Raw genomic sequence first — 71787 nt, forward strand, 5'->3', positions numbered from 1 at the left:
GCCTGCTGTGTGTAGTGTTGAAGAAGGCTGAGTTGTTTGCTGTGCCTCTAGGCGTGAGGATGAGGGGGAGCAGCCTGGAGTTCCTGCCTGGCTCAGGGGGAGGTTGGACTGGATTAGACGGCTGACAGCTGGGCCACATCTCTGGAGGCGCAGGGCGGAGAGGCCCCCTGTCTGCCTGCCTCTGCACCAAGTGTCAATTTGAGCATGAAGGAAGGATGGAGTGAGCCAAAGAGTAAGTAAGTGAGCAAAGTGGGGCCACTGGTAGTCCTGGGTGGATTGACATCAGCTGTGCATGGGCCGTGCACACCGTTAGGCATCAGGAAACACACTGTTTATTTAGTGGGGTTTGACTTGGGGGCACAAACGTGTGCACACTTGAACGGACACACCGACACAAGACAAAGTACTCTTACGAGGCTGCAGCTCTTGACCTCTCTGGTTTGGGCAGTGATGTCCGTAGTCAGCACTACATGATATCAGGAAAGCATATTAAACAGGCTCAGCTATCTGACATCAAAATGTAAGCTTTGCTGTTAGTTGCATTTCGTTCATAATCAAAGCGCAATCTTGTCTTCACAAAATCAAAGCTTTTCAATAATGCAGAAATGGCAGTGAAACTAGCTCGCCTCAGGTGGTATCCTGTACAATTATGTGCAATCAAGATTACAAACTACTTCAAAATCAAACGCACTCCTATTTTATTCCTTTTTCCAATGACAGGATATGTAATTAATTCTGACTTCTCTAAGTGGTTGCATTATTTGATAGGCTGACTTTCAACATTTGCTCCAACTTCCAGAGGAGATTCTTGATAGATTATTTGATTGTATCATGCACAACAACTGGCATAATTTACATCAGCAGCACAGTGTTAATATGAAGAATGTTCCAGTGCCATATGAGAATTTTCTATAATAGGTTTTCTCTAATCCTGAGAGACTGCTTTGTGTATTTCCTGCACTGAGACTTGGCTATCACTGGGACGTGGGATGTGGGCCGGAGTCGACTTTATTAGCTGGTGATGTTCTAATGTGATTTATTTTTATAAATGAGAGTGGGGTGGGAATGCAAGTGGGGGTGGAGGCCAGTATGCAAATGCAGACCCTCATTAAACACCACCACCACACAACATTATCTGCTGCTCCTCAGATTGTTTGTGTGCATTAACGAGGTGCAACCGAGTCTGCCAACTAATGACAATGTAATGATCAGAGCATTTATGATAAAGTCATCAGAAGGCATGACACTTACACGCTTGATGTATTAGGAGGATCTCTACCACTCAAACACTCAGGTGAACCCATAGGTTCCTCCACATCATGTTATCCATTTGAGAAACTCAGAAGTGATTATAAATAGGAATTTAGAATGTACAGCAGTGACCCTTCGTGACAGCAAACAACTCATCAAAGCTTCACTTCTTGGCCCAAAACTTTGATAGTTTTTTTTGTTTGTTTTTTTAAAGTCACTTATACAAAATATTTCCTCTATTGAAACCCTTTAAAAGCTAAAAGTCAAAGTGCTTTAATCTAACTTGAGATATATTTCAAGCTGTACTATGCACTCTGTAAATATATTCACTTTATATTTTTGCTGTATTAGATAGACTTCCAATCTGTTTAGAGTGATTTATAATTGCACAATGCACATATTGTCATTTTGCCTTTTTCGTGGTACACATATTACATATTAGGTACAAAGTAATCCACAAAGATTCTACCATTTGCTACTGATATTTTTTTTATACTCACATTGCGTAGGCTGCTTTGCCTTCTCTCATGATTTTTGCAAAAATGACCACGCTACTCTTCACAGCAGTTTTATTTTTGGTCTTTCAAACTTTCTTATGAAGTTGGGATACAGTTCTCTGGGGATTTTCACAAGCCCATTTCTGTGTAAAGATGTTTATCTTTATGGCTTTTGCGAGAATGAGGAGATTAACCCCATAACTAGCAGACATCTTATAGTTGATCTGAGCATCATTAGTCCACATTAATAACCCATGGAAGTGCAAATGGGCTTTTTTTTATCATCTTAATTACATGACATCTGAGCTCTCTATCTAAAGATGACTCTCTTTAGAGACGAGACAGGCTCTGTGACTTCGAGGTACTTGTTTTTGTGTGCACATCTGACAAAAAAATCTCTGTGCTAAAGCACGTGCACGCAGGCATGCGCACACACACACACACACACACACACACACACACACACACACACACACACACACACACACACACACACACACACACACACACACACACACACACACACCAGCTATCTAAACTAAAAAGGATGCCATTGCCCATTAGAGAGATGGATTGACAGGAGTGCAGAATAAATCTTTGTGGCAGTGAGTCAGAAATATAAATAGAGCACCTAAGATAGATTTGTCTCTGGTGTTGATGAAGTTACCTTTGGGGGTAGAGCTCTACCTTTTTAGTAATGAGGACAACCACAAACAGTTTGGTCTCCTAATGAGAAATGATGTTTTCGGAGGTGCCATACAAAAATGCCATAGAATAACACCTCGCTTAAACGTTTTACTCTGTGATTCGCTACAAAAATACCAGAGGTGGGATTCACTTGTGAAAGTATCAGCCCCACCTGGTGGCTTTGATGTACACTATACACTCCTATAAATAAGGAGAACAAACTGCTGTACATTAGCTCCTGTTATCCACAGCACTTCAGTCGCACTGCAAAATCTTCAGTGAGTTTTTTTGAGCTGTCTCGGGTGGTTTAAATACGTCAGGAGTCACCAACCTTTTTGAACCTGAGAGCAACTTCAAGGGTACTGAGTAGTATGAAGGGCACCTTGTTTGATACAAACTTCCTCAATAGCAAACTTGTGCCATCATCTTTAAATAATAATAATATGAAAATAATATGTCAAAAGACTTTCTGATCACATTTATGTTAATTATTCCTTACAATAATCATTAACGATTTCCACAAACACACACACACACACACATATATATATATATATGGAAATCTGTTCCAATCTTTAAAAGTCAGAGGTATCCCATCTCTGAAACTTTGGTAAATATCTTTCTTGGCAGTTTTGTATGAATCAGCATATTTGCTGCATTTTGTTCAAAATCACACCAGTTACATTTCTGTGCAAATTATCACTTCTAACATTTTTAGGAAATCATTACCTGTCATCAAATCATGCTTCATTTGTGCAAACTCCTGCCTTTGTAACATTTTTGAACAATTCATGAACTCTGTCCCATGTTTGTACAAATTATCAGTGATGTAAGAAAAAAATCAACTCTTTCACGTTTTGAAATGAATCCTATCACATTAGTACTAATCACCAGCATTTTTCACCAGCATTGCAACATTTTTAACAGATCATAACAACAAATCATTACACATGTTCAACTAATTATTTTTCACATTTTTGTGTAATGGCACGGTGTTTTGAATGACCACATATGTTACCTCTTTCTCTGTCTGTAAATGTGTGTTAGTGGGAAGCCTGGCATTGCAGAGCTTATCATGTCTTACCTTTACCTTGCAGCTCACAGTTCAGATGGTTCAGTTTCCCAGTGATGTCCATTAAAAATGCAAGGGCAAGAATCCACTCAGTGTCCTCAAGCAGCGAGGTGTCTTCCCCTTTGGATTGCATCAACTCTTTGATTTCGGCCAACAGTGACAAAAAACGCTGCAAAACTGGTCCCCTGTTGATCCATGGGGTTTCTGTGTGTAGTAACAGGTCACCATGTTCAGCTGATAGATCCTCCAGCAGCACCTTCAATGTCCTGGTTGTTTGGCTTTGGAGCCATTTATGATCTTCACAACACGAGTCATCACATGATCAAATCCGGCCACTTTTGTACATACATATGGCCTGCTGGTGAATGATGCAGTGGTAATGTAGGAATGTTGGGAAGTCTGGATTACCTCTGCATCGTACAATGAAGCCTGCATGGCGACCCGTCATGGAGGAGCCCAGTCCGTCGTCAGGCTTTTCTAATGGTACATTTTTCTCCACGAAGAATCTTTTCGCCGAGCAGTAGATGCCAAAGCTACCTTTAAGTGCCGAGCTTTTCCTGTCCGTAGTGCGCATACAGTCTATGTGCGCTACCGGGTGGCTAGTTAGCATGGAAGCTTTGTAGCAGCTAAAGTAGCGTCTCTCCACATTGTGCCGCTTTGCCGACGCAATAGTCGCCCTGCAAATAGGACACATACATTTATCTTTCACTGTCGTGAAAAAGAACTCTTCCTCCCAGTCATCGTGAAAATAGTGTTTTCGCTTTCACTTCTCTGTCATGTTTTGGGGGTGAAAAAAACACATCTATATCCTCCCAAAGTGTCTTTTTTTTGTTTGTTTTTTTTGAGCTTTTATTTGAAAGGTGCAGTGAGAGAAAGACAGGAAACAGGGGAGAAGAGTCAGGGGAAAACATGCAGCAAGGGGCCGCGAGTGGGAATCGAACCCGGGTCGCTGCATCGGGGACCAGCCCCTGTACACAAGTCGCCCGCTTAACGCGTTGAGCTATACGGGCACCCCCTCCCAAAGTGTCTGCGTGCGGAAGCTTCAGCAGAATGACGTGGTGGTTTGACATGCGCAGTGAACTTTGACTCGGACGAGGTCAAAGTTCATTTACACCGAAGACGTTGTTGTTTTTAAAAAATATATATGTAATAAATATTGTAATTTAAAATCTGCATTAATGTAAATATTTCCGATTTAAAAAGAACAGCAACTATAATTTTTATAAGGAATTTCATGGTGACTAGTGTTATTTTTAGAACATGTGTTGGGGGCAACTCACATGATCTCTGCAGGCGACCAGGCGACCAGGCGCCCGCTGGCACCGTGTTGGCTACCCCTGAAATACGTTGTATCAGCTGGTCGGAGATATATTTAATTTACACTGATTAAAATGAGAGATACAGAAATCTGCCTTTAAATTAAATGTCTCGCCACAGAAGATGTCTTCTTTGGTATCTTTAAGATGATAACCTTTTCTTTCACCTTACTTTGCTTAATAACAACAACAACAACAAAATACACTATTAACAGCAGAAATATTTTAATTAGATCAATAAACGATGGTAAAATCAGGTAGGTAGGGGAGGGAAGGAATGCTCTATTACCCATTTTATCATCAAAGTGAGTGCAGTGCTAATTATGCTAGCAGCACCCAGTCAGAACCCACAAGAGACTGATAACAGAGCACTGCCCAGGGTTACAGTGATTGCACACACTAACTCCCTCTTTGCCATCTCATTGGACAGGTTGGATTTGCTGATATTCATGTAATAATAGGATGCATAATGATATAGAGCAGCACTAAGACAGGATGATTTGCAATGTTTTTTTGTTGTTGTTGTCTTTTTAACCTGAGTTTAAGAGCTGGCATCCCATTGGAGCTCTATTGCTAATCAATGTAAGGCATTATAGGTTGTATAAATCACACTCTGACACCTGCTGTATGGGTCGTTAACAGAGAACTCACCAGGGAGGAACAGAAAGAACAAACATGCAGACACACCAAACAGAAATGTCTGAAGTTCAAGCTCAGGCATTGATACCAGAGCATTATTACGGTGACCAAAGAGCTGACCAGTTGAAAGATTTTTGGTACAAATAGAGAGGTCGTGCACCGAACAACTAGAGGTATTTCTCATTTAGTAAAGCAAATATTGGTTTAGCTTTCTTTACGAAGATACACTCACAGTCTCGCTGCTTTCTAATAATGCTATGTAATCTAGGCTCAAATGATTATTTGCAATTTGCAGTTACCAAACAACCACAGACCACCGGAGGTGTTTCTCAAATATTAGGAGGCAAGAAGAGAGAGGTTCCTGTGAAAAATTTTAATTGAGGATGTAGTTATTCTGCCCGAAAAGGCATGCAGGAAAGTGCACACGCAGGCATTTGTAACCTGAGTGTGGTACAGAGGGGGACCATCTGAAGACTCACAGGCCCTTTGATGTCTTCTGAATATGGGCATAATGCATGTGTAATTAATAAGCCATTTGCATATGATGAACTAGGGCACTTAGTCAATGTTCTCGGGATACAAATACCTGAGGAAAACAATAACAACTGAGAACATTAAAAAAGGGAGTCTTCGCAAAAAAAGACAAATCTATGGCCCGCTTCGGATTAGAAATACATTAGCAGCTAATTATGTCCTAATTGCCAATATTTTAGCAGGTGTTTGTACTTAACCAGTGGTAATGCCCTCCTGGAACAAGCTCATCAGGGTTATTCTCAGGTGAATCTCTGCAGTCCTGTGTGATTATGATGTGACAAGATGGACTCACGGTCAAAAACATGGATAATAATGAGGCTGAGGAATAGGACAACAACAACAGCAACAAAAAACAGCAACATCAGTAATAGTGACAACATTTTTTAGCAATAACAATGATTTAATTTAAAAAAGGAAACTCAGTAAAAGAAACAGAGCAAGAAAAAGCTAGTAATTCAGTGCCCTATATGACAGTAACTGTGACAATTATAAACTGTTCCTGGTGCGGAGATATTAGTGCAGAGAGCACACAGTTCAAAGAGGAGTATTAATTTTTCGACCAAATATTTTCAAAGCAATCAAAGACTCTGGGAGGTGGAATTCTCTTACCTAATCAAACAGCAAATGTAACCCAGCGCTTGATTAAATATTGAGCTTAGGAGTTTCAGATATCTTTTTTCATTGGCTTGCTGGCATTTGGCAGCAAGGGAGCATCAAAATCCTATAAGTCCCTGGAGTTGGTCCACTCTGGAAAAGTGTTGAGCCAGCAGATCAAACTGTAGAAATGTCATGGAGGGGAAGGAAATGAACCACAAGCATACATCAACTGAGAGTCTTCTCCACGTGGGACGTTACAGGCCCTGATGAGGTCCAGATGAGTGATACTATGGAAAGTGAGCTGGAATCAGTCCTGTTGAATCACAGAATTATGTGTTTAGTGATAAGTTATTTGTTAAAGGACAAAACTATGATTTGTTGTAATCCTCACTGAAGATATTTTAATATGTGAGAGTTAGAAAGCCACTAGTGTATGTGGGTCCTAGCTTTGTGCATGCTTGTTACACTGACATGCCTGATTGGATCATCTGAAGAGAACTACACTGTTGTTATGGCACTGAAACTTACAAAAGATAACATCCAAAACAACTTCACATTGGTCATTAATATTTTTGCAAACAGGTTGCATTTAGTGAAAATACCCAATGGAGGTTGCATCCAGAGCAATGGCAGCATAACCTCGATTCCTTAAGTCGAACGCAATTTTATACCAAACTATTTGTAGCAGGCATTTTTCAACAAATCCATCTTCATCGCTCTTAGTTGCTAAGTGTGCTATTCCTGAGCGGGGAGCAAATGGATTTTACCTTATTGATATAAGCCTCCCTTCTTCCACAGCCAAACCAAAACAGTTTTAATGGAACCCAACATTTCCTGCTGCTTCTGCTCATTGAACTCAACTGGAAAAATAAAGATTTGATTTTAGTATGAAGCAGTCACAAAAAATAAATGCAATGTATTTACTTCTAAGGTTAAGACTAACTACAGTCAAATATCAAAAATGATTCAAGTCTTTTTCTGGATTTTTTGACAGCAGATCAGTTTTTAACACTGACGACAGTAATTGAATGTGAGCTGCCAGCTACAGTGAGCTGCAGTGACAAGAATCACACCTCCACCTTCTTAGCACTGATGTTGTGTGGAAAACTACTTGTGTTGTGTGAAGCCTTGAGTCAGAACATGGCGTGAAGGAAACGTCTCTCACGTCTTAATTAAAACAACGTGAATTCGTCGAGTTGCACTGTAAACAGATGCACATGTTGCTTCTCTGTTGTAGTTTTTTATAAAAGTAACTGCTCAGTGAGATTTAAGTATTGAACCGCTCTTGCTGTTGTCACCAGTAACCACAGGTGTCGCCAAATCAGTAGCACTGAAATGGTAAAAATCAGAACATTAATGTTTACTGTTAGGCCAGACATGACAAGATATCTATTGTGTTGATATGTTTGAATGCACAGATTGACCCTTCATAACATTAATTCAACTTGTGCTTCATAAAAATGTCGATTTAGGTTCAGGACTTCTGAGAGTTGTAAATACACATATCCTTGTGTATTATTGAAATTAATTCAAAGAATCATAAAAGCCCTTTGCCTCTTAGTTCCACAAGTCTGAAATGCCATTTTGACAGTTCTTGACTCAATACTCGGCATTAACTCAAATATCTGTTAAACTTTTTCCTCCATATAAATATATATTTTTTTTTTTTTTTTTGTTCTACTCCCCACACTTACCATTGTATTGTTCGACCTTGAGTGAGATGCTGTCAGGCGCTTTTTAGAACATAAGCGTTGCAGTTTCCCATAATCCACTGGGAGTGTTGAGGTGAGAGCTGTGGCCCAGTAGCACTCTGAGTGGCTGGCAGCGGATCAAAAGCAAACGAGGTTCCTGAGCTCATTCCAATTATAACAGCACACACTATCAACTACAAATACAAACAGCACATAAGTGATAGCGCTGGTGGCCTGGAGGACTGCTGCCAGAGAGCAGGCAGCATGCTAATCAGGATACCTCTTGCCATGGGCTATTTAGGGAATAGCCTCTCATCCCACCAATTCCCCATGCCTTAGCCAGGGAAACGAAAGAGAAGAAGGGGAGTGAATTCCCTGAGTGCACAATCCAAGGACAAAATATTAGAAAATGGATCTTTATCTTTGCTCTTGGCCAATATCCATATTAATTACAAAAAAGGAAAAACAATGCATATGTATTGAATAAAATATAAAAGAGATTTGTCAAACACATACGAATTACGACCACCTTCTAATTGCATTTTCTTATGATGTTGATTCCCTCACTAGGCAAGTGTTAAATACCACAAATGTAATTTTCTTTACATTGCATAGAAATTCCACACAAGCTGTTGTTGACTGGACTAAACGGGTATCACACACCCTATCCTACAGTTTAATCTTTACAAAAGCCGATCCTGGAAAAACAAGATCCTCAGTCATTTGCACATCAGTTCACACTGTTTATTGCAATTAGTCTGATTATTCATAACATCTTCCTGAGCATCCTATTGTAGTCGGCCAATCCAGGAAAGTGATTTATATCCGGTCGAGTGTCATGGGGGAAGGAAGTGAGATGTTTGGAGTTGTTCTGTGGCAACATGCACACGCCCCCACTCACATGGACAACCCCTCAGAGCTTGGCAACTCTCCAGAGCCATGCAGGGGCGGCGGAGTACAGCGGGAGCCTGAGTGAGAAGCACACATTGTGCACTGCGGGACCCCACCAGCCCCGGCCCGAAGGCACAACTCTCAAGGACATGGAGAACTGGGGCAGAGAACTTCCAAGCTTCCCACTGTTAGGGCAGGCTGAGAAAAAAGGGAAAGTTTCCAAAGTGTCTCCGTCTGTGCGAGCGTAGCTGGTGAAATGTGTTGTGAAGTGAAGTACGCCGATTCTCTTGATCTGTAAACACTAATCTTGCAAATGTTTCTTGAATATGCAAACGTTCTAGGCAGTGTGTTGATGGAGGTGAGAATAAAACTGCAGAATTCACACCTAAATCCAGTTATGTGTTAAAAACAGGGGTTACAAGTCATACAAGTGGGTTGCAGCCAAGGAAAAAGGGTTCGAATGAAGGAGTAACAGTCAGGCAGTAATACTATGTGTGTGCACGTAGATGAACATAGCTGGGTTTGTGTATTTATCTCAGTGTATCCACACACTGATCTCCTAGTCAAATATAATTACTGACTTGTATGACACCCCAGCAAGTGATACATTTGAATCAATGGCTTGTATAGCCTCATGGTGCCTATGGAGGGAATTGTAAGTCTAGGTTTTGCAGACAAATAAGAATGTAATCTAAAAAAAAAGTACGTTGCAGCTTACTGCTCCAAGAACTGTGGTGTATATTATTTCAAAAAAAGTCGCAAATCAGTGCATATTTAGTCTTTGCATTGTGTTTTAGGGTGGATTTGTGCAATGATTTGAAGTTGTTTTGGATATTTCTGTGAAACTTGGTAGGATGTAGCCCTGTGATAGACTGGCAACCTGTCCAGTGTGTCCCCTGCCTTCATCCCAAGCGGGATAAACTCTAGCCCCCTCCCACAATCTTAATGAGGATTTAGCGGTGTATATATAATGGATGGATGATAGAAAGTGATGTATATTCTGTTTTCATATAAAACTGTAGGACAAAAAGGCAATGTCCACGGCCAGGACAGGCAGTGGTACCAGCAGCCCTTTCGTTCATTGTCCTTCCAGTCAGGAGCTCAGGTTTACCGTGGGTCAGCCCTCCCCCCTAAACCCCCCCATTTCTGCATCAGGGGGAAGGAGCCACACTGATCCGAGATTGAGTACCCCCAACCAAACCTTACTACATCGACCCACGCCACCATCCTGGGCCTCTAATGGAAGTCCTGGGCATCCAGACGCCTCCCCCGCTCCGACATGGACGTCAAGTAGCGCTCTTCTCATCACTGGAAGCAGCAGGCCTCACAGCCCTCCTTTTCTCTCCCTGGGACTGGCTTTTTTGGAACATTGCAGGCAGATGTGTCCAGATGAGCACGTTCTAATTTGTGGGCCCAGGTTAATGCTCCGCCAGAAGCCCCAGAGGATCAATAGCTTTATTTCCCTAAAATGCCGGCGTGGTGAGAACCAGCTCACGGGGTGCTTTTAATACCGCCACAGTTCCAGCGATGACTGGGTTGTATTGATTGTGCCCATGTGGAACTACGTGCGCCTTCTGGGGAAGGATCTATTTGTGTCACCCTGGGCTGGGATGGGGGCTCCACTGGAGGAGTAGAGAGCTCAGCCAATGGAGGATGCCAAAAACATCAAAACAGCCATGTTTACAGATTACCCAAAGGGAAAGCAAATTACAGCAATTATGCAGGCTGTGGGAATACTGATATCAGCATACCTGCTATTTTACCTAGAGACTACTTTTCTGAGGCAAGAACACATACAAAACAGCACACTCAGTTTGATTTGATGGCTAAACCCTCTACAAAAGATGGGATTTAAACAAAGCACTGCACATCTAATGTGCATGCAAAACAATGTCTTTCTAGGGGATCACTATGTTTGTGTGTGTCAGGTCCAAAAAATATTTTCAGTTGTTTTGAAACTCGATGTAATAGCCTATCCGAATGTCTGTGCAGCAAGTATGTATCTGGCAGACATAATGATGAACACGTAACACGGACTGTCATCTCCACCATATTTTATTATTTTTCTCCCAAACAATAGCAATTATTCATTCTTTGTAAACACTGCAAATTGCTTTACAGAAAACTCATTTACCCTTCCAGCATTTATCTCATATATCAGCACGGAGACAACATACAGAGGAGTCCTCTCCAAATCACGGGCCTTTGTTTGCAGCTGTCGTGACATATTCATGACTGGGGCCATAATAGTCAGATTCCTGTTATATCCCCCAGGGAGAGCAGAGAGAATGGTGTCACATCCAATTACTGCGGCACACTGTAGAGGTAAATCAAAACTCGTGCCATGAACTCTGGAATCTGAGGTACACACACACACACACACACACACACACACACACACTGTATGAGCAAAGCCAGACAACAGTTATATCAACATTGATAGAATATTGGAAAACACATTCTCCTGGTAACTTGGAGGTCATATATGGATTACACAAGGAAATGGGATTGGCTGGAGGCTGTTGGCTGCCTTCTCCTCCTCAAAACATAAATTGACATAAGATCCGGGAGTAAGCAAGGCAGACAACGCTTACTCAAGATTTTACAGTTATGGATTTGTTCGCCAGTGTGCAGAAATTGAAATTGCAGATGAGGACAATGATATGGCCCTTATTGGATGAGGAACAATCAGGTCACCGTGTTCACCCACACCTTCTCCATGGCACCAGTAAGATGCTTTTTTTTTTTTTCTGCAGAGCGAAATGGATGCCTTTGTCTTTTTTTCCTCCACAGTAGTCTTTGGGAGGCCTGGTGGTTTGGTGGTTGGAGGGTATCTCAGCAGTGCATAGCCCCGTTTCACCCTGGAGCGGTGCAAAGCTCCTGCCCAATAAAACAGGCTGCATCCCCAGGGCCCCTCCCTCAAGCCTCCAGTCAGCGCTTGTTTTTGCACCATTTATTTAGTGTGACACATCTCCAATTAAACTGTGGAGGCTGCTGCATTCCCCCCATAACTACCTCTTATACCTCCCCATAGACTTTCTGTCACACTGAGAGTGTGGGTATGAGAGAGTGAAAAGGAGAGTTAGTGGGAGAGAGAGAGAGAGAGAGAGAGAGATCACATCTTGCCTGCCAGCTATGATCACAATGTCATTTTCTCCTCAGTGGTTAGGAGCCTCCTCTGAAAGGTGCCCTGAATTATAATTATCAAAATATTGAACAAGATAATCATCCTCTTAAATGATGCTGCCACTTCGCTCTCACCATCACGGAACATGCATGGACTAATGCTCTCCTGTAAGCTTCCCTGATAACTCATTTACAACCACACAGCAAGAGTCTTCACTTTAACGGAATTGAAGACTCTGCTTTGGAATACCGAGTTAGTCATCAATGAACCACCGCAGACAAATACATTTCCAACCGGACTTCCCCCACTGCTCTGCTTTAAGTTGTGCGTCCATCAATTTAAATTCTTGTGCGCTTAAAGGAGATCTTTCATAGGAGGTGAGAGTCTCTTTGCCACCTCTTCATCCTCCCACAACGGCCCCAGACACAGTCACAGGAGGAGTGACTTTGTCCGACCCCAATACCGTCTGCGAGAGCGCAGCTGAGGGCAGCAGCTGCCAGGGAGGACTGGTGGGGGAGCGCCCAAAACGCCAGCTCTGCCAAGCGGAGGGGCCGGGGGGAGCCCCAGTGGCAGCTGGGAAGGGTGGGGCAGCCAGCTGTGAAGCAGCAGGGTGGTGGGGTGACTAGGCGACGCCACTAAACCTGAGCAGGGATACACAAATGTGCACACAAGCACGTACGAAACTCAAACATAGGCAAAAAGTTCACACTTTGCTTCTTCTTTCCTTAAAGCACTCCTCTTGCGCTCGGCCACATTTGCGCACGCACTCATTATCGGCGCCAAGGCAACCCGAGCAGTTTGTGGCCCTCTTAACACCAACACCACTGTCCCATCACGTGCTTCGGCCACACATCTGGCGTACCATCTGTATCACTCCCCCCAATGTGACAGGTAGTCCCTCTCTTTCTCTGGAGGGAGCAGAAGGGGAAAGAGGGACACGGAAGGTAATTTTGGGTGTAAATGTGCTCTGGACCTCTCTGGATGCATCTGGACAAAGCAGGCATGCTGCTGAGCAGGGCAGGGTCATTATCAGTTGGAAACTGACTACCAGGTAGCAGAAGAAGACAAAACAATTATATCATACTGTCACATTATGACAGCACCAATAGCGCATGTCTTGTTTATGTTGTGGTCAGGATAAATGCTTTTGCATGTTTGCATTTACAGTCTCTCAAAAGGTCAAACGCCATAAATTACACAGGTCAGAATGTATTAAAGATTCTTCCAATTTATTATAATGTACAGTTATACATTGCCATGACACAAATGTGACCACCACTTAAATGAGGTGTAGAATGAAAAATATTAAAACAGCCATATAAACAATACCAGAGGACGTTGAATTCCTCTTCTTTATGCCGCTGTACATATGGGATCAATAAAATATGCACCATAATACAGATATCAAGCCAGTGATATAAAACTGCACAACCAGTCTTTACTGTGAAATTAAGGAATCCATTTCAGAACATTATTTTCACATCTTATGTTACATATTTGACAGTAACAATCTTTATTATTCACACACAACACTATTTGAATGACATCAACTTAGACGTTTATTCAAAGGGGAAAGGGATTCCAGCACTGTCAACTAACCAACTAACATTGTAGACTAACGAAGCAAAGTATTTGTCAGAAATGTCTGTTATACCAAGTTTGACCTTTCCCATTCACCAATTTGCAGTCAATGGACAAGACTGAGGTGCTTGTATAGAAAAAAAAAAGGCTCCAGAATGCATTAAGTTACAATTTGCAGTGGCACCTGCTACATATTACCTCTCTGGGTACATTTGTAAAATAAGGCCAATGGTCATTCCTCTATCAGGTAATGTGTTTTAAAAATCTACTACTGATCCAAATTTAAGATTTTTTCCATTGTCAAAACTCAACACAGAACAAAGCCGTTGTTATGTGTTTTTTCAGACATCAAATGTTTCCCAATTTCAGGTCTGCCGGTCATATTTGTTCTTTGAAGACTTTCTGTGCATGTCACATAATTTTCACATAAAGTATTCAGTGTCCATGTCACTGGAGTAGCAGATCTTAGTGAAAAGTTACACAGTTTGACAACAAAGAAAATGTGCTGGATGGGATCTTCATTAAAGAGCATTTAAAAAAAAAAAAAAACATTGACACATACACTTCATGAAATAAACAACACAGCTGTAGTACTAGTTTCCAATGTCTTATACAAAGTTAGCTTGATCTAAAAAGCATAAAATATATTTTTACATCATCACATACATCAAGACATGTACCATGGCCTAGCTGGAAGTTCATCTGGTGCAATATTTCATCTAAACGTCCCCACATGTTTCCCTACTGCTGGCATTATTGCTTCTTATGATCAGGGAGTTGAAGGATAGAGAAACAATGCACCACAGTAAAATGAAACTGTACATTTAAATCATCTGTTATTCAAAATTTTGTTAGCCCATTTCACAATCTGCAATGCTAAAGGATAAGGCAGTTCCATTTTTAAGGCATTGCTGTTTTGAGACATACTGGACCAGAGGGTGAGTCATGCACTCTGACACTGTCATGTCAATGTACATGATGAACAAACATTTTGTAGGCAGGGATAAAAGCCCAAAGAGAGGGGGAAAATGTATCTTGTATTTTTGAGTGTTGTGTGTTTGTGTCCGAGAGAATCTCAGTGAGCTGAAACCATCATTAAAGTCTGCTTAGCAGTTGACCAGAGGTCAGAGCTCTGAAAGAGCAGAGCTGTGGAGAAGGCTGACCATCTCTCATTGCTGGTAATTTCCATACTGGCCCTGTAGAGAGAAATACGACAGACTCGTGTTACTGATCTTGTCAAAAACACAAAGTAAAAGCTTATGTTCACAAATCTCAACAGAGTGCAAACAAACATCAGTGGTTTCAACCATATCATACTGCAAACCATGATTTATGCCTTCATTGACTGGTATTAACCAGCAGGTGGCAGCATGGCCTCACAACTTGTGAGCTCTAAATGCTAACTTGATACCTTAGGTTTCGGCAGCAGCATGGTAGAGGACGATATTCCTTACTAACTAGTAGACACTAGTTTCAAGTGACACAAATTCAGTGTAATAAACAGTATTTGATGCATTCCAGAACAGGGGTCGAAGTACGTGTCTGGCATTAATGAAAAATGTAATGGAAACCAATTCAGAAAGAATGATTTGACAGTCTGATACATTTAACATTTTCATTCAGATAGAGTTTTATCAAAATAGTCATTAAAACCAGTCTTGTAAATTGGAGAGCTTACAGACACAGTCAAAGCATGTGAGCTTTTGGCTGTCTCACTGCAGACTAAGCATGCTGTGTTTCTGGACCTCATGACTTACAATTCGACCCCTGGTTAATAACAAAACAAGAGTAAAATTAAGAAAAGGAAAAACTTAAGAAAAAGAAAGATGGGAAAGGATAAAGACATAAGAGAGACAGAAGAAACATAACAAATGCAAATTAAGGCTAGGTGGTCAAGCGTCTAGATTGGACGTTGAGGTCTTCACAGCAACCATTACCTTTGCTTCTTACAGAGCTAGTCAGGGGTTCAAATCCCCGGGTCTTTATTTCCTCATGTGCCCCTGAATATTCAAAGATAAAGATATCAAAGTGTAGCTGTGGTCCCCACATAAGACCACAGGAAATACAGGGCAACAAATAGATCTCCCTTTAAACACTAGAGCAGTCTGCATCAAGTTTAAGGAAGAATCCTCTTTAAAGCCCTCATATTTCACTGGAATGGCATACCACATTAGCCAGAATATATAACCAAGACTCAGCTTAACAAGTGAAAGACAATACTAACACATACACTCTTTGGGAAGAACAGATTTAACCACCCAATATGATGACAGCATGCATAACATACTACCTTTTAATGTTTACCTTCTAACTTCATTGACATTGATCTCTGGTCTCACTGAGAACTATACAAAATATACAGCTTAGTCTGGCAATAAATATAAAAAGGGACAAACTAAATCCATTGTTTAGACTAGTCTCTGTGGCTCTGCAGGTGTTGTGGCTATACTCACCTGGTCATAACCATATGGGCGCTGCTGTTGGCCCTGGGGGGGTCCGGGCTGAGGAGGGCGATAGCCCCCATACTGCTGCCCCTGCCCCTGAGGATAGTTAGGATACTGTCCTGGGGCACTTTGAGAGGGACCTACAACAGACATTGAGAACTTAGGTTAAAATGATCTACATCTGACAGCCTTAAAAGGTACCTACAACCTTCAAAAAGTATGTTACAACACAAACCGTGAATTCAACTCCTTCTAAATCTGTCTGCACATTTTGCTTCCAGAATCACACAAATACTGGTCAACATGGGCACTTTATTTTGAATACAGGAGCAGTTAAAAATCTGTAATGAGTTTAATAGAGACAAAAAATAACAAATCGTAGCCCATCCAAAAGATTAGTTTCAGTTGAAATATGTATGAGCAGAGAATTATATTATAGGCAAATTTGATGCAACCAGTATTCACATTATCACCTGCTGAGGAAGAGGTGTTTGAATGAAACTCAGGTTTAGACTCAAACAAAAGAACCCAGTGGGTAGATATCCCAAGTTTTGCTCATTAACTGTCTGTGTTTCATATTTGTTATTCAGAGAACTTTGGGGAATCCCTATTATTTTACCATCACTAGTAGGCTGCAATAAAAAGCTGATAGATGACAAAAAGAGGATGGCAGATAGTTCAGACCTATTTGTTTAGGCTGCCTCCACAACGCCTGACTCAGTAATGAATGAGTGAGTCGGGATGAAGCCAGTGGTTCCCTAATGCAAGGAGACATCAAGGAGATTCTGGTGGTCTTCATTAGAGGAGCAAGCGTCATTTAAAAAAAATGAAGATCTCTTCATCAGCCCCCGTACACTGCAGCTATCTTTACAGACGCCGTGAAGGACCAAGCAAAGCCTGACTGGGGTTGAAGTCAAATGAGGCCCACGCAGCATCGTTAGGCGCTCATAATGCCTTATGCTGTTGAGTATAACCTTGTGAGGGCCTGAGAGAGCAAGCATGTGTATGTGCCAGATGGATCTCACCTCACAGCCTCTGCCTCTCTGCTAGCTCATTACTAACATGAGCTCTGGCTCAGACAGAGGGTGAGTGATGGAAAGTTCCAGTGAAAAATTGGATGAGGAAAAAAGCCCGTAGAGCTTTGAGAACTATTCTTACATTGCTAGTCAAACATTTTTAGATACCACTTTATTGACTTTGGTTTAACAGTTACGTCTCAAAGCACTGGTCTAAATGTGAAAACCCTAATGGTAGAAAATAAAGGCCATTAATTATGAGATGTCTGTCTTGAAGAATTCTTCTACCATTTTATAATTTGTATTTTTCCTTTGTTGTCATGAGTGCCAAATATAATGAGACCTAAGATGCTTGAACAAATATCAAGCGATATGCCTTTAATCAAATTGTTTAACTATTTATTCAAAATGCAGAGTTCAACATTTCATTGTGGGCAGTCTGCGCATCCTTTTCCCAATTTCTAAGCACATTAGCTAGAGCTGCTTTCCTACTTCCTAAGAACAGTGTGATATATCAAACCGAAGCACCGGGAGAAATTCTAATGTGTTGCTATCCACCACTACTGATTAAATGTCTATTCCACCAAGCTTGAATCCCCTAACCATTCATTAAGGTGGTCCTTTAATTCCTTGCTCTTGATGATGTCTTGACATACACTTGGCACAGTTACAATAAGCACCAACTCACTCAGGAGGAGTTAGTATTCACAGTTAAAACTGCATCCAAGGAGAGAGCTGATGGTGCCTCCTACAGGACAAACATGTGCCTCTATTCAAGAAAAAGCAACTCACCGTAACCCTGCTGCTGTGGTGGGTAGCCCTGCTGACCTGGGTACTGCTGTTGAGGAGGATAGCCCTGCTGCTGGGGAGGGCCTTGCTGGTACGCTTCCTGCTGTTGGCCATACTGGGCATTACCTTCAAGAAGGGGGGGTAACGTCAGGCAATATGAGCAATGTGTTCACAACTACAGCACAATAGCAATGCAGACACATACACATTAAGTAAAGATTCTTAAAATGCTCTTACTTAGAGACCAGTTTTACTGTTGAAAGTATAATAGTATCTGATATCAACTGACCATAAATGACACACACAGTACTATGACAGAAATTTGAGTGCTTTAACTCATTTACAGTCAGTGTCCTGCTACCATTTAAGTATCAAGCAATGTATAGAATCAGCATAGATAAGACATTAAGTGTTTGGATACAAACTGATGTGATAATCTGTATGTTTGTACTATAAATGGTAACAAAAGTGCATCTTAATTTACACAAATTAATTCTTAAACAAATTCATGTCAAAATTATCCTGAGCACACGAGGAAGGTATAAAGATGTTATCTATAATAGCACTGTTGTGAGGAATTCTCCTATGGCCTATGAATGCCTTCATTAGAATACAGTGGCTGCAAACTGTATTCATTATTACATAAACCTAAATGAATACCTTCAATTTATTTGTGTATTGCCTGGAATTTACAACAGTAAAAGTAATCTCAGCGGAATAAAATTAAACAGATCCTATTATTGAGAAGTTCCTAGAATAAAATAGTGTCTTGATGGCAGAATTGTGAACACCAATATTTTAGAAATTCATTTTTTTTTTAAATGTCAAAATGACTACAATTTATTTATTTCAAAAACAAAAGCAAAACAGTTGTGTTTGAAAGGTCAAAGGAAAATAGTGTAGTCAGTAGAGGGTAAAAACAAAACAAACCACAAAAAAGTAAATGTTAATTGGACAAAGAAAGAGAAGGAGTTTTGTATTTTCTTCTTGGCAACAGAACATCACTAAACACATCAACAGAGACACTCTGCAGTGTAACGGCTGTTTATAAATATTTGAAGGAGAATGCAATGGTGCCATGTTTTGGAAAAACAGTCAGTGGCTTATATGTCACTAGTGCTGTGCTTCCATAATAACAAATTATTTACTGTGGGTGCACATGATTAGAAGTGCTTACGCTGAATACGAATACACTAAATTGCTACTTCACCAAAAATCCATTCAAGTAGTATGCCATGTGGTTAGAAGTGTTAAGTATCACATGGCATTTTTCTTCAGTGAGAATCCAAAGGATTACTATATGACTATAATATAATTGTCATACAGCTTTCACCATAAAGACTAAGATATGACTGTCCCTGCCTTTTCTTTCACACCAACAGGTCAAGTACCTGTCATGACTTGGGGGCCGGGGTGGGATTGGGTGGGGGTCGCATTACACAACTTAAATAGGGTGCACCTCTGGCATGTGGATGTTTCCTCAAAATCAGACACCATATTTTGTCTTTGAGCCCAAATTCACTTTAATTTCCCCAGAAAATAATGAAGAAACTGAAAGTTTGCCTTTGTTGCAGTTTCTTTGCATCATTTGTGTTTTAACACAACTCCTGGGTTGATTTGTTGATGGTTTTCTCCAAGTGACTGGAGGGTTCTCCTACCTTCTGAGGCTCCCTGTCCTGCGTGACTGTACTGGTCCCCATAGTAGTCTTCCTGCCCTGGGTACTGCTGAGGGGGTCCTACATACACATACACACAACATACACACAAGTAGATTCAAGGTGTTGTTGGACTGGTTGTGTGAGGGGAAGAGTAGAGAGGATGGGTTCCTTGCCGCTAGTTCTTGTTAGAAAGCTTTCTTTTGGTCATGTGACTAATTTTATAGAGGCTGGAGGCTTTAGGTTACATCTTTAGTCATCAAGATGTCTGTGAGCTACAGAAGTGTAAACAGAGGAAAGGAACAAGAGTAAGAAATGCAAGAGGGTGGGTTAGGGAGAAGAAAGACCAACACTCACAACTTGCACACATAAGAGTCACACTCTGAGGGGTATACCTTGCTGTGGGGGTCTGTAGGGAGGCATTGGCCTCTGTCCCATGACATGATTCCCTTGGTTGACCTGGCCCATCATACCCATTGGGTTCTGTTGTCCCTGGTAGTGCTGTCCACCACCACCAGGAGGCATGTTATACTGCTGTGAGGGAGGCTGCTGGTGCATCATCGGGCCTGCGATACAACCAGCAATAAGCTAACTCTCAAACTGTACAGGATGGACAGGTTATTCAAGTAGTATGTGGCTAATCACAAACACCAGTAAGTAAGATGATAAGGAAATCAACACAACCGCATGGATACCAAGAAATTGTTGTTTTACCTTGATTGGGCTGCATGTTCATGTTTGGACGAGGCCCATAGTTTCCCATGGGTTGGCCCTGGGTCATATTCATTTGGCTCTGAGCTGGCATGCCTTGGGAGGACGGGACAGTGTGATTGTAGCCACCCATCGAGCCATGGCTGCTGGGGGGCATATTCATAGTGCCACTGGGCATGTTTGGGGGCTGGGTGGGGCCTGGACCAGGACCTTGCATGGGCATGTGATTAGGACCTGGAAAACAGCAGTACAAGAGACTCATGATTATTTGAAAAAAGAAACAAAAAAACAAACAAACCAAACAAAAAGACAGTAGTACACAGTAGTAAATTTGAATCTGTCCTTCACTGCAGTTATATATGCAATTTCCTGCTAATATAGTATTAAAATGCAATCCATATCCAATTAGAACTTTTGTTAATGAGATCAAATGCATGTTAATAAATAGCACAAACACACACAGAATGCATAGGGATTGGGATTCAGCCAGATCAGATTTGGAGGTGGTCAGGCTCACATTGTGATCAAATCCCAGACAGATGTAAAAGTTATCTGTACAATATGACCACATTCTGAAGAAAAAACATCAGACCCACAAGTTGAAGTTGAATCCAACTTCAATTCTCCTTGCCAACCCATGTAATTGAAAATGAGAATCAGTTCTCAACCAACTTGCCTGGTTAAAAAAAGGTTAAATAAAATACTTTTTTTTTTTTTAATTAGGTGGGTTGCATGATCTGTTCTGAGCCATGTATAGTGATGCATCAACCAGCCTAGTCTAATTTACATGCGCATTAAGATCAGATCAAACTGTGGCCACAATACATTTTAACAACTGAAGGGAAGGCAAATACCTATTGATACCCCTCCTACACATTTATACTACAGACAGGATGTTCAGGTCTACTGGACCCAGGGCTAATAAAAGTGTGGAAATTGTAGGTCCTGTGTACCTTCACGCTGTCATCCTCCTCCTGTCTGGGCCTGCTGTTAGTGTGTGGATGTGTGTGCGTTTTATGTTTCTGCCCCTGCCGTTCCTGCACAAGGTTGCAACATTGTTGCAAAATTCAAGCACCAACACCGTCTGCTCTCACATTGTTGCACATTTTAGCCTCTGTCTTGCGGGAACCAGTCTATATTTTCTCATACTCTATCCCAGCTGCAAATTGGGGCGGGACACAATAAATATAGCTTTGTGAGTGTGGTTCCTTATCACAACTGATCAAGATGGCCAAAAGATTCACTGTTCAGAGGGCCTTGCAATTGATTTTGGAAGAGAGAGAAGTTTTTGATGATGATGTAGAGGATTGTGAGGATCACATTTCTGAAAATTCAGAGTTTGACAGTGACTTTGAAGAAGAGAATGAGATTAAGCATCAGCTAGTTCCAAGACGAGTCACAGGACCAGAACAAGCCCGTCAACAGCTTGCAAGTGAAGAAATATGGATGTCAAAAAATGGTGAGATTGAACGGTCTTCTTGCCCAAGAAATGAGCCACCCCACGTCTGCCAATGTGATAAGGATGCAACCAGGGCTAACAGGGATGGCAGTGCATGACATCAAGTCTTCTTTAGAGCTTTTCATCCCAGATTTTATCCAGAAAAGTATTCTGGATTGCACTAATTTAGAAAGAAGGTGTATTTTTGAAAAGAGAGGTGGAAGGAGATGAAATAAACCTGTTTACATGTCTACTATGGGGTTCTTATCCTCGTCGGAGTTTTCAGGACCAAAAGGGAATCGGGAATGGGATACAGAAACTGGCAGAGAACTTTTCCGTGTATGTCTCTGGAAAACTTCCACCTAATTTCCAGGACTATTCGCTTTGATAACCAAGACGACAGATCGGCTCCACAGCAGAGAGGCAAGCTACCATCAGGACAGCGTGGGACAAGTGGGTGCACCGCCTCCCCCTGTTTTACAACCCTGGGCCCAGTGCCACCAGCTGATGCCATTTATGGACCGCTGCCCCTTTCGGCAGGATTTACCATCTAAACCTGCAAAATATGGTATGAAGATCTGTGCTGCCTATTATGCCACTTCCTCATATGCTTAGAACTTACAAGTCCACATAGGGAAGCTGATGGAGCCCCCGAGAAAGATCAAGGAATGCAAGTTGTCCTGGACATGACTCAGGGACTCAATGGACACAACATCACATGCAACAATTCTTTTACCTCGTACAAGCTGGGACAGGAGCTCCTAAAGAGGAAGCCGACCGTGGTGCGAAAGATATGGAAAAACAAATCTGAGCTGCTACCCAAACTGCTGATTACAAAGAAAAGGCCTCTCAAGTCTTCCAAGTTTGTGTACATGACTGACACATTCGTGGTATCCTATGTGCCAAAGAAAGGGAAGAATATAGTGCCTATGAGTACACTGCACAGGGATGGGAGAATCTGTGGCCAGTAACATCAAAAACTAGACATCATCATGGATTATAATGCCACAAAAGCAGTGGTAGACAGCATGGACAAGCTGGTGAGTGCCTACAGCTGCAAAAGGAGGACCCTACACTGGCCACTGGTGATATTCTTTGACATATTGGACATCTCAGTGTACAACACCTCTGTCATGTGCATGGTACTGAACCCAGAGTGGAACAGTGGGACGCTCCAGAGGAGATGCTTCTTTCTCAAGGAACTGGGAAAGGTACTGGTGAGATCTCAAATCCAGAGAAGACAACATGTTCCAAGAACCTCTGCAGCCATCATGAAGAGGATTCAGGAGGAGAATGCTGGTGGCCCATCAACCCAATCTACAGAACCACCATCTCCAGAGCCTTAAGTAAATGTGTGATGCTGTTGCAGTATATGTTTGACACTCATGCTTTGTGTGAGAGAGGCGTTACTACAATTCCTTATCTTTTCATTATTTTAGGTTGCGGCCGGCGGCAACACAAAGACGCACTGCAAAGTGTGTTGAGCAAAGATGGACAGAAAACCACAAAACACACTACCAGTCAAATGTTTGGACATATCTTCCCATTCAATGTTTTTTTTATTTATTTGTAATATTTTCTACATTGCAGATTAACACTTTTTTGTGTACAACATAATTCTATATATATTCTTTCATAGTTTTGATGTCTTCAGTATTAATCTACAATGTATAAAATAATTAAATAAAAACTATTGAATAAGAAGGTGTCCAAACTTTTGACTGGTAGTGTACATGCATCAAGTGCGAGAAGTACATAAGCAACACACACGCAGTAAAACTCTGCCCCTCATGTGTTGTGTAGACTCAAATGAAAAGGCAGTGTGTTCAATGGGGCTGATGTGTTGTCTAGACTGACATGATTACTGTATTTGTTCAACTTGCAGCGTGTAAAATGATGTGAATGGGTTACATTTCTAATGAAGTTCAAATAAATAAAAGTCAGTAGTTATGGAAAACCTTGCTTCATTTGTAAATTTGTTGAATTTTCTCCACCCGTATCTTGATAATTGTTTTTTTTTAAATATGTTTTGTTAAAAAACTAATGAGTTTAATTGCTAAAGGTGATCCAAACAAAGGTAAAGAGCAAACATTAACCATAAATGCCGTTTATATTGCTTGTAATCGGGATGAAGCAAACATCTGTTGAGTATTTTAACATAAAAGTGCTTGACTGTGTTGAATTAAAAACCCAAAAATGCAGCGGGTCCACCAGACCCACGAACACTGGCTGAATAACAAAAATATTAACACCACACAAGGGCAAAGGAAATAAATACAAAAGAAAGTGAACAGCAATCAAATATTTCCAAATTTGTTTGTATGAAGTGAGAATTAACATAACAGGGTGGCCACTCTTTTTACTTTGCAGAAGCTATAAAATTACTCCTAACTGGCCCCAATTTCGAGGATAGTACCTACGTTCTAACCAGCTACAATAAATAACCAGACATATTGAGTCATTCAATGTAAGGCCATAATGTTGACGGTCAGAAGCTATTATCTCTGTTGAGTCACTCAATATAAATTTGAAAACCAGACTAGGTAGCACAGCTGAAGTATATACTACAGTGGTTTATGACAAAGAGCCCCTGACTTGTGTGTGTGTGATACAAATGGCAATCCCTTTCCTTGAACAAAAACTATTTGGTGTTTGTAATACCCAAAAATATATAAAGAAACTGTCTTAAAAAAAGATAAGAAATATGTATAAACTATGGTAGAAATGGAGAGCAAGTCTAAGACCACCACAGCTGGCAAATGGGTGACATCATCCTTGAGCAGAGCGACCTCCCTCACAGTTCTGTGGTGTTGCTAGGCAACTCAAGTGAGACAGGAACTGAGCAAGAAGAAGAAAGGGAAAGGAGAGAAAGACAAGTAATGGAAGTTGAGGTGGGGGCGTTGCTTACCAGGCATCTGTCCATTCATCTGGTTCTGCATATGTGGGGCTGGAGGGCCACCGCTAACCATACCCTCAGAGGGCATGTTGTGACCATGAGGAGGCTGAGGAGGGGGCCCACTTTGGTTCATCCCACCAGGGCCCATCGGCATGTTCTGAGTGGGCGGCTGTAGGCACACAACACAGACACAAAAATACACATCAGCCGTCTACAAACACATCTGAACCGCTCAAAAGTGAAAACTCAAGAAAAAAAGCTGATGAAAGCCAAGATCTCTCTGCTATAATTGAGTTCAACTTTGATTTGATTAAATCAATCAGAGATGACACAATTAAGAAAAAAATAAATAAATTTTTTTATTTATATATATATATATATATATATATATATATATATGTGTGTGTGTGTGTGTGTATAGGAAAATGAACAGGCAGTACAATAAATAGCCTTAAAAGTACCTGAATAAATTGTCCTCCATAAAGTAACAACAAGGAAACATCAATGACTAAATAAGGGAATATAAGCGTCACTTTTACAGAGATTATTCTGCATATGGGCATTTTTGGACCAGCCCGAAAAGGACCATAATAATGCAAATTGAGGATAAAAGATGAAATTCATTTTTTAACTAATTTTGTTAATTGGGGTTTCATTTAGTAAAGCATAAAGGATATTTCTGTTCATGAAATACTCAGAAATAACAGGAAATTGCATAGAGTTCTGTCAGTTAAGACAACAGAGATTCTTTGCACTTACTTTAAGTGCACCAGTCATAGTAGTCATCGCCACAAAGGCCCATTCTGAGCCAAGAAAAACCTTGTTTTACATACATTTATCTCATTATTTAAAACTTCAGGTTTGTTTACAATGCACATCTCTTTCTCTCTCTCTCTCTCTCTCACACACACACACACACACACACACACACACACACAAAATAAGAAATAACACATTATTTCCACTTCAAAGAATACTGCAGTATATTTGCGCAGAACATCCATAGCATTCTGGGACTTACGATAGACTGATTAACTTATCAAAAAAATGTGCATATATTTGCAACAAAAAGGCAAGATATCGAGGCTTTTGCTTCAGTTTGTATGAGGAAACTTAAAAGATGCTCGACTGAACACTCCAAAACATGGTGTCATCAATAAAGTTTTCCAGACTTCAAAAAGCTCCCATGACAAGCATGTAAGACAGTAGACAACAATTTTCAAATGCTGAGCAGTAGAACTTGTTACTAGCAACACTTATAGTACTTGTCAAGTTAGACTGTTTGTCAAGCAAAAAAAAAAGAAAAAAAACAATCCCACCTGTTATTAAAAATTAAATGACACATCTGATGAGCTATTAGTGCAATTTTGCAGTTTTTAGATAAAATATTACTCTGATGTCTGAGAATTTTCTTCTAAAACAAAAGTATGCTTCTTCAGTATTGTTTCAGGTGATTTACCTAAACCCAAATGGCTTGCTTAGGACATAATCTAATACAAAACCTCAACACTCACAGGTAAACTTCATAAACTTATAAGGCCAAGAAGCCACACAATTATAAACAACTCATTCATTCAAATCATTCAGCAAGGACCAATACTCACAGCAGGGAGGAGAGACTGCATGTTCTGATTAGAGTCTGCTATCGTGGCCAGGTACACTAAATTTCTGTGCAGCATCTGCTGATACCTGAATAGGAAGAGAGTCATCAATACGAGCTTTGTGCCTATGTGAAATTAAAATTAATGGAACATGTAGAAAAAAACAAGACTTCATTAACTTACTGTGAACATTCTGCTGTTTTGCCTTTACTCTGGAAGTCCATTATACACTGAATCAGCTGGTTGTTTTCATCAAGTAACTGCAAAGATGAGCGTAGATATTTATATCACATGTGTAATTCTGATTGACAAAATGACAAAATTTTAAACTGTGAAGATCATTCGGCATAGTTAGTCCGTCGCTTGCTGAAGGTCATTCTGGCGTAATTTAAAAACAAAAGGGGGGCGTTTTTGTGAAATGTGAGTGTGCGTTTCTAGCTAACAAAAGACGCGTCTCGCTAGCTAGCCGTCTTCTGCTAACAAAACCGCAGGCCTCCATTCATCTAAAATACAATTCTACGTTAGCTCGACAAACCGAGCTAAGTCGCGCTGTCTACACATGGCGTCAGGATTCCAGGGAGGTTCATATTCACCGCGCTTTGACCCTGTAACATTGTTTCCGATCTACTCACAGTCGGACTTGGATGGGCACTGCTACATTGATTATCTAAACGGCTAGCAGCGTTTCATACCATAGCCTCCATCCTGCGGCGCGCTAAAAAGATGAATTACCTTTTGTATTCCAGCGGGTGTTATATCACCCTTCCCGCGCTGCCTGTGAGGTGCAAACGCCACCGACATGGTGATACTGTTTGAAATTAAAGTGAACTACAGCATAAAAGTCAAAAGTAGCTAACACACTGAACAAATCGGTAGAACTCAGATCACACAGTTCAGAAATACGATGCAATTTCGTAATGCAGTGGTCCGTTCTGGGGGGAGAGCCGTACGTTGAAACACATAGTAGATGACTATTGCTTCTTTTGATTATACATTCATATATAGTGACGACATTAATTTCAGAAAATACACAATAGTTATGCTCATTGATATAGATAGTTAAAAGCAAAGACAATTTGCCGTAAATCAATTACAATGTCACCTATTTTTCGAATAATGGAACAGTCCAGAGCGAGACCAAAAGGCCATGGGGCTGATCAACAAAAGGGGAAACACAGCCGGGGCTCTAATATATGTCTATAGAAATAATAATGTTGCAGATATTTTTAGGGAATAATGGTTGTTTCAGTGTTTTTCGGTGCTTGTTTTAAGTGTATAAGTTCAATCTTATTGCACCCTTATTGCACAGTGGCCGACCCCTAATAAATTTACCCAGTGAATTCATATCAGAAATAAAGTGATATTGTTGTCTTTATTTTTGTAACTTTAGATTGAAAAACATTTTACTCACAGAAAACATAAGCCAAATGAATTACATGCAATTACATGCTGTGTTTTAATCACAACTTTCCACTGGAGAACAGACTTTTGGTATCTCCCCAGTTCAGAGGTCATGCGCATGCGTTCTTTTCAACACAAGGAGTGAGCGGTTTGCTGCTAACTAGCTGAATCATTTGGTAGCGGTTTCTACTTTTACTTGTGATTGTACGTGCCTTGCTGTACAATGGCGGCAAGATATGACAGAGCAATTACTGTATTTTCTCCTGATGGTCATCTCTTTCAAGTGGAGTATGCACAAGAAGCTGTAAAGAAAGGTTCTACAGCGGTAGGTATTTAAATGAAACTAATGCTAAAGCTAACGTTAGCAACATGGATGTCGCTAATTTGCCAACGTCAGTTAGCCAAGCAACTAGCCGCTAACATTCACTGTAATTTCTCATGTATTTAGCAGATTGCCTTGTTTAACAGCGTGCTACACATATAACTGTGTTGTGATCCGCTGCGAGCATCTTGATTTGCTAACGTTTAGTTCTCAGACGGAGAGAAATATTTTATTGATGAAAATAAGAAGCAGGCATCATTAGCAAGCATTTTGTCGCTGTGTCACTCACAGTACTTTCAGTTTCACTCTAACAATAAATGAGAGAAACAGTGTTTGATTTTTATTTGCGGTTTGCAAGTTGAGTTTTGTTCCTCACATTTTCTATCCATTTAACCATAGCTTGGGTACCATGTTGACGTTGGGTAACGTCAACATGGTACTTTTAGTGCACTAAGCTATACAACAAGTACCGTGAATTCAATTCTGTTTCAAATAACGTTTATTGTCTTTAAATTTGTCACCTACTTATCGAGCCACTGCGGTAGCAGATTACCAGGTTACTAATAACTTGCCTTGTAGTAGTGTGTGTTTTGCCTTCTATAGGAAGTGCAGGAATAGTTGATTTCCATCTACATGTGCTATGTCATGTATAAAATTACGTGCAAAAGAAAGTTGTACCTTTTTAGAGTAACTGTTTAGGGGGGACTTAAATAATGGCTGGTCAGTTTTGTTGAGTAAAATGTCATATATTACTCTGATCTGTCTTATTCATAAACTGAAATGTGTAACCTTGCAGAGGGCACTGTTGAGGCTGTTTGGGTTCCTGAAACCTGTAACCTTTTCTTTTTTGCAGTATGCAGGAAATTTTGAGGGCAGATCCTCCTCAGATATCAAACATGAGCTGAAGGGACAATACACGTGCTTAGTTTTACTTGATACTGTGTGAAAGACAAATTATTTAGTCACCTCCTTATAGACACAGAGTCATTCTGTAAAGTAATTTTCTTTGGAATTCTGGATCCTTACATCAATACACCACACTAACTGCCAGCCCATTAGATGGAAATATCCTATGTTGTCAATATTTAGGAATCAATTTAGATGTTTTTTTGTCCTTCTATGCAGGTGGGAATCAGAGGTAAGGACATCGTTGTCCTTGGTGTGGAGAAGAAATCTGTAGCAAAGTTACAGGAGGAAAGAACAGTCCGCAAGATATGTGCGCTGGACGAGCATGTCTGCATGGCGTTTGCAGGTACCTCAATTACCACATTTCTTTTTAAATATGTGAAAAAAAACTACAATCTTTGACATGACATAGTAGCTATCTTTATCACAAAATAATACCTGTTTCCTAAATTTCACATTGTATTTTTCTTCTTCATTGACTAACCACTTAACCTCTGTAATTGTTTTTAAGGTCTGACAGCAGATGCTCGTATTGTGATAAACAGAGCTCGCGTTGAGTGCCAGAGCCACAGGCTAACAGTTGAGGATCCAGTGACGGTGGAATACATCACACGCTACATAGCTACACTGAAACAGGTATGTAGAGTTCTTATTCAATAATTTATTTTTTAATGCTAGCGTCATATTCAGTGGGCAAGAATATTATTGGCTTTTGTCATCTACACCCTGGTTGATGTTTTTATTCTGCATATCTGCAAACAAGGGATCAATTTTTGTATATTTGTCATATTTGTAGCGCTACACTCAAAGCAATGGGCGCAGGCCATTTGGCATCTCTGCGTTAATTGTTGGCTTTGACTACGATGGAACTCCCAGGCTGTACCAGACGGACCCATCAGGAACCTATCATGCTTGGAAGGTCAGTGGGTTTTTCGCTTTGTATATTACGCTGGTTTTCTTGTTAGATTTGCTGAAGAATTATCTCATCAGTGTGCAAATGATTATTAACTGACTTTTGTGCTTATTGTTGAAATAATCAGGCAAATGCAATCGGCCGTAGTGCAAAAACCGTGAGAGAGTTCTTGGAGAAGAATTACACAGATGAAGCTATTGCTGGTGACAATGAGGCAATCAAGTTGGCCATTAAAGCTTTGCTTGAGGTAAGGTCACTTTTAGTTGTTGTACTGCCATATTTGGCTTAGACTCTTTGTCATTAGTTACATACCGAAATACAATAATTATCTGCTTCAAAGTAGGATTAACCCGCTAACAACAATTTTTTTTAATTTTAATATTTTTACACAGTGTTTCAGAAATTGACAAGAAGCAAATGTGAAAATTTGGTTTGAGAAATATTCACTTCAAATGTATTTCCATCTACCATGAATGAATTTATTAACATGCACTGACTGCTACCAGACAAATATGTTCTGCTGTAGTGTTTTCATGTGGGACTTTGCTTCCTGTAATTGGGTGAACCTGCCTAAGTGCAGGCAAAAGGAACAGAAAATGAAACAAATACAATAAATGCTACATTTCAGGAGAGCAAATATGACCTTATGTGTATTGTTACATTGAGTGATTTATCTTTTTTATAGAAATTAAATTCAGTTGCTGTTTTAATTGCAGCCTGTCTAAACAGTCTTGAAACTGTTAATCAAATGCTAAATAATTTGTATTATTACTGAATTAGGCATAGTATTAAAAGACTTCTTTTTTTTGCTGATCACAGGTCGTCCAGTCAGGAGGAAAAAATATTGAACTTGCTGTTATCAGACGGAATCAGCCACTGAAGGTAATCTGTGAGGCAAATTTGGCTTTAGTGTTGTTTTCTACTAGTTCTAGTTTGCACATGAGCTAACAGGTATTTTGTCTGTTTACAGATTTTGGAATCCAAGGAAATCGAGACCCTGGTGACTGAGATCGAGAAGGAAAAAGAGGAGGAGGCAGAGAAGAAGAAGCAGAAAAAATCCACTTAAAGCCAATAACTAAGTTTTCTTTATTGCACTTGGATGACCACAGCATATTTGGGTTCCAAATATTAGTATGTTTCCGAGGGTTTACCCATTTATCTCATTGTAAAGACCTGAATCACAACTTGAGATTTGCTGATGTTGCTTAAATGTCTTCTGCACATTTCTAAGTAATGCTGCAACAGTTACAAAGGATAACATGTTCTTATACTTCCACCTGTTAAATAGAGTGTTGTGTGAGCATGCATACATCTGAAGTTATGGTTTAGGTCTTATATAATGCTTGCAATAGAGGGGTTTTTTTTTGTATCATTTACCAAACGGCTCTGATGGCAATGAATCTCAAGTGTTGAAATAGACTGTATGTGACTTTCAGAATCATAACAAACTAAATACTCAATAAAATTGGACTTGTTTGTATGTTTGTAGTTTTAAAAAAACAGTTGTGTTTAATGGGCTCACTGGACTTGTATTTATAGGACTATGAGTGAAACTGTCATTGCTAGCGATGCAACTTTTAACACTGACCAGTTCCTTTTAAGATTAGTTTAGAGGGAGTTATAGATCATTCTACTACGATCAAGATAGCTGCAGTCTAAAACACTACTGGTGGCACTTAGTGTGTGGCTATAAAGTGCAGTGTTTTTCATTTATCAGCATTCTGTTGCACAGACCTGGAAATGGGGAGAAAAAAAAGGTAGCTTGGATTGCTTTATAAAGTGCTCACCTTTCCCTCAGTCATTTAAAACAAATTAGTGGTGAGCGAATGAAGTGTCTAATGGTGGCCCAACGAGACCCCTTTTTGCCTCTCCTTTTTTATTTCACCCTAAATTCGCTTATCAAGCAACCGCTGCTCTGAATTCTCAACGACACAATTATGGCCGGCGGTGTGGTAGGGCTGCTTAATGGGATCCTGGCCTCAGACCCCAGTGGGAACTTTCAGTGACTTTAATCTGGAGCCCTTTGAAAAGTTGTGCCGTGCTGTGCTGAAGAGCCCCGGGGGTTCCCTCTGACTCTCACCAAAGACATAATGGTGAATGGTAAAGTCCTTCATTTAGAGTCATCTCCCCAAGCCAGGATTTCCTGAGTGGGTGCCCTGGCTGCCTTGACTAGAGCAATTGCACTTTGTCTTGTTTGTGAGTCTTTATATGTTGGTGTGTGGGCTGATGTCAGAGGATCAATTAAGCCTCTTATATGACTGTAGTTCCCATACATGTTATCAAATCCTTGGACTCCAATAATAATAGGATTTGTATAAGTCACTCTAAGCCCTTTCATCCATATACTAATTGCTTCTCACTCCTGTTCTACGTTGGAATTTGATAGTAAGATACAGTCACATTAGTTTGTTGGTGCTCAGAGAGGTATTGGATGGCAAAACAAGCTATAGGTAAACTAATAAAGTTTATTCTGGGTAATCCTCTAGCTACAGAAGTTATCTGATCCATCTTGTCAATAAAGCAAGAGCAGCTTATTCTGTACCGCCGCTAAGACTCATAGTCTTTTGAACTGCTTGTGGGAAGAGTTTTCTTTTTCTTTCTTTCTTTTTTTTCAGCTGGCATTGTTGTTGCCCATAATCAGCGCTACTGTGCCTCAGGACAAAGTCCATCTCTCTCATCGCTGGCTGCTGCTCATCATTAATGCAGAAAATAATGGCTTCACCAGAGGTCATTGATGGAGGAAGGAGGCCTGAGGACATGTACTCTCCAAGCAAGAATGCACAGTGCTGCAGGCTGTCGACGGTGCACTGTTTGTATGCGCACACACACACACAGCTTACAGGCCTATTGCAGATACACATAGCAAACACTGTATTAATGTGAATGCGTAACAGATTTCTTAAAAAAAAAAAAAAAAATCCTCACATCTCTTTATCTCTTGATCTGTCATGCACATACACTTAAGGCAAAGTATTCTCATGTTGTAGTTAATATAGAACAAAAACTGAGGAAAAAACATTCCATGTGTTTGGATCTGATTTAAGCATTTGGTTGTATCTAACATCAGTAGTCTGACCCTCTTCCAGTGGCAGCCCGTCCTATTCTCTCTTGCTGATTTCCGAGTCGCAGGCAGAATTCACTTTGAGGCTCTATATTTTTGTCATTCTAATGTGCCACCCTGTGGACATATTTTAACGTATGCCCCTCCTGGGATGCTTAAAATTTGTCAGTGCAAAATGTCCTTAGGTCCAAATAAGGTATCTGCTTCAAGGGTAGAAGCACACAGACACATGCATCCCTGAGGAACTGTGGTTAGATTAGTCCTCAGTAAAGACTGTCTCACTTCTTGTGCTGGATATCTCAGTGTGTCATTACCTACTCTACCAGCAGAGGGCAGTGTTGCATAAAAGCAGTTCCCATCATATCGCTTACGCTTTCTCTCACTTTTTGTCCTACAGATTGACAGTATGACTCCTCTAGCTAACAGCGAGCAGAATCTACTGGCCACTGCCATGTTTTTGTCTCTGTACTTTTAACGCACAGCCACAAAGGCTCTCAGAACAATCGAATCCACCGAGGGAGAGTTGCTTTGCTTAAAATTGTCAGATGAAAAACCAACATTGCTTGTGTCCTCAAGCGATGGCCAAGCTGTCAAAGTGTGTTGGGTCATAAAAGGCTACGCTCTCAACACTGTCCCTTTTCTGCTTGTCACATGTCGACAGTTACACACATGCACTATTTGTGTATAGCAGATTGGCCTGCCTCCACTTATGCCCTTTGGGGCTTCGCATCAGTATGAAGTAAAGTTGGGGAATATTGGTGTGCTGGCTTACATATCCATAAGTGATCCAAATATGTTTTCTTTTAATGTTCTCCTTTAACTTCTAGCTTCAGGGATATATTTTGAATATCATTCTATTATCTCATATCACACATCTTATCTTCTCTGTCCTTAAATCTCTTTCTCTTCCTCTCTCTCTTTTGCACACATGCATAACAAATATTTTCAACTGTTTCCTTCTCGAACACCCCCCACCCCACCCTTATCACCATCACACAGAGCAAAATATACAGTTGAGTAACAGATACTGCCGTCATCATTACCTTTGTGTCCCCTGAAAGGTGCAGGGATACTAACAGTTTGTGTGAAGAGACTAAAGGCATGGTTTTGAGTTACCCCTCAAGAGTCACCTGTCAGTGGTTTTGTCTCACAGAAGAATACAAGTGCATCCTTCTCTAATTGAAAGTAGACACCACTGGGCTGGAGAGAGGGAGGGAAAAAAAGAGGGGGAAATAGAACAGGAGAGATGAGGAAGATTGGTGCAAAATGTGAGGGAGAGGCAAAAAGGAGCAGACAGAGCTAAAATAAACAATTCCCAGGATGCTGCAGGCCAAAAGCAAATGGCCCTGGGGCTTCATGGCCTCTCAGGGCCGTGGCAGAAGCCAGTCACACACATCACATAGCATTACTCGGGATGGGGTTACAGGAAAATGTCAGCCGACGCATAAGGAGGAACCATCGGCCCATAGGATAATTTGATTGCCTGAGGGAGGTGCAATCTTGCATTCCCACGATTCCTCTCTTTCCACCCACACCCTCTTTTCATTGTATTTTTGAATCCGTTTTTCTTTTTCACTTATTTAATGTTTCCTATTCTGTTGTTTGCTCTGGTAGCCACATATATTTACAAATGCCCTGCATTATTGTGAACGGAGGCGACTACCAGGTTCCTGCGGTTTTTTGCTACACTAGTTTTCCTGTTTACTTCTATCCTCATGGGAACTTTACGGGCCATTGGCTTTCAGTGTGGCTTCCGATATCTCGCTTTATGGCCTGATTTTTGTCAAAATATTCTCCCCACTTGTCGTCATACACCCTGATAGTGTTGTGGATTACGTGTTATATCACTGGTCATCGTACAAATCATGTCCCTTCCAGTCTTGCTCCCATAGCAGATGCAGTCAAGACACAGTAATGTGGAAATATGAAATGAGTCAGTACATGTAGCAGATGTTTATCTTTAAAAATCCTCTATTTTTCATGATCTCTATTATACAAATGTTGTTCTACCTTGCTGCTTTGTTGTTCTTCGAGCACAGAATTGTGTGTTGGTGCATGAGAATACAGCTGCATATATGCGCGTGCATTAGATAAAGACAGAGGGAAGGATGGAGAGAGCAAAAGAAAGAGACAGCGAGAGAGTTCAGCGCAGATATCTGAGTGCGTCTGACAGAGAGGACAGCCCTGGAGGCAGGTCCCAGCCCTTCAGCACCGAAAATGACACATGACTGCTTTGACTTTTGTCATCCCCTGTCTCCCTACGCCCCCAAACCCGAGCCTCCAACAAACACCGAGGCGAGCGCAGATACACACACTTAAAGACACACAGTCACACACTGTATACTGCTTAGATTACATTATCTTTATCCCCAGGACATGAGCCCTCCTTGTTGGATGACATTTGGGCTTGTGCAGCACTAAGGTTACCTTTCTTTGCCCCTGAGTTAAAGATGCCTGTCTGCAGCATGCATTTGAAATGAAGGACGGGAAAAAAATCAGATGAGAAAGATTTCCAAAAGCACTTTGATCAGAGGCATCAACAGTCACGCACAAACTTGTTAAGCAGTATGTAAATTTGGGCTGATACTGAATAAAGTTGCCAGAATGGCATGAATCCATTGTGCTGCGATGATCAAAATAAAAGAGGGCTTCATACGCTGGAGGGCAAGAAAGTCACAGACATGAAGGTTTTTTTCCTTCCTCTTTTTTTCTACAAAGGGGCTGATGGGATGCAGAGAGGAGAGAAGAAGGGGAGGGAAATGAAAGATAGGGGAAAGCCTGGAAGGATCTCAATCTAAATTAGCCGAGTAGAAGGAAGACTGTGCTGAGTGAGACATATAATTAAAACCAAAGTGATGAAAACATCAGCACTCATTCAGTCACTCGCCAGATGAATTTCGGAAATTGCTACTTGGATGATCTGAAGATGATTCAAAGCTAAAGGTAAACTTCACCTATTGTCAAAGCACACCGATCCCCCATTTACTCTTTACCAGGCTTTCTCTCACCATGCCTCTTCATCCGCCTCCTCGCTCCCTGTTTCTTTATCCCTCCCTCATTCCCTTTTTTCTCTCCAACTGACACCCTGAGATGAATAGATGCTGTCACTGAGACTCTTGTAGCCTGTCAGTTTTTAAACAAACAGTTAGCAAAAGGATTACTTTCACAGGAAACCTCCCAGTCTGAGATGAGGTTATCGGCTTTAGGTTGTTGTGTCCTGTCCGCATGGGAAGGCCCACCCTGTGATTGAAGTAAGGAAAATGACCTTACACAGGAACCAGAATTATGCTCTATCAAACCACACTCTGCAACATAAACTAAATGCTCCTTTAAAACATTAAATTAACAATTAGTAGTAGCGATAGTACAGTCCTGCATTTTGTCCTTAATGCTAAAGGTTTTATTAATTCTGGCAGCCTGCATCTGCAACTATCTCTGGTAGTCCGATAGGATGTAATCTAACTGGGAGCCTTTTCTGTTCCTCCAGTATAATGTACCTCCAGTAAATAAGTCCTCTCGACCACAAATGTCCCTGCACTAAAAAGGCCCCTCAAAAAACAAGCCTGACTTTTGTGAGCAAAAAAAAAAAAAAACAGAAAAAGAAAGAATCAGCCCCCTCAGGTGTGTTCCCTCTCACTCCTCCTCTCTGCACCTGCACTGAGTCTCTCAATGCCTCTGTGTGTCTCTCCACACAATGGAGACAGTGCATAGCCTCTGGCTCCTCTCTCCAGCTGAGAGCCACCTCTCTCCAGAGGACAGCAGAGGAAAACTGCCAGCACTAACAACTGATCCTGGCAGATAAAGGAGCAGATAGGCGAAGAGAGAGTGCCTTGGACAATACTTGCCTTGCCCTGGTAGCCGGTGCTGCTTCCTTTAGTCCTGAGATGATAACAATAAGAGCTGTTGGGGCAAAATGCTGAAGATGACAAACTTTTTTTTAAAAAAAAACTAAATATTTATTGCAATTTTACCACAGACTCTTCCACACATATATGTTGCCCATATTGATTAAAACTGGAAGCCTAATCCCTTACGCATTGCCATCAATTGCACCACAAACGCTGGGCTGTTGAGGCCTTTGTTAATGTGCTGTAATGTAGTAGTGCCAGGCCAGATGACCCAGCACCAGATCAGTGTACCACTCACACTCCTGAGGGCAGCTGACTGCAGCAGCAGTTAGGCGAGACAGCCATCACAGGTCTCCCAGGCCACAGCTGGGGAAGCCCTGGGCCACAGTGTTGACCTAATATGATTAACTGTACATCCAGCTGCACGAAGGGATGATGTACTGAAGAAGCGTTTCACCTGAAGATTTGCAAAACTCCCTTTCTCTTCTAATTTCTCCCACTTATCTAGTCCAGTGTGTGGTCTATAAGAGCCAAACTCCTGGTATTTGTCCTGAGAAAGACCTTGATAGGAATGGGGTATGAGTGAGAGTGCTTATTTTATTCTCTTCCATGCTGCTGCAGGCTATGGCTGTATTAATGCAATGGCAGGGATCTTTGAAGTTGTGACTTTATGAGACAAAAGCTAATTTCCTTTCCTTTGTTCATTATCGAGAGAGACTTCCAGCCGGGTGGAAAGCATGCTGTGCTAATTATTCCATTCATGAGTTGTCTCTAAAGTATGTAATGGATTTCACTGGGCTTTTTACAGGTAAGCAGAGTGATATGGCAAACGTGCCTCTGTCAACATGCTGCTCCAGAGTGATTATACCCTTTACATTTATTCAGTCCTCAGTGGGTAAAGATGAGCAAATCTTCAAATACAGTAGCTACTGTACACAGAATCAAATGACTGAGAATAGAACAAACCTGTAAGTTTAGATTTCCAGGTTGAAAGTAAGTGAACTTTAAATCATGGCTGATACACAGCCACACTTTCTGTCATGTCTCAACAAACATATTCTCTGCAGACTTACAAGACCAAAACCACTCCGCAACTCATTAAGATCTGAACCCAATTTCACAAATGAGTTTCAGAGTTTGTAGGGCCAAGTTAGGCATGTGACATAATGGGATTTCCATCTTTCCCTGAAACACAACTTGGCAGAGCATGAAGGGAAATGCAACATTTCACATTCCATCTTCGCAAGCGTTACCAGGATGCCACCCACAAACACCTGAGCACTCCCAATCAGCGAGATGCGTGTGTCCTGTCATGGATGTACGATGTGTATCCTGCCACTCAGAGTCACATCAGACAACAGCAACACACACACACAAAAAAAAGGGTGTAGCGGTGGTACAAGTGAAGCCATATACCTCCTCCACTGCTGCCTGCTGACACCCCTCCTCTTCCTCCTCCTCCTCCTCCTCTCTCCCCCGCTTTGTTTGTGCTCATTTCATTCCGTGTGCAGCCTCCTGGCAGGCAGGTCAAGGTTTACCCTCGCACCACACACCATTTCCCTCGCACGGCGCCCGGGGGAAGGAACACTCGAGGCCTGAGGCAAGGGCAAGTCCAAACAGCTCGAACAACATTGCCGCCATCACCACCTCTAACCATACGGATAGGAGGACAGAAATACTAACCTCAGAATCACACAGTCGGATCTTTGTCTTTCTTTTTTTCCTTGCCTTCACCAGTTATGGCTTTTATTCTTTAGCTCTTCCCTGCCCTTTATCTTATTGTACATTATTGATTTCTGTCAGTAGTAAGGTATATGTCTATTAACCGACAGATTTAATAGAGCGACAATAGAAAGCTACTCATTTGTTCCCCCCGTAGTGTAAGTGTTCATTTTGAGAGTCTGATACTAACCCTGGCTAGAAGCTAGTGCTGGATTTTTAGCTGTAAATGGAAAATGCCTGTGGGCTTTTCATTTTCTGGGCCCAGACGTTCCCTTCATGGTGTCGGAGCCCTTGTGTTCACAGAGTTCATGTTTTGCTGCAGGGCTTTTTTTTATTTTGTTTTATCTCATAGCTTAGACTAGCAGGGCTTTAACTCCCAGAGGACTCCTGCGTAGCAACAGCAGAGATCAACAAAGTAAGTTTGTTTATGTTGGCTGTGTCCGCATGTTGTCGACTTATACATTTCTCAGTCTCCATTTCCTGCCTCTCCTTGCCCCAGGGGAAAGGAGCCCTCTAATTGGATCTTGTTCTAATTGAGCCTAATACTGGAGCTAACCGGAGTTGGGCCCTGTGGCTAATGAAGAGCTGAATCAAAACTAAGCACTAAAACTTTGACTGTGCATGTGTGTGTGTGTGTGTGTGTGTGTGTGTGTGTGTGTGTGTGTGTGTGTGTGTGTGTGTGTGTGTATGCCTGCGTTTTTTTGTTCTGCAGTCTATCATGAATGCACCATTACTCATTTCCGTTTAGGGTCTGTTCTCGTTTTAATTCCTATGTTGTTCTGTGCAAAACATCTGTATTTTTAGACAAGGAACATTTGTTAATAAGCATCGCGATAAAGCGCAACAATTGTCTGTGAGCTCGCTGTCTACATTTTAAAAAATATTTTGCAAATCAGGAATAGAATAACAAGTAATTCACTTACAAACTCACGTTCAGCAGGCAGCAGATTCATAGCAGCGTAGGTAGCGCACTGATGTTGCCACCTACAGGCAAAGAAAGGTATAGAATTAAGCACTTGCACCACCTGCAGGGGATGAGAGATACAGTATTTTAGTTTTACAGCTGCTGTCTTTGTTTTTTGTACCTCCAATGAAAATTAAAGGCTAAAAAATTTCAGTAGAAACACAAATCCGTTACTTCCTATAAAACACCAAATGTCAGCTTTTGTTGTTTATCTTTTATTGTATTGTCAAATATGTTGCTCGTTACCCTTCCTGTGAAATGAGCTTTAAATTGAACTCTTCCCTACACGTGAGCCCAAATACACACACATTGTATACTTCAGACAAATAAATGTTTTAGTTTTCATTGCTGGCAGGTGGCACTGATGTCAACATTTCAAAAGTTGTTTTTTTTTTTTTTTTTTTTTTTTAATCATTTGTCCTGTAGCATTTTGAAACGTTACAGGAGAAGAAAAGGTGTAAATAATTAAATGAATGACGGCTGAATTCTGTTTAGCTGCAAGTTGGTTCCCATACTCACTATAATGGCTGACTGGGAGTCTTTAATGGAACAGAGCCATTGTTATTAGCAACAGCTGTGCTTTTACTACTGTGACATATCAAATTGTCTGTTGGGAGAAATTCCAATTTTGACAATCATCTAAATCTGCAGGTTAAAAAATTATATTAGTTTTCTTGCTGAGGCAGAGGTTGAGCTGGAACTGCAGGCCCAAACCTGTTACCGCTACTGCACTTTTTTTCAGGTCCTATTTCTTTGCATCAGACACTGCAGCCCTGATGAAAACTCATTTTTGATTTTAACTTATTTTTCCCTCTCCGTCATGCCAAGTGTCAATCCACTGGAAATAAAATGAAACCCAAAATGAAGCCAAGCATATGCTGCAGTTTCAACAGTTGCGTAGGCAACACAGAAATGGAAATGAATGATGCCAGGTTTGCTGCTAGAGGGCTGGAAAAGAAATGACTTCTCTGTTGCCTCCAACTATGAGTCTGTCTTTTTCTATATGTTTATATCTACAAATCATCTTCCATCTTTACATAGGAACAGGCACAGGTAAACACACCAAACAGTCATCATACATCCTTGTCCACATTACAATGTGTTATTTAATCATATTGCTGCAGAAACATTCTGGCTATTTTTCCAAAGATTTCGATTTAGTTTGCATCCATTTATCACAATTCACATCTTACCTGAGGACAAGACAATTACTCTGCCCTTTAGTGGATCACTGCCTTAGAAGCATCACAGGTTCTAAACCTCACAGCAGGCTCCGTATGGGTACTTTTTCATATTTGGATTAAATTGTGAGAAAGTGTATCATAGTAGAAGTACAAAAAATTTAGTCTTCCCTGAATTTCTGTTACAGCATAAATAGTTTTTAGCCTGTGCAAAATCTCCAGAATTTGGCACCTAAAGGCAGCCTAAGCACATGTGGCTCAACTTAAATCTTAGCTTTTAATTTGGAAACTACTTAGCTGCCTTAGTTATTATAATTAAAAGTCCATTTTATGCATTCTTTGCATGGATCTTGACAGTTATTTTAAGGAATATTAGCTGGCATGTGGTGTTAGCTGCAGGTGTTGCTGCACTGACGCTAACTGTTAGCTAATTGGTACCAGAAATAAACATGGGAATTGTACCACATGCACTTAGAGCACACAGTTCAAGTTTCTTTTCTTTCCCAGCGCCTCATCTCTGCTTTTAAAAACTGAATTTAGAAATATGAATCTGCACTGCACTAACAAAGTTGTGTTGAAACAAAGTTTCTTCATTGTAAGACTATTTTGTGGAATAATGTGTTACCTCAACAACATACCCAAAACATCCTTAGAATGTTGCTGGTAAAATGTTTTACCTTTGTTAATATATCAAATTGTAGGAACATTTTATAAAAAACATTCTGTGTCATCTGTGGCCTCTGTAACATCTTGAAAACATTTTTTTGAATGTTGGTTTCTCTTTTGTTGTCTGGTAACCTAATCTGACAGCCCTGACAACATCCTCTTAACATCCCTGAATGTTGCAGTTTAAACAACGTCCTAATTAACTTTAAACCTTATAGAAACATCAATTGAAATGAGAAATATTACTAAAACATTATTTGAACATCAGGTTAAAATGTTTACTTTAAAACATTTTTAGAACTTGTAGGTGCTGTTTGGCAGCGTTGTGGGAACATTAACTGCATGCTGGGATGCTAGCAGCTGTTGTGCAGGTAAATTCTGCTTTCTTTTTTAAAAAATCAGGCTACAACTGCCAACAATTTAAGTGACTCATCATGTGATATGCTTTTGTGGCTTATTATTGTGAAATGCTTTAAAACTGTGCAGAAATGTTCATATGAACAGTTTGATTTTGTCTTACAACACTGTTTTAAAGAAGAAGACATATTAGGGTGGATGTAGCTTGAGTTGCACTCCCCTCAGGCTCTCTGCCATGTCTCCAGGAGGAGGAGGGCACAGTAAATGGTTCCAGAGCAAATATAGCTTCCAAGCCTCTTGCTCAAGGGTGTAGCCTAAAGGCCAATAGGAAGATTGGAAACACATGAAAGAAAAAAACTTAGGTGGGGCTCTTAGTAGTTCTTATGAAATCCAGCTGAATGAAAGGTTTTCTTTGGAGTGTAAGACATATTTAAGAGTCAGTAGGCAAAAGCTTCCTTTTTTGGGTATGAACACTTGGACATGTATAGACCTGAGAGGATATGTGTGTGTTTCACAGGCTCATACTCCTTCAAGAGTGGGACTCCATTGCCTGAGTAGCCCTCCAGCTCTCGCCTTGTTTGTTGACCGTATTAAACAAATGGTCAGAAAGCCCATTACTGGGGGGGAATGAATGGAACCTGTGTGCGTATATGTGTGCATGTGTTTGTTCTTGTGCACATGGCCCCGCCTGGGCCCTGCAGGTTTCTCGGGGGTTTCTTGTCACCCGGTGTCTTGGAGGTGAGAGGGCGGGTGATAATTGAACACTCTCTGGCACTTTTAACAAATGTATTGAAAGGAGGAATCGAAAAACCTGTTAATGAGATTTCCCTCCTCAGGCTGTGCTCAGGGTTATTATTCTTATAATTTTCTTAATCTAATGAGTTACTCAAAGTTTATTTTCAAATGTATTTCTCCCACTTACCCTATAGGGCTCCTGTTTTATTAGCCTCCGTTCCTCAGCGACACACAAACTTTATTAATAAATCAATTTACAATGCTTTGGAGGAGGCCCCTGTTGAGAATTTAGCAGTCAAAGTCTCTCAAAGCAAACAAATTGTAAGACACGGTCTCATATAGCACTGTGTGAATGATGGAACAACACCGGCCCCATACCAAGGTGAACATCTTTGTACTTGGGTTTGTTTACCTCACAAGATGGCTCCTGGCTTCGGGAATGGACCATGAAAATGGCTGCTCTCTTGTGCCTGCAGCACTCCATATAGATTGGAGTTTTTCATGTGGCAGTTAGGCTGCTGGGATATACACCCCAGGGGATGTGGTCTCATTAAGGACGGTTGCTTGGGGCACTTTTTACACCGCTTCCTGTGGCCACTGACCTCCTTTTCACCCGTGGGCTTGCAGCTACACCACAGCTCTGCTTCTTGGTCTCCCTGTCACTCCCAACAGCGCCCTGGGGTCGTCACATGACTCGAGTGACTCCTGACCCGCCTGGCCTCTTGCAACCCCTCCCCTCCTGTCAACGAGTCAGTTAGAATGATCACAAACAGCATTAAGGGTCACATGTGCCCCCTCCAAAATGGCGGTTATGTCCTTGGGCTTTTGAAGGAAGAATTTTCCAAGTTGACAGTGTCAAAACATCATGTCAGAAATGGCCAACTTTATGTGTCATCTTAAAGCAGTACAGCTGCAATATTATTCAAGTGGAAAAACTTTGAGCACTTCGGTAAAACTAAGCCAGTCATCCATCATTTGTAGCGAGGACAGTCACTGAGAGCAAATTAGTGATTGAAAGCACCTGTCTGTTTGGACCTTCACCTTGAGTTCAAGCAAATAGCCAATTGATACAAGCACAATAATGACATTGCTTCGTCACCATCCTCCCTGAGCCATTTCTGCAGCCATTTCCTTTGTGTTGTGGATCATTTTAGCCACAAGACACACTGGGTTGTGTCAAACACCTAAAGGTGACCTCAGATCCCGGCTAAGGTAGTTAATCACTGATCAAAAAAAAAACAAAAAACATTGCTGTGAACTTGGGGTATTATAGTGCTTTGCCTGAAGTGTGCAGAGAAATATCAATAAATGTCCCCTCGATCTTCTTTTAATTGAATGCTAAAACCCCAATGCTGTACTTGACTGGAGACTTTAAACCAGCCTTATTTTTGTTGTACATTTTATGAAAAAGTGAAGAACAAATATTCAAATATTGTGAGCAAAAAGGCTGTACTCACTCACACAGCGTTAGCACAGACAGGTCAGGATTTTAAGAGGTAAGCTGTGGGGTGGCCCGGCATAGCTGATTGGTGGATTGAGATATCAGACCAGTTCTCATCAGCACCACCCATACTTAGACCTGCAGGCAAAACAATTTTGTCCTCCACTAGTAAGCAATTAGATTATATTCAAACACACATACACACACGGAGCCTCCACAAACTGTATTCCCCTTATGTAGCATTCTCCCTTCCTCAGTATGACACTAGCTTGGTCCATATGTGTGAGTTTGTGTTAACACGAGGACGCGAGCAGACACACACACACACACATAGATACAGACACACACCCTGTAGGTATAAGGTTCCAGTTGGTATATCTCTGTCTCTAAGCCCCAGTTTGATGCCCTACTCTCATGGTATCCAACCCCCACTCTTTCTGCATCCCCTCAGGCTTCAGTGTGTGTGTGTGTGTGTGTGTGTGTGTGTGTGTGTGTGTGTGTGTAAGATGGCTACTGAACCAAGAGGGCATTGTTTCTCTCCAGCGGGGTTTCATAATTGAACGTTCACATTTATGCACACATTCAAATGGATACTAAAAGTAGAAGCAAAGCACTTAACCATGTTCCACACTTGAATTATCCACGGCGAAACTAAAACTCAAGATTGAACTCAAGATTATTGATGTGAGGCGACTCCTATCTATACGACGGAAACATTTTTTTTTGACGGATGCCCATGCAGCAAATAATTGCACATCCACTGATTGGAAGCTTGCAGGAGGTGCAAACTCCAGTCAGCCTGCATCAGGTTGTGTGTTTCTTAGGCACATGTGTGAGTGAAGCAAGGAAGTGAAAAGACAGCGGGCAGCAGGGACAAACCCGTCAGCCACTCAGATCACATCAGGTCTGTCGGGACACATTGGAGCACAGCAAGCCTGATGGGATATGCCCCCCAGGGGTGCGAAGCAGGCCAGATGACATACAGACACAGGGGCAGGAAAAGAAGGAAGGAAGAATAGAGGATGGCACATCCTGCCTCTAATACACAATATGTTCTTGTAACATGCATGCAATTATGAACAGTAACCCTGACTACATTATGTACTAATTATACAGTAACGCCATGCCATCATAGCTGTACACTTGCATATTGAAGCATGCAAGCACACACACTCGACGCTCACAAATAAAAGCATGCATGCTCTGTGATATTGCCACAAACATGTAGCCTGGATCTCACACCAGATAACCTACATCTTAAACAACACAGCGCATATGCTAATGTGAAACATGAAGGCATGATGTTTATGAGCTGCACACGATGCATATGCTTCTGCGTGTGGGTAAATGCACAGACACGCTTGGGTACATATGTCCGCAGGGGCAAAATGGGAAATAGACACTTCTCTTCATGCCTGTTCTTTAATTGGGGCATTTATTGTTTTGTGGTGGTGTTTACTTCATTAAATTAAGGCACATTTCAGAAATGCAGCATGTTTCAAGGTTTATATAAGCAAAATTATGCTTTCAGCCATTAAGTTGCAAATTAACATATCTTTATGACTGTGGGATATGCCAGTTGAAGATGCTTTTACATTTTCACACTAATCAACTTGACTTTAACATGTTGGATTTCAGTTTGATTTGCTTTCATCACAAATATTGTTTCCCCCGTCGGCTGTGTGTGTGTCTGCATGTGTATTTGAGTGAAACTGTGTTAGTGTGTTCGTGCAAGTACGAGTGTGTACACTTGTGTGCTTCTGTTAGCTGTCCATGGCACCTTCATGTCAGCCCAACTCTTTCTTCGGAAATCAGAAGATGTGTGCGTGTGTGTGTGTGAAGAGGGGGTGTTACAAGGACAAAATGAACTAATGTTGAATATTCCGTATTGGTTTTACTGTAATTCTTTTCTAATTCTTAGTTTATTCAATTTCATCTCCTTGAGGCTGGTAGGTATGGAAATGAGGTTTGTTCTTTTTTTTCTTTCTTTTTTTTTTCTTCGCCTGTGTAAATTGCAGCTATCACCTCAAGCCTTTTGAACAAGATTACCCAGATGGCCTTGCGTGGTGTGCCTGAAGTTTTATTTTCCTCCTTTGCCTGCTTTTCCTTCTTGGCTGCAGGGGAAAGGAGAGGGAGCTGGGAAGCCTCCTGAAGGCTCTGGGTGAGGCCAGGAGGCAGCAGCTGTGGCAAAGAGAGATCTGGGGGAAGAAGAAGAAGAAGAAGAAGAAGAAGAAGAGCAAGGTGGGGAGGGAGTGCTCGGGGGTGGATGAGGCTGGTGCAGGGGGCGTTGTTGTGTGCATGTGTGTGTGAAAGGGAGGGAGGGGGGCACAAAAAAAATCTAAAGCTGAGAACACCAGCCATTATAAACACTACCCTCTACCTGGCTTGGCTGTCAAGGGGGCTGGAATAACCCTTTGGAGAACCCAGAAAGGGGGCAGGTGGAGTGGGTACGCTCTGGATGGGAAAAGGGAGAATTTGGGGGTGTGAACATGTGTTTGGAGAAAGGTGTTGTTTGCAGATAGAGTGAAGTGTGTCCCAGTGTAAACATGGCATTACCACATCAGCAGACACTTTAGCAATACTTACAATTTAAACAGCTAGAATCACACCCTTAAATGCCAGGATTTGGTGAAAAGCATGATAAATAGCAACCTTCTGCCCAGGTGATCATTGTTGTGAGAGTGGTGGGATTTGTCATTGGGTTTCCACTCACCGTGCCCTGGACATAATCTGCTGCTGGTTTTCTGCCCCGAGGAAGAATATGATTTTAATACATTAAGGTGGCATGGAGATAGAGAATTATGCAGAGTTAAAGTGTTCACCTGTTTATTATTCTAACATGCAACAGCCTCCATCCACACTAATCTCCAAAAGAACACACCCAACTCCCAGATTGCTGATCTTGGCTGGGAGGCAACAGTGAAAAGAGATTCTCACCTGAGATAAGACAAGGAGAGCAGCAGGAGGAGGAGGGGGCGATGCATATATCACTTAAAATGTACTTACAAAACATAATATTGAGGGAAGAGTTGATGGGAGACAGTGATGCTCCTCTCCTTCCTCTAAGTCACACCTATCCATAAGACATTTCTTTCATGGCTGCACACTCTTGCAAACGGGGCATTTTGTTTTGTTTTGTTTTGTTTTTTGCCATATTTCTAATACTGTTGTCCGTATTGGTGACATAACAAAACAAATATCCCAGCGTGTAACCTGTATGGTCAGCTTTTCCCTCATATTGAAGTGTGTTGTTGGATCAAAATCCCCCCTGTGTTATTTCAGCAACAGCTTTTCAGATGCTGCTGCCAAAGAGTCAATAGTGGGCTATCACTGTTTATTTTCACTCCCTCGATTTGTTTGTTTTGTTAAGGTTTTGCTCTCCATCATAATGAATCACTTTTTTTTTTCATCTTGTTCTTATTTATTCTCATAGCTGGAGGTAGAATGTGGTGGTTGATGAGGGGCTGAAATGAACTGAGCCTTAGCCTTAGCCCGGGGGCTGGCGCATATCTTAGCATAAGTGATGGCCGACCGGAGGGCTAGAGCCTGGCTGAGAGCGCCCTCAGGACAGCAACTCTGACAGATCATGTATTTATAGGTCTGTTGAAAGACCTCTATTGTGTCCCACATAGCCTCAGAGCATGTCTGTCCTCTGTATTATAATAAAGCCGCTGGCCTTACCACTATGATGGATAGGTGGCCCTCGAATGGCAAGCTCCAGAATCATTAGAGCACTCCTAACATGCAGGTCTACCCATGTGAAAGGCTGGCGCAGGGAGGTGTGCTGCCGGTGAGCAATACTGTATAGCTGAGACCTTTTAATCAAGGCTAGGTATCCCTTATTAATTCTCAACCAAGGCAGAGAGAGAAAGAGAGAGAGAGAGAGGTAGGTAGGGAGAAAAAAGAAAGAAGAGTCAGGGATGGGGCAAGTTTGCTGATGCTTCTACCAAAGAATACATTTGCAATTAACTCAGTGGCTTAAAACGCCCTCCAGGCTTTTTCGATGCGGCCTGGAATGCAGCACCTTTAACGTTTTTCATGTAGCTTCGCTGGTCAGATTTCATTGCTGCAGAAAAATTTCACCGAAGCCAGCATTCCATCACACCTCCACCGAGCCGTAAAGCGTCACCATAAAAAAGTGCAACTATGAAGATATAACTGCAAACAGCAAATGCAGTTTATTTATTAAGAAATTTTTGGTGGAACTCTTAAAAAAATGAAAAGAAAAACAGAACTTGCTTGAATGTGCTTTACGCCCAACCAGAAAGAAAAAAAAACAGCTTGACTTTTCTCTGCCTTAAGCCTCACAAGCAGAGTGGTGTTTGAGCTGTTTCCCAATCTCATGTTCTTCTGTTACCTCTGGAGTAGAATATAAATGATTCCCTCTCAGTGTACAGTGTATGCCAAGGGGCCTGCAGCGACCGTAGTCCGGTCTAAAATTCTTCACTGCAAGCACACCATAATTCAAGGCCTGACTGATAAATAAACAATGGAAAGCACAGCGTGTTCTGGAGCACTACCTCAGATTCTCCACTATGAGCACTGTCACACATTACAGCCCAATCACCATGGGGTGAGTAGGGGTCTGACAAGATTTACTGTTTTTGACAAGCAAGATGCTTCCGTATAGCATGGTGCAAGATACATGGATACTTAACACTGTACACAATGGCGGTCGTGTACACGCTCAGGATCTTTATTAATCACTCTCAATGAAGAGTAAAGATTTATATGGAATAATACAAAGTTAACAGCACTCTACTAGCTTTACACAGCTAACTGAATTTAGTCAATACAGAGAGTACTGAGCTGTAAACAGTTACATGCCATCTTCTGTGGTTCTGGAGAAACTATTTCAAGTCTGACAAAATTGCTACAGTACTTCAGTAATTGTAGTTTGGGATACAAATTTTTTAACTATCTTAGTTGTCAGGTAATGTGGGGATGTTAGTGACAGTCTGTTCCACCAGCTAACTTTGGTTGCCAGATTTTTACTCTGGGGCCACTAGCAAGTTTCCATTTTTTATGGAATAACTCTGCAACAATTGCATGGACTGAAACTGGCTCCACTGGAATGTCAATGTATTCCATTCATCCAGTGAACTATTGATTGTTGCCAAAAAACTTGCCACACATGATTGCGCCCCACTCAGGATGAATTAGGCGCCTTTTGGCAGTTCTTCAACTTTTTCTCCAGTGCTGACATTGGGTCAAAATATTACATTGCTCAGCACTTCAAAGTGTGACTAGACACTATCTTGACAGATATTATATTCTCATCATCAGCATCTGTAGCTTGTGTTGCACTTAGTGCTAGTTAGCAAAACCATGCTAGCACGCTGAAGTAATATGGTGAACAGCGTGAGAGTTATAACTGTTCAGCATTATCATGACCGTGACATTAAGAGCATGTCCCCATTTCACTCCAAAAGTTCCAAGTGTTGTTGATCTGGTGTCGCTCTTTGTGTAGATTTCATCTAGTTTTTGCTTGCATTGCGTCAGAGCGCATTTGCATAAAGATAAGCTTTTCTCAGCTTTCCACGATGCTTGGTGCCATTTAAATCTATGTATCTCAGCAGGTGGCACCAGACGACGTGCCAAATTCAACTCACAATGTATAACACTGTCCCTGCTTTTGAGCCTTGAGACTTAATTGTTGGGCGCGCCATTTAAAATTAAAGTTGTTCAATTTATTTTTGAGCCAAACTCAGTAGGATTTGCTCTTGTGCTCGAAAAAAGACTATTGTTGGCTTTAGTCACTAGCCATCCACCTCCACTGTTGCTTGACTATCCAGTAAAATGCTGCTGCCAAAATATCTTGTATGACTGAGCTGACAAAACCACAGAGGAGGTTATCGAAGCTTACTGGGTTAAACCATGTTTTATGGATATTTTTGTGGGTTGTTACAAGTTGCCTTGGGTTGTTACAAAAAGAAATCATAGGGACATTGAGGACTATGTCTCACTGCAGAAACATAAGTGCATATTTCTACTCTGCTTGCTTCTCAAACAAGTTAACTCATCAGTACAGGCACCAAGCTCCTCTTTTTGTATTTATACTGGCTCCGTTCTACACTAAGACTGGAATTTTTATAACTCAAGCAACGCCGCTGTAGCGTATTATTCTACAAGCGAGTGTCCATTTGTGATATTATTCCACCAGCGATTGTCCATCTAAGATCATTAAAAGCCTCAAAAATTGTGAAGGCATTCATCACACAGATGAACTAATTTTTCCACTAGAAATAATGGGCAGAAATATGTGACCATTATATTATAATAAAGGTATTTATGAGCCTTCAATCTCACAGCCTCACTATGAGATATCTTTGAAAATTTGAAATCAGCTCCTGAGGCTGAGGGTGGGGGAGGAAGGGAGGGAGAGAGAGAGAAAGAGAGAGAGAACGAGAGAGAGAGAGTGAGAAATGGCAAGGGAGAGATGTGGGAGTTGTGCTTTGCTTTTTTGCCATAGGTTACATTTATAATTATCTTGCTGGCATAAAATGGCCAAGAGGCTTTTTCAATAAAGGTAGGAGGCACCTACAGTACAAAATATTACCTACAGATCAACACAGAACAAGAGAGAGGACTGCAGATAGAAGAAGGCAAAATCCAGTTCACAGTATCATCTAATAAGTGTATTTAGTTAGAACATTCATTAGGAACTAAAGCCACTGCTTGCACTGGGCTGTAGAACTGAGCACTGTGAGGGCTGATGATCTGAAGATGAGGTGAATGAGTCCATCCACTGACCTTCACTAGTGGTGAGTAAGCAAAGCCCGAGGAGCGAGGGAAAGATGGCCACGGCCACTTTCTCCAGGGCCTACTCTGCCTTTTGATGACTGGAAATAATCACTAGAGAGAAAGCAAGTGAAAGAGGCATGATCACAGACACACCACAGAAGAGAGGAGGATCTCACATTGCTTTATACTCCTCCATACCCTTGTCCTCTAAAGGACTGGAAGTCAGTTTCTTAATACCATTCATCTTTTCTGCAACAGCCCGTGTCCTGAGAGGAGAATATCTCTAATTCCTTTTCAAGTTAGTCTGAATCCAGGAAGTGAGAAGCGATAGGGATGGACAAGGTCTCATTATACCTGGGCTGCCCCCCAGGTGACAAACTTAAAAAATCACATAAAGTGCACAAAAAGTACTAAAAAAAACCCTAAATACATGTTCCCTCTCTCTTCCGATAACACCCTGAACAACATTTTCATTTAATAATGCTGCCTATCAAAATTGCTCCTCAGATAAATGCCACTGTAAAAAAAAAAAAAAAAAAAAAAAAAAACTTTGTTAATTGAGTTAGATGAGTGAAGGGATGCCACTGTCAAAGCAGAAGTAGAAAAAGGTAGTCCGGTACTGGTTCAAATTTGCTTAAGTAAGTGTGTATATTTATGTTCTTTATACATTATTCTTTAGTTACATTATTTAATGTGCACAAAACCAAAGTGTAAAACCTAGAAGCTGTGGTTTTATTTTTTTTGTGTGTGCGTGTAATATGTATTTGTGTAGACACAGGAGTGATATCAATCTTTTAATTTAACACTCATCAAGAAAGTAAATAATCATATTTAATAGTTTATTTTTTAAAAAAATGCTTATATTTTGGATATTTAAATGATTATACTGTATTAAGTATTGTTAAAAACGATCCACCAATGATATACATATTGTCTTAACTACTAAATTTGAAGTCAGTAGATTGTAATGATTTTAGTTCAGATTTCCTTTGTTTGCTACCTGCACCATGAATGCTTAATTAGCCCCCCAAAATGTTAGATATTTATGATTTAGAACAAAGCATTGCTGTGTAGCACTCACAGTTGCACCTCTAGCCTATGAGAATAGCAGTCAGTCAAAAGGGAATCTGGGGCAAAGAGGCCTGAAAGGGAGACATATAGCATAAACCGTAGATAGCCGAAGAAAGTGGAGATTCTGCCAAAAGGGATGGAGACAAGACGACAGGGCTCCGTGTGGGATTTCACTTTGGATTTTGGCCCTGCAGGAATATGTGGAAGCACAACTGACAGGACTTGCGTGGAGAAGTCGGCTCTATTCAATATAACTAAGTAAAGAATGCCCCATGTAGTCACTGATGCACCAGCATAAATCCTCCAAGGTACAATATTGCCTTGGTAGCTTGCTTTACCTCTCTGGTTGTGGAGAGCTAAAACACTACATAATGTAAAAGATTTTGGCCTTGCTCACCACTAAGTACATTCAGAATGCTAGAAATAATCCTACGATGCACAACAAATGCAGCACATTTGAATTTTGAAGGATTACTTACGAACCACTGTGCAGATACGTAAACACAATCTCTGGTAAAAACAGTGGACAGACACCATGACAACTTTAGCTGAGATTTATTTCACATTTTTTTCTGCTACATTCCTCTTTACTCAAATCTAGGGAGCGTAGGTGGGTCAGTCATCTTAGAAATACTTTATATCCAACTTCATATCAATATGTGCTACAAATAAAAGTGATCTTGGAGTGGGTAGTACAATAAGCTTTTAATCTGTTCAGTCATGTCGGAGGCAACAAATTTGCTTTAAAAAGATTCAATGTAAAAAACACAAACACATATACGATGAAAATTTACAGGTCATGACTCAGAGGAATATTATGATCCAATTAAATAAATTCCCAAAGTAGCACATGGGGTTTGTAGTTCATACTCCCCAAAGAGGCAAATGGTGTGACATAATAATTTACAAAATTATTTTTTACTGTATATAGAATGGTTCTTTGATCTTAAATTCATACTAATGTCAACTCTATTTTACGAGCCGATAAAATAACCTCAAATTAAAGTCAAAACACTTCATTGGTATCACAATATTCAACATCATGTTAATTAAGAAAAAAAAGATGCTGTTGTTGAAACTAACTGTGTATGACAACTGAGACATTCTGTACTGTAAGCAACACATCAGTGACCTTTTCAGAACGAGGGGTAAAAACAGAATTAGCCAATATGCCAGTGAAACAACAAAATCAAATCACTGGTGACAAGCTAGGCAACACACTACATCAGCGATAAAAGCCTTGTTCATTTATATGGGTAAATTGGAAATCATATTCAACCTAATGTAGGTTCCAAGTTTTAAAACAAACTTTTTTGGGGGGATCCAGCATGTATAAATCCTTTTAAAAATTGGTTTGTGGGGGCTAGACAATCACAAATGTCCTTGCAATCTCAAACTTATCAAATGTCTTGTATCTTCTTATGGCAAAAAATCTCCTGTTGCACTTCATTTTTACTCTCTAGATGGTTCTCAAGTTTAAGAAAACAAAAACATAAACAAGGAAATGAAGAAAAACAGAGTCCACAGAGCTCTGCAGCATCAAGCATTTTGGCTGCCACAGAAAAGTCTAGCACCTCCTACTGCTCGGGAGGCTTCTAGTCCAGCTGCTCCTGCTTTATCCTGTTTGAATTGGGTCCTCGCTGACTTGTCCTCCTCAGTTCCCTCCTCAGGACGTACTCGCTGAACTGGGACGAATCCACACCTCCGCCGCAGGAGCCGGCAATCTCAAAGCCACGTTGTTGGAGACGCTCTAGAACCTGAAAACGGGAGAATGAGACAGAAGGACGAGGATGTCAGAAGCAATACAAGACATCGATTTTAGAGGGAAAAACTCCATTAGCATTAATCATCCGGTGACAGGCAGTGCTCATTTATCTATCTTTCATAGTCGGTGTGAAAAAAACTTTAATGTAACCTCTAACCCTTTGTTTACCACTGCAAAGCTGGAAAACACAGAATCAATCAAAGTTCCTCCAATCATATGCTGCTGCGTTAGTGCTAAGTCTAGCATTGGAAACAGCTTTGGGAGTAAGCTGCAGCAACATACGGCCTGTGACGGGAATTTGGATGAGACTTTCACAAGACTTTCACAAAACCAAGAGCCTCTCATATTGCCTCATGCCTCAATTTCATTGTTTTCGGGTGTATATGTGTGTTTGTCTGCGTGTGTGTGTAGCTGTTCCTGATCTCGCAGCCTTGCAGACATCTACAGACGTGTCCGGGGGGGCTGTAGGATCACATTCCATCGAAGAGGCCCCGGGGAGCAGTGAGGCTTTCTCTCTGCCACTTGGCTCAGTGTGGGCTGCTCAGCAAAACCCCTCCTCCTCTCCCCATTTCCCCCCCCAGGCTCAAGCCTCCGCCAAAACTACAAAGGTCCCCCTACTGCTGGCAGCTCTCTCTGCTCCCCTTCCTTCTCTCAAACCCCCCGCCCTGCCTCCATTAGCCGCAGATACAGCATTCACCGCCGGCGTGCTTTAATAACCAAACAGGATTATGGGCTCTGCCTGGGGACAACCTGCCAGGGAGCATGCTCACTCTCTTGCTTGCTCTCCACGACTCACACACTTAAGAGACGGGTTTGTTTGTGTGTTTTTGGGAAGGAGGTGGAGATTCGACTTCCTCAGATGGAGACACAGTCCAAATCATTGTGAAATCTTTTCAAATATGCCTCCCGTTCATCATTTATTGACGCGTATCGGAGGATTCTGCCATCAATGAATTAGTGGAATATCAATATATAATCAGGGAAATGCAGTATTGCCAAATACATGCTGATTATAACAGCAGAGTTTGACACAATGAAAGATTTTATTAATTTTTTTTGCTGAGTGAATGCTTACTGGTGCATTATGCATTTCATGATATTTAAAGCTTTCTTTTTAAAGTTTTATTCTTGTAAGTAAGGTTTTTCCTTGAGGCCATTATACCTAGGAAAGGATAATATTAAATCTTTAAACACAGTACAATGTACAGTAATAGCAAGTGTCAAGTGTACACTGACCTTTAGATCTCAAATAAACATAATACAGATCAATTTTTGAATAATGAATTATGTCTGAACAGATGCAAAGCTTATTGTTTAGCTTCTTTTGAAAAAAGAACTTTCTCAACATCTTAAAAGTTTTGTTAACGTGCTAGTGAGATGTCTTTGATCAACAAAATTATACTGATACATTAGAATTGTGCTACCTAAAATCAGTGCTGATATTTATTTACTTATGCGTTAAAATGTGGACTATTTCTCACTAATCTTACTAGAAAATGTGTCCTACTAATCCTTTTTCTCAGATGCTACCAAGAGGAGCAATAATAGATGAAGAGCTGCCACCTAAAAGCTTTATTTCAATATAAATTAAGTATCAGTTCACTAAACCATAAAACACTACGAGCCATGAGCTTACATCTACCTAAGTGTTTTAACTGCATCCTGAATTGCCAACTTCCTAATGCTCCCTGACACTCTCCCCTCTATTTGTTCATTCCTTTTTGTCCTTACCAATGTAAGCAATTCCAGTATATGAAAATCTACCATCAGATTGGCACTGATACCCAGTACACAGCTAAGGTTTAAAAAAAAAGCCAGTGTTGCAACAGATGATAAGAAAAAACTACTGAAACTGACCATCCACCAGCTCTGGAGCCAAAGTCAAGATTGTTATTCCAGTCAGTTCACAGTAAAGTGAAGATGGTGGTAGACTTGTGTAATGATGGCCTGCTAAATGAATGCTTTGATGAACTCATCAAAGAACATTTTTCTGCAAGGCTGTTCTTGTGATTTGATTAGATTAAAAAGGTAAGAGTTTGCAATCAGACATCAGTAAAAGTTTGAAAGCCTCCACTATAACAGCAGATGAAACCAAGTTGAATGAACAGATCATCACCTCAGTCAATTCCTTGGGCATACATTTGGAAGACATCACTTTATCTAACATTTGAGTGTTTGGATTTATTAATGAATGCTAATTGAAATGCTCAACGCCAAAGACTGCCAAAAGTCTCCATTACCTGGACAGAGTTGAGGTGACAATACCCATTGAGTGGGAAGCGGATGACGTGCGTGGAGTCATGGTTCCAGCCAGCATTGACGGAGTTGCACATGACGTCGCCAATCTCTGGAAACACGTCCTCAATCAGGGCCTTGTCACCGCTCAGCGTGATCCTTTCCCCCAGGTCAGGTGCAACGCGCACCACCAAGCACTCGCAGGGGCGCGACACCCGACCCAGCTCCTGGTCCTGACGCCAGCGCTCCAGCTCAGCAAGCATGGGCTGCAGCTGGAAGTATCGGGCCTCCTCATACAGCAGACTGTAGTCCTGCAGAAAACAGGAAGGAGAAATGTGAAGTGGTCTGCTTTTATAGGTTACACTTAGCCCAGCAAATACTGTGCGTTATTTTAAATGTGTGGACTTGCCAATTATTCGGCCAGGGTTTCACTTATGTGTGATCCAGTGTAGTTTAATGTACACTGGTAGCCTAAATGCAGGAAACAGTACATCCTGCTATACTAAAGAGTGAAATAATAACAAAACAAAATAAGCAAATCAGTTTAAATTTGCTATTTTTGTTCTAATGTGGAGCCAAACCCCAAAAAAGAAACAAAACGAGTCTGCGTTCTACATGAACGAGCAACAAACCCTAGTCAAGACACCATTCAGCAAAAATTAGAAAAGATCCAAAGTGGAGGAGATGTAGTGCGACATGTAGCACAGGGTTGCGTGGGGTAGAGGAGCAGATCCTTTACCCGCAGGACTGCAGGGCCTAAATTGCAGCACATTCCAGTTTTCTCATGCTCCTCTCAAAATCTAGCTGATGTGAATATGGCCTTAGACTGAACTTGAGCCTGCCTTTTGTCTTTGCTTATTATAACTGACATACTTTCCACTGATTGACTCTCACTGTGGACAGTCCATCAGATAATGTCCCTATTTGCTTTCTCCCAGGGCAAGTTAAGTAATTACTGACTAAATGATACATACGACTAAAAAGAAGGAATGCTAATGTGTCACATACAGTGAGAGTCACCCTGGATGGACACTTGGCACAAGAACATAGGGAGCTGCAGAAATAGCATGTCGTGTGGCCATGGATGCATTCATTTGTCTCACTGCATGCTGACCGCTTTCCTTAAACAGAATCTTTGGCTGCTAATGGCCTGAGGCCACCAAATTGCTCCTCTTGATGAGGAAATGCATTATGATTAAGATTCGTTTGGCACAGCCCTGATATTTTGTCTCCAACATGAGAACTGTTTTCAGCAACTCGAGGAGGACCAGTGACCAAAGGCATTCCACGGCCTTAGCATTCATTGTGTGTGCTAAGTTGTAGGACTGCTGACTGGCTGATGGGACTTTACAGTTTCTAGGATGGACATCCACTCACTTTGAAGTCGTCTGGGATGAGGAGCTTGGACGTCCTGAGGAAGTTGAGGATGTAGCGGAACATGTGTCCATCCCTGTCAATGAAGTAGTGCTGCTTCAGGCTGTCCAGGACTATAGGCTCTGTGCCATCAAAGAGACGACCAATTCTACCCAGAGAGAGAGGAGGGGTGGCGGGTTAGGCAGAGAGGGACGAAGGAAGGAAGGAAGGAGGCAGGAGGACAAAAATGCAAAGATTACCAAAATTATATTTTTTAACCGTTTTCCAGCACAAAATTCACAACATCCCTTAAAGCATGAAATTAAGCTCCTGTTCTGGGATCCATCTTGGTTATGGGAGGTGAAATGATGAAACAAGAGCATGTGGAAAGATTGACAGTTCTCAAGAAAGAAAGAAAGAAAGAAATTTAAAAAACAGAGGTGGTCTGGAGAGGTCAGGGCCAGCTGGTGCTCGGTTGCCTGAGGCAGGGTGCAATTCACCCTGGGGCTGGTGCTCAGAGCGACAGTGTGGCCTCCCAGCCTCCAGATGGCTCCATGCCCCTCGGCTCTTTACTGCTGCTGTGACATCTGTCAGAATAACCAAGTTGCTTTTGTCTGTGCTCTGCATCCTGCACTTGAAGCTCCTACAAATTGTTTACTCCTCAAAATAACTGCGAGCTTTGCTTCACAAGGAGACATTTTGAGATTCTACCTGATAAAACCAAAAACAAATAACAGCAAAGATTTTCTGTCTCCTCTAAGTGTATGCATGAGCTGGTTTTTCTTTTTTTTTTTTTGATTTGAAGAGATGTGACATTTGACTGTAACATGCCAACGTTAAAAATTTAACAGGATGACATTAAACTGAGATGAAATTCTGACAAACACGTCTGGCTTGAATAGAATAAAGAAAATCTCCTTTACAATCCCGGTAGAAACATTCAATTCTGGGCCCTGAACCAAAAATGTACCTTTATCACACACTTAAAATACAATTGCATGGTATTGTAGACTCACCGGGATTCTGGGAATTTTGTTAAGGTGGCCAGACTGCTGGTGTACATGTGTCCGCCTACATCGATGTGCACAGGAGCGTTGGACTTGGTGAGCTGTGCAGGTGTTGGGATGCCCTGGTTACTCAAGGGAGACACTGGTGACCGTGTGATCATGGGCCTGGACATGCTGGAGCGATTATCCTGAGGGAGCACAGAGAGAGGAAATATAGACAAAGGTAGGTGAGACTGTCAGGAAAATATAGTTGATTCCATTTTTTTTCCCAGCTGCAAATCTGAAATAAAAAGGCGACAACTCCCCGGGGGTTTCAGAGATTTTGAATATTTCAAGAGTTAAAAGAAATAAGAATCAGACACAACAATCTGTAATTCTTTCACTCCACAGTCAGGGGAGGAAAGGAAGTTTTTTTTTTTTTTTTAATTCTCTGCAAGATGAAGCAGCCTGACCTTGACCTGAATGTTGCCACAATCCAGAAGCATCCACTCCTGTGGGCCATAATCTCCAAAACCAAATTAATTTGGAGCATCAATCTCAGTCTAGGAAATGAGCAATAATGACTCTCGATTTGAATACTGTAATAGGATTTGGAGAAACTGTCTCATGTTAACCTACAAACACCATTAACAGACAATTTCTGTGGAGAAGAAAATGACTTTATCCCCAAAAGTTTCAGACACTGAGAGGAGGATGGAGAAAAGATATTCCAAGTCACTGAGGATCACTGGACTTATATGATAGAAAAGCAAAAGATGGAAAATGTTTCACAGAAATTACAGCAGCAAACAGAAGACTGTGCCTGAAATTCAAATTAGACAATATGTGCGCAGCCTGCATGTAAGCACAACAAGAAGGCGAAGTGTTCACTGCATCTAATAAAACCCAAGTGTCCGCTCATGTAGTAAAAGTGACAGATCGGCGTCAGTTTCAAGTTATTTCTCTGCTTTTCTCCCCCCTCTTCTCCACAGACAAAATCGGACTTTTACGCGTTTACCTGCGCCGGCATCACTGTGGTTGGAGAGGAAGTCACCGAATGGTCATTTTGCTTGAGAGATGCTGCGGGAACGGGCTCTCCTCTGACAGCGAACATCAGCGAGGGCTCCCTGCACTCCGCCGCTCGGATCGGGAGCCGTTTGAGGGAAGCGTGCACCGACTCATCCACGGAACTGATTGGACGCGGTCGCTTTCTCGCTTTCTGATGCGTTAAGTCCATGATATCCGTTTCGTCCATTACAGCTCAGACTTAAGGTTAACAGATAGGACGGCGGTTTCTTTCTCTTTCTCTCTTTTCCCCCTCTCTTTCCTTTTCTTTCTCCAGCACACCTGCCAAATGTGAAGAGGCGTGAAAAGCGGGCTAGCGAGCACCGGGGGAAGAGCGGCGCCGTGGCTGTCACACGGAGCAGCTTCTTTGCAGTGGCTGGGAGAAGTCAAAGCCCCCGACAACATTAGCATTGTAGCGCCCGCGGCTCTTTTGGGCTGTCGCTGTTTCAGTGGCAGGTATGTGTGTCGCATTTTCGCGACTAAAACAAATCCTGCCTAACAGATTGTGATGGTGTCGGTTATGCGAGTTAACGCGCACATCTGGACCTTCCACAGCTGGCCTTTGGCCCCCCTTTTGGAGCAGGGTTTCTGTGCGCGGTCACCTCCTCCCCCCCGATGCTGCTGCTGCTGCCCATTGTTCAGGAGCAGATTTTTTTTTTTTTCTCCAGCAGGTCAAACCCTCCTTCAACACAACAATCCCCACAAAGTTCAGTCATTTACTGGGGCCAACCTTCCCCATCACCTGGACAAAAATGCCCTCCTGATACCCTATGTGCACATATACCATCATGATCCTTCCAGTCTCACAAAACACACTCAGTAAGAGCATTATTAACAAAGCATGTTTAGGGTCAAACATTCTTTTCAAACAGAATATTAACAGTAACTGAAGTGTCCTTTAAGAGCACAAAGAAGCACTGCATCTGAAGCACCAGATCACATCCCTCCAAAACAGCAATCTACCCTCAGAGGAGACGCTTCAAACTTCTTCTCGATCTGTCTCTCATTGGCTACATGCCTGACAAATGTAAGACTTACTGTATGATGCATTGCAAAACCACCACACTAATGATATCACGGAGTATAAAACCAGACCACAACATGTCCAATTGCAGTTAAAAGTACTGCCACAGCACTCTCCTGGGCTGTTTTTTTTTTCATAGAAAAATGCAGGGAATCCACAATTTTTAATAACATTCAGATTAAAATTAATTAGTTCAACCACTGGCCTTAAAACATCCACATTCCTGCTTCTCATTGGCAGTGTGAGTTTCACACCTAGATACCCAATTAGCAATTAAGCTTGCCTTTGAGTGTAGGCCTCCAATGCGGTGTGTGATCCTGGTCTGATTTGCATGCCACTTGTGCACGCGCTGATAAGCGCAGGCAGCAGCCATACATAGTTTTAAAATTCAACTCCAGAATCCCTCGCAGAAGGCAAAGGGGCCTGCAGGGCAAAAGAGAGAGAAATCACATGGCTGCTCTTCAAAAGGGGACCTGTGTAAGGCAGCCGGCAAAGTGCGTGGGATCACACTCAGAATGCAGGTAATTTGTTCCCTGACTAATTTGTGGAGATGGTGGTGTGTGTGTGTGTGTGTGTGTGAATGTGAGTGAGAGGGAGAGAGAGTGTGAGAGCGAGCGTGTGCGCCTGTGGAGAGTAAGTTCTGAAAACAGCTTGGTGGAATTGGATTTCCTCAAAGCCTTGTCATCGCAAAGGTGGATTGAGTGTAAAATCTGTAAGGCATTATGGAAAATTGCAGGGGAGAAAGGAGAGAGAGTGATAAAGAACGGGTGGTTGGGTGGGTGTGAGGAAGTGGGGGGTGGGGAGGTTTGGTTGAGGGGTTCGTGAGCTTCTTATATCACTAAATCACTCCGTTAGTGGGAATAAAAACACGTGCCGTGGACATCTTGAACCGGCGGCCACGTCGCGTTTTTCACTTTTTCACGCGTTCAGCTTGAGAACAGTTCAAAGGTCGCAACTTGACCAGAATCCACAGCTAAGCGTGTGACGGAGGACTCGTGTTTGATGGCTATACATCATCATCCATCAGCCGGGATGCTGCACCACACCACCTCTCCTACCTGTTGCCATTTTGAATTCGCCACAGTGCTGCAAGACGTCTGCCGTGCGATGATGTTTGTGAAACCAGACAATATGTATGTGTTTAGTGAATCTGCTCGTTTACCCAGCTTGTGTAATTTCCCCGCACCACAGTATGCACAAACAAATCTAAAACAGGCACAGCGCATCAAAGCCGGCAGCACTTGAGCTGTTCCTGTTACTCCTGCTGTTTTCCACCAATGCTCTTTCACAGACAGGCAAAATCATAATTTTAGCATCTTCCCCTTAAACTTCAAGGAACAAACAGTACAGCTCTGGTTGGATGTTTCGCGAGACAGTTAAGGATTACACCAACTAATGCGCCACAAACACAGCAAGCAAGCCTCTGTCTGCTATTGTAATATTCAAAGGGCCTTCTGGGATCAGCATAAGCAACAAACTAACTTTCAGTTGTCCATCCCACAATGCAGCTCTTCACTGTTTCGACATATCGCACAAGACACAATTAGCATTTCAGATCAGAGCATTAACATTCAGTTCGAGGCAGGCAGACTGGTATTTACATAATCTGGATGGGTTGTCTCTGCTTTGTTGCCCACGGCCATTTGTTTCAAATGTCCACACACACAGACAGCTACAGACTTTGGGTTAACTTCAGTCACTGCAAGTTGTAAAGGCAAAGAAATGCCAGGTAGTGAACTGTCATAACGGCCTGGTCTGATAAATACTGTAGGCTGGTTCACTAGTTTGGTTTGTATCCCTTTGGACTTTAAAACAGGACTTTAGGCATTTTAAGGTAACTACACACTGCTGCAAAACAAATAGTGTTTGCACATTTCAGTAAAACTTCTGACAGTGTCATTAATCTTACATTGTCTTGTCTCACTCACGCTTTCATAACTTCTGAATAAAAGCTGTCTTTTTGAGTATAAATATTTTTTAATGAGCACAGACAGTGACTGCATTTTGTGTTATGTCAGCCTTACAAAACACATTTTCAATCTGACTGCATTACTTATATTTCTTGGTAAGAGCATTAGCTTTGTAAGTTTGTGGTGAAAAAAGTGACATCTGTTCCGTGCAAAAAGTACTTTTAGAGAAAAGATGAAGAGATTCCAAGCAGGATCAAACTACAAGATTATAAGATTAAATAGAAAATGCTAACCTGATCTTTAAAGTGAAATGGGAATATCAAGATGTACCAGGATTTTTATAAATCTCTAGATTACGCATAACTGTAATATTCACTTTCAGTGCTTCTGGATCATGGCAAACGAATATATTTGAGAATAAGAACAATGAACTATGTCAGACGTGTTAACAGTGAACTGGGCTGACACAGACTTTCAGATTTTACTTAAATGTTACAGCAGCGCCCTGATATTTATCAAGCCAAATCCCATAATTAGTCCATGACTTTTGCTACAAATAGAGCTACTTGTCTTCTTCAAAATCATTCTTTGTGGAGTTACTGGAGCTGCTCATCAGCATGACATCACGGACAGGGAAGTGTGATCAGTGCTGTGTGGCTGCAGGCTGTTGGAGACAGTGGTGCATGTTCATTGGCACAAACCAAATTGTCCCAGGGCACAGGAGTGCCAGAGCCGCAGCACAAAGTATAATAACAGCATTTATCTCCAAGGCGTTCCAATTTAGCAAGTAAAGCAAAACTTCAAACTTGTTGTGGAGTTACACAAATGTAATGTGGGCTGTTTTTAGTTTTTCTTTCTTTTTTTTTTTTTTTCTTTTTAGCATTGCCCTTTCCCAGGAGCTCAGAGGTGTGTTTGTTAGGTGCACTGGGAAGCAGAGCTTCAGGAGCAGTGACACAGGATGGTTTTGTTACAGCGCCATCAGGTGATCGGTCCTGACAACTCAACATCTCATTCTGTTTATTTATTCACCCTCTGGAACTGGTGAAACTGGCCACTGGCTTTCAGTTCAGGTGACCAAAAGTTAGACTTTTATAATGTTAATTTAAGTGTCATCCTGCCTGCAGTTTAATGGGAAATGTTTAAGTAACCAAAATGCAAACTGCTTTTTTCTTCAAGATGAAATATATAATATTATACAAAGTACACACTTTATCAACAGAAGTACAAGTTGTAACACACAGTGAGGCAGTAAAAGTAAAATAAGTCCATGTCGTTACTTAGTACTTCTTAGTAACTATATATCTGCCGATTTGCATCCGGACCTTGGAGTTGATTACGCACGGCGCGGTCAGAAAGCCAAGAGAGGGGAGAAGACAAAATCCGCTCCCTATTTTTGTCCTCTTTTACGTAAAATATGATTATTCCAACACGGACACGGCTTGTATTAAAGGATGATTCACAGATTTCACATTGACGTGTGTAAAAAGGTACATCCTGTCACACAGAATAAGAAATACGCCTGCGGCAAAATTACTCCACAATGGCGTCTTTCATTAGAAGATCTGGGGCAGTCAGGAAATGGAAATGTTTCACGACAAATCTGACTTCAAAAAATCTTTAGGGGAACGACAAACGCGGGTTTAAGTAAGTTATGGGCAAGTTGTACAGCAACAGCGACACGGAGACGGTGATGTTTTCGGAGCTGAAACGCGCCAGGAGCGAATTCACACGGTGGATAAGTAGAGTGTTTGCTCGACAAGATCGCCGTCTAATCCGCTGTTGGTTCACAGCAGATGTGCCAAAGCCTCCTATATTGTAGACACGCGCATACATTTGTACAGTAAGCAAGGAACAATAGCCAGGAAGTGGTTAAATATTTTTTAAGAACTGTACCGCTCGAATCGCTTGGCACATGCGTAAAAGCTGCTGCGCCTCAATGTCCCAGTCCATCCAACCTCGGAAATAATAGCAAACCAAATAAATCTTCGCTTACCTGAAACATACAGCGGCATAAAGTATCTTTTTGTGCACCTTTTCCTTCCGATTTGGCCCACGATCTGCTTCTCTTCCTACACCAGTGAGAAATGCAATAGCTTGGCTAAGGTAGACAGAACAAAATACAGAGAATACATGCTCCAGGGCTCCGAAACCCCTCAAGGCAAAGATCAGGATACAATTAGCTCATGTCTCTGCCCCAGTCTAAACCAATCTGCAGAATAAAACTGCGAGCAAAGGAAGAGATCACAGCAGTGCCTCAGTCTTTGTTGAGTTTATGTTTTTATAAAATCAAATAAATAATTTTTTTTTCTGCATTTACAACACCCTCACCCCTCCTGCCTCCAACTTGCCTATTGCCTCCTTCTCGCAGAGAAGCTGATTTTAATCGTTATGATTAGTTTTGATGTAACGTTCCCCCAGGCGATTTCTACAAATGGATGGAGTGTTTCTTTGCCAGGGAGGAAAAGCAGCAGATGATGATAATTATATAGATTGTTGGTGGAGTCCTTTGATTTTTTTTCTCCCTCTTTTACTTCTCAAACATCTAACCTGTCTAGTCTGCCTCTTTTAACGCATGCCATACACACTGCATATGCGACAGGCAACTTGTTGATTAGCATAGAATCAACTTATTAAATTAATGGAATGTGGTTAATGAAATTCTCACTCTCTGCTCTCTCCTTTGTAATCTTTTCAGTCTCTTTCCTCCCTTTGGACAACCTCCAAATGACGTAGTTGTATAAATAAGCACTTGCAGCTTGCCTTGCCTCAATCACGTCTGAATCAGTGCCTGAGGGTGATGTGCGAGCTCATTTCAAATGTTCAACCATGCATGATTTCAGGAAGATTGAGGCACTTCTGAGGCTTTTAGAATTACTTGGGGGATGCACACAGTAAAGGAATTACATGTTTAAAGTCGTTGATAAGTCAACATGCATAATCATTCTGTCTGAGTTGAGAGTACTAGTTTGTGCACATGTGGACACAGAACTGACAGTTATTCCTTTACATTCTGAACAGTTATCTCCATGCCATACACAATGAAGTGAAGCTGAAATATCTCTTGCGCCCCCTACTGGTGAGAGCATCGACTTCTTATTTAAAAAGCAGCTTTGTAACATTACCCCAACATGAGAGGCAGAGAAACACGAGGGGAAAAAAACGGACAAAAACAGTCATGTGAGACAAATATTTACGAACAGGCTGTGTATTTTAATGTTCATCCAGGGAGAAATTCAAGTTTGTTTTTAAGTGCGAGCAACAGTGGAATAGAGATGCCACGTTGAAGGAGCAGTGACTGATGGATGCAAGAAAACAAACTAAATATAATTAAAAAAAACCAACATTTTCCAGTTCTCTCCATCAAAGGAGTTTCCTTCTCAGAGCATCTTTTGCAGATGACAAACAAAATTGCTTTTGAGGACGAGCCAGTTGTCCCTTGCCCATCCGATCCAGCCATTAAACTTTCCACTTTTTAACCAGCATGTCCCACAGGAAAACAAACACAGGATTAAAGTGTTAAGATGAAGTTATTTGCCCCAGAGGTTACTGGCTGGTGCACTGTACACTAAAGCCTCAACTATTGAGGATGCAGGCACATTTTTATGCCATTAGTCTGACAAAGTATAGTGAACGGAGAACACCCGAGGCCTTAAAACCCCATACGTTACCCATTTTGCACACAAATGGAACCCATTCCTAATGTGGTCTCTCACTTAAGTATTTCAAATATGCATCAGATGTTGTAGGAACAACCGGTGGAGATTGTTGGATGCACGTGATGTTGGAGGACAAAAAACTGAAGCCATTGTTCCAGTGTTGCAGGGGAAGGGTGGTACTTTACTTGGATCTAACTTACAGCAGCAACAACAGGCGAGCACTGGCTGGCTCTACCATACTTTGGTGGACAAATTATCCAGATTGGTTGCAGATGTAAGTTTGCTCCAAACAGAAACTGCCTAACTTGAATGACATCATAGGGTTATAAATCCACACACTGGAGAGAAGAGAGGAAGCCTGGAAAACTCACTCTGCACGCTGGGAGTTTCAAATCTCATCGCTGAAATGTCTCACAGAACTCGGAGCGATTATTAGTTTGGCAAACAGTTCCTTCAGTCGCAACTAAGAACTATTTGAGAATATGTTTTGAAAGAGGAAAATACATGTTTCCCCTCTTATAAATGAAATGTAAAATTTGAACACACCCTTTCTCAGTTCGCTACACTCGAGTTTTCCAGTTATGGTTTAACTTGACCTATTGAGGCTAATGTTAGCAAAGTTTAAATGAGTACTAGTGAATAATGCCGACATCTCTGAGTTGGTTTGTTGACTTTACTTTCTTCTTTATTTGTGCATGTCCTGCACTGCATTAAAGCATTCACCATTATCTCATTAGTGTGCTAGTGTAGCTGCTATGTATTTCACTTTCAAGGTGGAATTTGGTCCCTTTAGCTGAACAGAAGGCTCTATTTGTCACTGCCAGTTTAACAATTACACAGTCTAGACATTTTGGCTGCTGAATATTTATTTTAATATTTATGAACTGACATCTTCATAAACTTGATTTCTAGTGTCAGATGTGATCTAAGGAGCTAGATGCACTAAAACCACTGGACCCACCGAATTACACTGGGTCTGTTGCACACAAGTCAGCGGACAAAGAGAAATGTTGCTTTCGCCTCAGACCATGTTAATAACTGCTGCTGTACTCGCCACACCCCTCTGATGGCCTGTGGTTATGTAAGGGAGTGGGATGGATGAGGGAAAGTGCTGAAGCTGCTCCAGATCCTGACTCAGTTTGCCCTGCAGGGTTGCAGAGTTTTGGGCCAGAACTGTTCATCAAATATTATCTTTGGCACAATGAAATTTAGCTTTGGAAAATGTCTCCATAGCTACAACGTAGTCTAAGTCATACCTGCAGGTGCGGCCTTCGAGGGCTAATTATTAATAATGGTAATTGTGCGACAGAGAAGCGATTTTTATTTAGTTTGTAATAGCAAATAGTAAAGACGAGGAACAAGTCTTTGTGCTGTATTTATCTTGCTGTTACAGTGAGGTTATTTCAGTTCACAAAACACATGACAGAGACTGCTCTACTCTGTCTACTCTGTTTGCTATTTGATCAAAAATCAATATCACTTTGTCCGTAATTGAGGAACAATGAAGATCCCTATTGTATGGGATCTCTTGTTTCCCCACTTGTTGGCTTCCCCTCGCAGCCCCAGATGCACCCATCCCACCCACAGTGGACAGAGGAGTCAGTGACACTACTATGAGGGGAAGGGAGACAAGAGGAGGGGGCTGCTTGGGTAATGCTGGGAGGCTCTAATAAAATGTAATCCTATTATATGGTTCCCACTAGAGGGCAACAATAATAAAGGTTTCCCTAATAACATGAGCAGACCAAACCCAAATGGAAAACAGCTCCTGCGGTCAAGTCCCACACTTGTACATATATCCTCTCATTAACCCAATTGCTGTTGGGCCACATTACACCGACAGGCCTTCGAGATTTAGCCGTGATGGCGCAGCAAGAGTTAAGTCAAACAAATGTGTTTCATCAAACTGCAGTTTGGGCTGCTCTGCATAAAGGAATTGGAGGGGGGAGGCTGAGGAGCAGTGAGGGAATGTGTGCGGGTGGGAAGTTGGAAGCAGAGCCCGAGGAAACCAATCAGAACTTCTCCACCCTCCCTTCCTGTGTCAAAGCCACCGGGGTCCCAGGTGTGTGTTACATGAGCTAATACCTCCCAAACTTGATTGTTTGTGTTAGAGTAATCAGAGTTTTGTAAATTAGCATTTTGGAAATGATAGTCCCATCATTGGTAAACAAATTCACAATATAGCGGAGGAAGACCACAAACTGGAAATCTCATGATAAGACTTGATAGCTTGAGTAAACCCACAAATGATTATGAGTTTAATTTTTCCTCATGGGCCAACAGAAATGAAAAAATTCTTAGTTGTAAAGTTACATAAAAAACCCCAAAAAAACTCTTGACTGTCATCCGATCAGCTTCCGTACAAACAACACTCTTTGCATTGAGACGTTTTCGCTTGGCTTTCTTTGACTAATATTAGTAAGAAATGACTATCTCTCTGCTGGAAAAAGACATCAACACAGACTCTCACATTCATATGATGTGATAATGTAATGAATGAGTTATCCCAGTTCCCAGCCATCTCACACAAATGCAGTAAAATATTTATCATAAGTGACAAGGTGAGTGAGAATATCAATCATATTCTCAAGACAGCTTGAGTTATTAAGTGAGCCAATGTAACAGTATTACAAAACCCAGAATAACAAAGTTATTTATCTCTCTCTCTCTCTGCATGTGTGTATGCATGTGTACGTGGAGTTGTGTGTGTGTGTGTGTGTGTGTGTCTGTGTTTATGTGTCTGACAGCATCAGACAGAGAGTGTCGCATGCCTTCCTGTTCCTGTACCACCCTCCAACCCCAGAGCCGCAGACTCAAGGCAGTTTCCAGAATCAAACAATTTCACGCAGCTACTGGAGGAGGAAATGAACTGAGCCCAGAGCAATAATAAAATTATACAAATGTTATTACAGACTCGCCTGCTACTGTCCTACTTTAATTCAAATTTGGGCACTCCAGGCAGTGCTGGTGGCAGAGACCTTCCTGAATAAATCAACATTAGCTTACGTCTAAATTATTAAGGAAGTGGGAGACTTTCTTGTTTATAGTATGAATTATTAAACAAGTGTTTAACGCTGTTTTTCTTCATGAATCCCCAAATATTAATTGCTAATGATCTTTAAGGTGTGTGTTTTATCTTTTGCCCTTTCTGTTGTATGCTGGGAATTGAGAATCCGAGTTTTCAAGTCACAAGAAAGCTGCCTGTTCTTAATTAGATAAGCATGAGATGCACTATGAGATATACTTTGCTGGTATCTGTATGATGTGCAAATGAGTCTCTGGTTCTTACAACTTTCCAATCATATAGCTATTGTTGGTATTTGCAATGACTGTGAATGTAAATTAATGAATTATGGAGGCAGCGACTTTGAGGGCCATCCATGCGTTATCAGTTTTCTGTTCAACATCTTGCTCATAAGCCATTCAAGATGTTAACCAACAGGCAGCTGAAAAATGGTCGGTCTATTATTTGCTGTCACTTTGTATTTGCTTTTGCTAATTGAGGAGTCTGCATCCACCTTTTGGAAGTTTGTCAACACACAGGGAGTGCATTTGTCTAATGAAATCTCATGATTTGATTGGCACAGCTTTCTCTAATTCATGTAAGTGTGAAAACCATCAAGATACATTTCATCAATGTTCTGCCCTGCATGCACACCGCAGTAAATACTTTATTTAAAACATTTTACTCTCCATCACCGATATGAAATTCATAAGGAAAACAAAATTTCCATTCCATCCGGGACTGCTATCCTCACCTGTCTTCCTCTATTTAATCTTCAGATGAGTGGGGGCCTGATAAATCAAAACCAAGTGAACCCAATCCCCATCATCGGTCCCAAGAGGAAATATTCAATGCATGAAACATCAGATTTATGCACTCATTTATTTGGGCTATAAAGATGATTAAGGGGAGCCAGGAGAGTGCTGGCCTCAAGCCACTGAAGCCTTAAGGGATACAGGCAGCGAGCCTGCAGGTAAAGGATGAGGCTGTTGGGAACGTCAGTGCTGTCCATTTTCAACTCAGGTGAGAAATGCATTCGTTCACGGCAACAGTTTAACAGTTTAATCTTGAGTGCAGAAAAGTATTGGGAATGCAGTTCAGTTAAGGCAGTCTGAGTGAGAGTAAGCATCCCATCATGTCCTCAAAGAATTTCCAGAAAATTGCAAAAGTGTTAAGAATACGAAGACTGACAAAAAAAAGGTAATTTACTATTAACTTGCTTTGGCTCCTGTTTGACAGCAGGATTCCTGTTATGAAGCTATGCAGCACTTAATCCTCCTGTGCAGCTCCGAAATAATGGCCTGGATCAATTTCAGACGAATCGCAGCTTAGACTTCTCAATAAAGCTGACTTGTGTCCCTACATCTGCAGTGTAACCTGCACATTCAAGGCTCATGGCTGCCCTCCCCTGGAGAAATACAAGTGGGAGCATTATCACACAGGAGGCGATTCATATTGTGGCCAGTAGGTGATGCTGTTGTCACGTCTAAAAATTGCACCGAGACTGACTGTGGGGAGTTGGTGCAAGTAGGAGTAAAAACAATTTTGATTTAGTGTCTGATTTATACTGGTATTCAAACGTTGCAAATGCAATATAGTTGCACCATGTAAACAACCTCAGTGGCTGCAGCAGGATCATTGGGGCTGATCGTTTCTTCTGCATAGCAGAAAAGAAAGATTGAATAGCACCTGTTCTTTTAGCAAAGGAAGGAAAGTGTGGACATAACAGATCACCTCTATTTCCTATCACAAAGTGGGACCATTTTTTGAGGCCTCCGTTGATGGAATGAGATTGCGTGGAGCTATTCTTAGTGACTTAACTCACGAGGAACACACACTATGGACATTTATCTGGCCATAGGGAGACATAATCCAAAAGTAGATGGACCAATCCGTCACCGATCTTCTCTCCCCAGTGCCCAGCATCTACTACTAGTGACTCAAGTGGAAGACCATATAGATATCATCACTACAATTCTTATAAATATCTAAAAGTTGCATTGGCCTTGATCGGCTTCTCTGCTTAAATGTTTCAAGACATTGATACAGACAAGAAAAAGAAAAGACAGCATTAGAATAATTAGAAAAAAGCTTTATTATTACAATATCTTTTACATCTTGTTGCACTTGTAGTTTATGAGCACAAGAACTGAAAATCACAAACACAGATAATCCATATATTCTATCAATAAATTAAATGCTTAAGTATGACAGATAGGAAATCATACAGAGACATAAGATGCGTTACAAGAATCTAGATCTATAAAATAAAACCCGCTAAGTATCACATTTTTATGAAATAGGAAAAAATATACAGCAACCGACGTTATAAACACCAGAAAGTGGGGATAGAGTTTTGTAAAAACACAGTTTCCCATTAAGATGAACCAGTTGTTTCCCTCACTAATGCACTGAAAATAGAGAGCCCTGCAACACAACTCTGATTATAAAGCTTGTCAGAGCTGTCTTAAATTGCTTGTGATCTGTAATGTGCTTAATGATCACAAGGAAAATCTCCCCTTTTATTACATATACGATACATGGACCAAATGTGACACTAATCCAAAAATAACAAGGGTGCATTTTCTTCTTCACTTCTCCAATTCAGCGTGATGACCCCACATAATTGGTTGACCCTACACATATTTCCTGAACACAACGTATTTTTGTGCTGTCATTCTGCAGTGTGCAATGCGTGCTGCATGGCAACACTGCTACAAAATCATTCAGGGTGGGCCTCAGGAAGAGTATTGAACAGGCTGCAGATGTTAGGAAGATTGAGCTATAACACCATGTTAACTTCATGGCAACTAAATGAACACAACAATATTGTGTCATGGACAGAAATCATATTCTGCTTGGAGGACAAAGTCTTTGTAGGGGCTCAGGATCAACGCTCCAAAGTTTGATTGTCATTCTGCTCTACAAATTGGTCTCCATCTCCAGTGCACGTGATAGTCATACAGAGGACAACACTTCTCCTGTGGAGTCGTGGAAATGATCTTTTTTCTCAGCTTTCTCCAG

The 71787-nt window shown here is 41.3% G+C and overlaps 4 protein-coding genes across 9 annotated transcripts in view; 1 reads left to right on the forward strand and 3 right to left on the reverse strand.

The window, feature by feature from the left end:
* Positions 1-13514: 13514 nt before the first annotated feature.
* Positions 13515-27347, reverse strand: ss18 (SS18 subunit of BAF chromatin remodeling complex). Of its 3 annotated transcripts, XM_023287880.3 has the most exons (11): positions 27166-27347; positions 26617-26693; positions 26437-26521; positions 24845-25001; positions 20502-20732; positions 20183-20353; positions 19791-19868; positions 18136-18258; positions 16337-16467; positions 15821-15883; positions 13515-15079 (listed from the first exon to the last, which is right to left on the reverse strand). In XM_023287880.3, the coding sequence occupies exons 1-10, from the start codon at positions 27232-27234 to the stop codon at positions 15866-15868; spliced, it is 1140 nt and encodes a 379-aa protein (XP_023143648.2). In that variant the 5' UTR covers positions 27235-27347; the 3' UTR covers positions 13515-15079; positions 15821-15865. The 3 variants fall into 3 exon arrangements, with proteins under 3 accessions (XP_023143648.2, XP_023143647.2, XP_023143649.2); XM_023287879.3 differs by lacking the exon at positions 15821-15883 and having other exon boundaries at positions 27166-27346; XM_023287881.2 differs by lacking the exons at positions 15821-15883; positions 19791-19868 and having other exon boundaries at positions 27166-27346.
* A 608-nt stretch (positions 27348-27955) lies between these two features.
* Positions 27956-31455, forward strand: psma8 (proteasome 20S subunit alpha 8). Its single transcript, XM_023287878.3, has 7 exons — positions 27956-28159; positions 29282-29408; positions 29574-29698; positions 29859-29981; positions 30103-30222; positions 30795-30857; positions 30946-31455. Exons 1-7 carry the CDS (start codon positions 28058-28060, stop codon positions 31039-31041), a joined length of 756 nt encoding a protein of 251 aa, XP_023143646.1. The 5' UTR covers positions 27956-28057; the 3' UTR covers positions 31042-31455.
* A 20848-nt stretch (positions 31456-52303) lies between these two features.
* On the reverse strand, positions 52304-64432 carry kctd1 (potassium channel tetramerization domain containing 1). 3 transcript variants are annotated; one of them, XM_023287883.3, is made up of 5 exons: positions 64097-64432; positions 58135-58313; positions 57143-57287; positions 55771-56076; positions 52304-53522 (listed from the first exon to the last, which is right to left on the reverse strand). In XM_023287883.3, exons 1-5 carry the CDS (start codon positions 64103-64105, stop codon positions 53361-53363), a joined length of 801 nt encoding a protein of 266 aa, XP_023143651.1. In that variant the 5' UTR covers positions 64106-64432; the 3' UTR covers positions 52304-53360. The 3 variants fall into 3 exon arrangements, with proteins under 3 accessions (XP_023143651.1, XP_054870818.1, XP_023143650.2); XM_055014843.1 differs by lacking the exon at positions 64097-64432 and adding an exon at positions 60477-60631; XM_023287882.3 differs by lacking the exon at positions 64097-64432 and adding an exon at positions 59123-59882.
* Positions 64433-70834: 6402 nt separating this feature from the next.
* Positions 70835-71787, reverse strand: part of aqp4 (aquaporin 4) — a 4581-nt gene continuing 3628 nt past the window's right edge. For both annotated transcript variants that reach the window (XM_023287876.3, XM_023287877.3), the window contains exon 5: positions 70835-71787. This exon is cut by the window's right edge and continues 186 nt beyond it. In XM_023287876.3, coding sequence (XP_023143644.3) covers positions 71722-71787 — 66 coding nt within the window. In that variant the 3' untranslated portion in view covers positions 70835-71721.

Source organism: Amphiprion ocellaris, chromosome 10 (assembly GCF_022539595.1).
Source record: "Amphiprion ocellaris isolate individual 3 ecotype Okinawa chromosome 10, ASM2253959v1, whole genome shotgun sequence".
In the NCBI taxonomy this organism is placed as follows: domain Eukaryota; kingdom Metazoa; phylum Chordata; class Actinopteri; family Pomacentridae; genus Amphiprion; species Amphiprion ocellaris.

Coding starts and splice junctions, on each gene's coding strand:
- ss18 (XM_023287879.3), bottom strand. CDS start 27,234: ATGTCGGTGGCGTTTGCACCTCACAGGCAGCGCGGGAAGGGTGATATA. Junction 26,522..26,616: donor AAAACAGCAGAATGTTCACA/GTAAGTTAATGA, acceptor CTTCCTATTCAG/GTATCAGCAGATGCTGCACA. Junction 15,080..16,336: donor GCCCATATGGTTATGACCAG/GTGAGTATAGCC, acceptor TTCTCTCTACAG/GGCCAGTATGGAAATTACCA.
- psma8 (XM_023287878.3), top strand. CDS start 28,058: ATGGCGGCAAGATATGACAGAGCAATTACTGTATTTTCTCCTGATGGT. Junction 29,699..29,858: donor ACATAGCTACACTGAAACAG/GTATGTAGAGTT, acceptor TCATATTTGTAG/CGCTACACTCAAAGCAATGG. Junction 30,223..30,794: donor CCATTAAAGCTTTGCTTGAG/GTAAGGTCACTT, acceptor TGCTGATCACAG/GTCGTCCAGTCAGGAGGAAA.
- kctd1 (XM_023287882.3), bottom strand. CDS start 59,359: ATGGACGAAACGGATATCATGGACTTAACGCATCAGAAAGCGAGAAAG. Junction 58,314..59,122: donor CCACAGTGATGCCGGCGCAG/GTAAACGCGTAA, acceptor GTGCTCCCTCAG/GATAATCGCTCCAGCATGTC. Junction 53,523..55,770: donor GTCACCTCAACTCTGTCCAG/GTAATGGAGACT, acceptor TCCCGTTTTCAG/GTTCTAGAGCGTCTCCAACA.